The sequence below is a fragment of the Palaemon carinicauda genome, chromosome 22, assembly GCF_036898095.1.
Source record: "Palaemon carinicauda isolate YSFRI2023 chromosome 22, ASM3689809v2, whole genome shotgun sequence".
Classification (NCBI taxonomy): Eukaryota; Metazoa; Arthropoda; class Malacostraca; order Decapoda; family Palaemonidae; genus Palaemon; species Palaemon carinicauda.
Window position 1 is genome coordinate 86,082,689 of NC_090746.1, and position 62,770 is coordinate 86,145,458.

Below are 62,770 nucleotides of genomic sequence, written 5' to 3' on the forward strand. Positions count from 1 at the left end.
GCAATATAGGCAAGTAATTCACTCGAGAATTTAAAATTTGGAATACCCATGCTGGAGCCCTCCACAAAACTAGCTCTAAATTTACATTAACATATAATCAAGAACAGGAATCTCAAGTTACCTAACAGTGCTATGAAACCATCCATAAAGGCAAAAACAAAACAGTTATTTTCTTTTGCCTTTTCTATTATCTTAACTTACATGTATCTAATTCTTATGAAACTTTGCTTGTTGATATATGTGTACTTCTTGTAGGGTTAGCTAACTCCGAAATTCATTATCAGTGACTCTTCAACAATTACTATTTTGGGTTATCTATTTGACAGGTTTGATGAACTTATTGCCAGAGTGGTTCAAGCAGGACTAGTACAGAAGTGGCTGAAAGTAAGTAAAAAGCAATTTTGAGGTAAATATTTTTCACTAAGATGAATAGTGTTAAAACTAGCCATGGTTCCTAAGTACCATACAAGATTTTAAACAGAAAAATTAACGTTTCTATGACTTTGATCGTAACTCGAACATAAACTTACTCAATGACTGTCGTTGCCTAATTACAACAACCTTTTGTCTATTCTCTGTTAAATCCCCAACTGGTTTCTGAATACAAATGAGTGTTTGCAAACTAGTCCATGATATATCTGCATCTATCTAAAACAGTGACCTTTTTCAAATAACGGAAATTTTTGTAAAAGATCATACAAGAGCACTCTATATATGTCTATTGCTGGTTACCAACACAGACTGTGCCAAATGTTTTCTGACAGATAATAAATATAAAATCTCTTATTTATAAAATACGGCAAATAACTTTCTTCTCAGGAGACTGGAACGGATATATGCATGTGCGAAAACACACAAGCACAAAGATAGTGAGAGACTATATGAGGCAGGCCTCAAAGTGATTGATGACAAGTTAACATGGAGTCGACAATAAAGTATCAACTAGTCTAGAATAAACTTAGCCATTACCTACGATTAACAAATAAATAAGTCTAGTTAATTAGATATGTGGTGATCAAGTCTGGGAAATGCAGAATTGAGTCTGTCAGTTGGGAACAGTCGACAAATGTATCGGGTAACAAGTAACCAACCAAGCACCATCTTACTTGTGTACCTTGTGCGGAGATAACAGGTCGGTGATAACCGAGAGGCGAGGTAAATGTAACTAACTTTATTTTAACGGATCAGGAGGTTATATACAAGCCGTCGTAAGCAAGAACGTCAAAAAAATTCAAACCTAATGATTCATGAAAACACAGGCTTAAATAGGTTATCAGTGCGAGGAGAGAGCGATACTGGTACATATAAATCTGTTACAGTGTACGAGCATGTGTGATACATGTGCGGCACATGGCTCCCTAATAAAAAAAGGCATACATATGAAATAGGGCACCCTGCTCTGGAGAGGCGCTCTGTACGTTGGACATCTTCCTGGAAATACTCAGGTTTAAGACGATCAATCGAGACCTAGTTTTTTTTGCCACGAGTGATCAGTAACAGAGCCTTCGTTATTCGACGGATCACAAGGAAAGGGCCCATGTAAGAGGACATTAATGGTGGCATGCATGTTTCATTCAGCAGGAAAACGTGCGATGCCTTGTGCAAATCTGTCGGTATGTTGCTTCGCTGGAAGCTTGTAAGTCTGGCGGCATGGAATAAACTTTCCCATGACATGACATAGGCGCTGGAGATGGTCAGAGGAGATTGTCAACGGTAAAAATAAAGCAGGGACGACCAACGGGTCGCCATACACCATTTCAGCTGCTGAGACATCCAACGTGTTCTAAGGAGTGGTCCTTAGTCCCAGAAGGACACAGGGAAGCTGCATAAACCAGCCGGAGTCCTTGCAGCAGGACATCAAAGCTGCGTAAACCAGCCGGAGTCCTTGCAGTAGGACATCAAAGCTGCTTTGAGGGTGCAATGAAAACGTTCAACCCTTCCCTTGACAGCAAGGCTGTACGCGGTTGTCTCCGATGTAGGGTGATTCCCAGGAGGTTCACTAAATACCAATATGAAGATTTAAGCCTGGTAGTATGTACTGTAGGTATACTAACATCCTATCAAGCACTCTCTGGCGTCACATGTGGTGCTCTATCTTCCTCTTGTCTAAAATCCTTGGGAGGAAACCACACCCCTCAACTTGAACATAAACTTGAATATCTGAGTGCCGTGATTTTACACAATAATAATAATAATTTTTGCTACGACTGGTATTATAGCCATGTTGCCAGAATGGTGCTATTATTATTATTATTATTATTATTATTATTATTATTATTATTATTATTATTATTATTATTATTATTATTATTATTATTACTATTATTATTATTAGCTAAGCTACAACCCTAACTGAGAAAGCAAGATGCTATAAGCCCAAGGGCTCCAACAGGTAAAATAGCTTAGCGTTGAAAGGAAATAAATAAATTACAATAGAAGTAATCAACAATTAAAATATTTTAAGAACAGTAACATAAAAGAAATCTCCCATATATATATATATATATATATATATATATATATATATATATTTATATATACATATATTTATATATACATATATATATATATATATATATATATATATATATATATCATATATATATATATCATATATATATATATATATATATATATATATATATATAAATATATATACATATATATATATGTATATAAAATATATATATATATGTATATATACATGTATATATATATATATGTGTGTGTGTGTATATTATATATATATGTATTTATATGTATGTATGTGTGTATGTACGTATATATATATATATATATATATATATATATATATATATATATATATATATATATATATGTATATATATAATAAAAACCTCAAAAATAAACAGGAAGAGAAATAAGATAGAGCATACTCTCAGGCAAGATACCTCTACGCCAAGAGAGTGGAAGACCATGGTATACAGATGCCATGGCACTACCCATGACTAGAGAACAATGGTTTGATTTTTGAGTGTCCTTCTCCTAAAGAGTCTCTTTAGCTATGCTAAAGAGACTTTTCTGTCCTTGCCAAGTAGAACATAGCCACTGAACAATTACAGTGCAGTAGTTAACCCCTAAAGCCGAAAAAAAATTGTTTGGTAATCTCAGTGCTGTCAGGTGTATGGGTTAAGAGGAGAATGTGGAAAGAATAAGCCAGACTATTCTGTGAATGTGTAGGCAAAGTAAAATTGAGCCATAACCAGACAGGGATCCACCTGTACTTCAAGTGAAGACTATAATTTATAAATAAGAATGTAACCACAAACCCTTTTGTTAGTTAAAATAACCCTTTTAAAGATATCTTTAAAGTATCTTTTTGAATCAACCTTCAACTCAAGCGATAATAACAGCATTATATATTTTCACAATGGATAAATTTTTCGTAATTTTGAGGTGTTTTTAATTAAATTTTGAAGACTGGTCTCTGGTACACCAACATATTCTAGACCTTCGAAAAAATTTCTTAGTGTTTTCTTGGGTATAATCAAAATCATGATAAATCTTTGAATACCAACTATATCTTACTTTACTAATAAAACAAACTTGTCCTACAAATGGTTTGTTTAGTGAGGATGCTTGCAGATTTAAATGTAGGATGAAATCATTTTCTATTTTTGATATGTGGATAAGATCTACAGAAATCATTTCTTCTGAGATTCCACATTTGGAGTAAAAACACTCATACTGATTCCTTTCTCTCCACAGCAACTCATCTTTGAGGAACAGGCTTTAGCAAGAAAGAAGAATATTGAGTCCCAGGAATTAGAAGAGAATACTGAGCAAGCTGAATCAGGCCAAGTGGTGCTCAGTCTTGAGCATTTTCAAGGACCGTTCTTTGTGCTGTTTCTTGGGTACATAGCAGGTGCCCTTGCCCTCGTCTTGGAAGTCTCTGTGGCAACTTTACTACAGAGTCCAGCCAAGTCTAAATTCAAACTTATCGGTTAAGATTCAGCATCAAGTATTGGCTAGGATGAAAATGGAACTGGATATTGATTGAGAATTGTATACTGTGCACAGACAAATAAAACTGCTACCCATGAAAGAATTGTCTTCTCTCCTAGCACTATATAAGGGGATAATTATGTTTTCTACAATATTCTGAGTTAAGAGTCAATGAAAATTATAAGTTCCTCCTGCTCCTGCATAATTCTTTTTTTTAACAGATCCTTTCCTGAAACTCTACTGTTGAATGCACCTTTCCTTTTGATATCTCTTGAGGTTACATAAACTAACTTTTTATGATAATTATATGATAATATATGATAATTCAGTATCCCCTTACAATCGGTGGTAAATCTTAGGTTGGTTTTCATACAGGAATTTTAAACAAAGTCCTTCTTCAGAATTTGTCAACAAAACAGCCTCTTAGTTATCTTGTGACTTATGTTACAATACCATCACTGTTAGTGTCAGTAATCCTCTCAGAATTAATTTTCTCCCGACAAAAAAGGAGGACGCATCAAGTTGATGAACTTTTATGCAATCCTAACTAACAGGAAAGAGACAACTTGAAATAGTCGGCAAGGTTTTTCGGTCCGGGTATCGAGTCAAGACGCTGAGAGACAGCCCAGAGCTTTCTCTTGCAAGACAAATTGCCAGCACATCAGCTTCTCGGGCACCTAACCTCTCTCGAGAAGTTAAGAGCCCTATGGCCGTCTCCACATTCAGTCTCTATTGTGGCAATTAAAAACTTAGTGTTACCAGGCAATGGTTGCTAATGATTCAGGAGGTAGACCAATAGGCTATCCCAAACCCGCCATCCTTAACCCACAATGAGGGTGAGGTTGAAGACACTACTAGTGGGCTCCATTAGTGCAAAATTTAGGGGTATGCATAACAAGTCAGACAAAATTATCAAACTTTCAGAGCTAATTAATGGAATATATAAGATTATCATTTTAAATGCCTCCAACTAAAATATCATTTATTATGACTAGTATGGCCGAATTTTAGAATGACCACCTTCAGAATAAAGTATGCTAATTTTCTCAAAAAATTCGCTGGCAAATTGGAATTCAATATTTTATTGACAGTTATTACAAACAAATTTACTCCTTATCTTATAGAAATTTTGTATTATTCATCAAGTAAACTAAAGGCAAGCGATTTTCTGCTAAGGAAGCTCTTGAAAAATTTTTGAAAAATGTTAAAGAATCTTTAATTTTGGGAGATCTACCATGCAAAATTCTATTTGATGAAAACTACACAACAGCCCCATTTTTTAGAAAACAATACTTGTTGCCACAGAACAGTTCAACAATGATTACCTACAATGCTAAGGCAAGAAACAAGTTAGTAGGAGAATGCAGTCAAAGGAAAAAATCAAAGAGGCAGGCACAAAACTTAACCGCAACCATTAATAGCTTCATTTTCTATTCCACAAGGACAAGAACACTTATTAGATGTGCCAAGCAGTGTGCTGAAAAATCACTTAGATTAATGGCAACCACTATGAAAGATTGATATTTTTGTCCGTATTTCATCAGGTGATTTAGATGCTTTGGAAGCCAAATATAATTTTACATGTTTAACGAAAGATAGAAACACATATCAATCTTATTGTAGACAAAGAAATCATGATGATACTTTTAATATCAACACGACAAGGGCTAGAGCCTTGTTGAAACTATAAATAACATTATAAAGTGAATTAGGAGAATGTACAGACACATACATTCCAATTGAATGACCTTTACACGGTTTACGCAAAGAGACTGCAGGAATTGGGCATCATTGAAGAAAAAAAGAAGAAAAAAAAAACTTCTGGACCATTTTAAAGATGCTGGAATTTAAGATATCTTCCAAACAGAGAAGCCAACATTGCTGATCTTCAGATGGCATACAAGAAATGTTAGAGGATAAAAGACAGTATTATTATTATCATTATTATTATTATTATTACTTGCTAAGCTACAACCCGAGTTGGAAAAGCAAGATGCTATAAGCCCAGGGGCTCCAACAGGGAAAATAGCCCAGTGAGGAAAGGAAACAAGGAAAAATAATATTTTTAAGAAGAGTAACATTAAAATAAATATCTCCTATATAAACTATAAAAACTTTATCATAACATGAGGAAGAGAAACAAGACAGAACAGCTTGCCCAAGTGTATCCTCAAACAAGAGAACTCTAACCCAAGATAGTGGAAGACCATGGTACAGAGGCTATGACACTACCTAAGACTAGAGAACAATGGTTTGATTTTGGAGTGTCCTTCTAGAAGAGCTGCTTACCATAGCTAAAGAGTCTCTTCTACCCTTATCAAGAGGAAAGTAGCCACTGAACAATTACAGTGCAGTAGTTAACCCTTTGGGTGAAGAAGCATTGTTTGGTAATCTCAAGTGTTGTCAGGTGTTTGAGGACAGAGGAGAACAAGTACAGAATAGGCCAGAGTATTCGCTGTGTGTGTAGGCAAAGGGAAAATAAACCGTACTTAGAGAGAAGGATCCAATGTAGTACTGTTTGGCCAATCAAAAGACCCCATAACTCTCTGACGGTAGTATCTCAACAGGTGGCTTGTGCTCTGGAAGGAACTTTGAAAATTAACCATTTGAAGAGAGGTTTCTTACCGTTACCAATAATAGCATGCTTCTATATGATAGTTCAGAAAATTCATGTACAACAGAATTACCAATGCCAAGTTTACACCTGGTATCGAAGCTCCCCTACAGAACAAACATCAATAATACCGTTTCTGTAACCATGCTGGCGTCTCTAATATCAAAGGAAATTTATTCTGGCAGTAAGAAAAGTTTCCTCAAAAGAAGTTACATCTTTAAATCTTAAATGATATAAGAAAAATACTTTTCACAACAAAGGGCCGATCTTTTAAGCATAAAGCCTACCATTTCAAATCTTAGAAACTTCAAATCATATAAATTCTTGGAGTAGTGTCCAGAATATTTTTAAAATTGAATAGTTTATTTTCCTAGATTTTTAGACAACTATGGATACTATACACCATGATGAAATATAATATAACAGCATCCTTGCCAGAATGCCTTTGGGCCTGTATCTGTGAGCAGTACACCGGAAGTTTCCAGTTGAGGGACGTCACAAAAAGGTCTATTGTCGGCGAACCTCAAAAAGTCAAGAATTTGTTGGCTATCTGTTGATTCAAGGACCATTCTGAGCCAGCTACCCTTGTCCGGCTCAGATTGTTCGCCAGCAAGTTCCTCTTCCGTCCATTTTCGGATTTCTACAGCTAGCTGGCATAGGAACTGTGAAAAGGTACCTCCTTGTTTGTTTATGAGGGAAATTACTGTTGTGTTGTCACTCATCAGCCCTATATAATGTCCCAAAAGGAGCCAATGAAGTTCTTGAGGGCTAAGAAGGCTACCCTCATTTCCAAGAGGTTCATGGGCATCGCCTTTCCAATTTGGACCATAGCCGGGATGCCATAACAGGTGAGCTTTCCCACCCTTCTTTTGATGCATCTGTGAAGAACAATCATTCTGGGGGAGAAGAGAAAAGACTTACTCCTCTGAGGAGGTTGATGTCTAAACACCCACTAGCTCATATATCTCTTCTGCTGGGGCCTTTCGAATCCATGACAAGATGGTGTTCTTTGTGACCCTCCTCTTGACCTTCCCTGTGCTGACAAAGAGTGCCAACACATGGGGGCAACCTGCTGCTGTTCTATTTAAGAAACTCCTCAGACTTCTCACTGGACAACATACCAACTGGTCTGGTTCTTTTGTTACAGAATGAAGACCCTTGATCCCGAAGGGGCAGAATTTAGGATCCCCTACTCCAGATTTTGAGCCATGGCAATACAGCAAACTTAGGGACGTAAATGAGAATTACCTTTCTCCATCTCCTTAAATGTGAGAGGTCTGATAGACCATGCAGTTCATCGAGTCTCTTGGCTGAGGCCAAAGCGAGTAGGAACACGGTCTTTAGAGTAAGGTGGCGATCTGTTGCCTGGCATAATAGTTCGTAGGGAGGTCCCTTCAGAGACTGAAGGACTCGAACCACGTTCCAAAGAGGAGTTCTAATCTCCGACTGGGAACAAGTAATCTCATAACTTCGTACAAGGAGAGAAAGTTCCGAGAAGGACTCAAGGCCGAGCAGTAGCCTTTGACTGCCAAAACGGAGGGAAGCATTTTTTCCCGAAGGTATACAAGGAACTCCACTGTTGTTGAAATAGAGGCATCGAGGGGAGTGATACCCCTTCCATGGCATAAACCACAAAAAACAGACCACTTAGCCTGGTACACTGATGCTGAAAAGTGTCTGAGGAGTCCAGACATCCTTTCTGTAACTCATTGCAAAAAGCTTCTCTAAATGAAGAGATAACAGACAGTGTCCAGGCATGAAGTCGAAGCAAGGCTACGGTTTTATGAAAGCTGAACAATAGCGCTGCTTGAACAAAATGAGCGAGAGACACCTCTATATAGATGCATGATGGGATAGATGCCAACTAATAGAAGAGCAGGATCGTATGGTGGTAACTAACACTCGAGTAGAAAGATAACCAATGGGAGAGCTGGAGGATGGTAGCAAGTTTAAGGCTGGAGGCGTACACAAATTTTAAAATCAGTCTCGGAGGTGATCAGGTTCTCGTACCATACTTCGTTTCGTAGCAAGAAACATTTTTCGCAATGAGTCGGAAAAATCTTCACATCTCGTTTTGCAGCATGAAAATTTTGTAAGCAAAAGCTTTTGTATGGAGAGGTATTACTGTACATAAAACAAAAAGATAAGTTTATGAATACAATAAACAGAATTACTGTATTGTAATTGTAAAACAATCAAATAGCAAATCAAGTTTAAGGCGGGAGAGAGCAGAAACGTCCACTCTACCGGGCCAAAAGCAAAGTGGGTGCTCAGCCCAGGTGTGTGAGTGAGCAGAATAGCCAGCTACGCCCCCCCCCCCCACCCTTCCCCTTAACTAGCGACTGCGGGGTTATCTCTCACTAAAACCTTATGGCTTGCCATTCAGCTGTACCTAAAGTAATATCCTCTATTAATAGAGAGGGTTTGTAAAGAGTTTTTCGTATGTTGACTGTGAATGAATCTCCTGTATAGCAACTACAATAACAACTAGAATCCCAATCTTGATTCAAAGCACCTACAAAATTTAAATTGATTATTCAAGAGCGTATTACCTATCCATTGTTAAAATTTGGAGAAAACATGAAGTGGTTTTAACCTACAGTACTCTGGTTAACAGACAAACACAGATAATTGCAGGTTTTTTTATAACCTCCTTGCTGGACGTAATAAGAAATCTCTTCCATAGACCTTTTTAGCTAGTGGATCACTGGTCGCTCTAAGTGTGCACAATGATATGTGTACTAAAAATATGTTCAACAGTACTTACTAAAAAAACTGCTCAACAGTACTTACCACAACAGAAAATTTCATGTTGAAACTGGATCCCCTTTTGTCTTGAAAGATCAGTCACACATAACAGTAATCTGAAAGACAAAACCTCACATTACTAAAGTAAGATAACCTTATGGAATAAATGTGATCCTTAAAACTATACACTAAATTAAAGCATTCGAATACCTATTAACAACCAAAGTAATTAACTCTAGTTGAGAATATCTAGCAGCATTGCTTTAGGCATTTTACAGCTTCTTATGTTCAATTTGAACTCTTCATATTCTACTTTCACTTCATCAAATATTTTTGCCACACATCACCAACTTCCTAAGGTTCATTTTATGTATTCCTTGGATAAAAATTATTAAAACAACACATTTCTCCTCTACACATTTCTAGTGCAAAAGGAAAACAATCATAACAATAATAACAACAACAAATGCAGCCATTTCTAGTCCACTGCAGGACAAAGGTTTCTGAGATGTCCTTATTCATGCACGGGGTTTGGCAATTTTCATCACCAAGCTGGCTACTGCAGATTGGTGATGGTGAAAGACACTAATCTAATTGTCAGCAGCACACCAACCTTATACGAGTGACCCTGATCAGTACAACTTTGCTGATCATATTGATACATAAACCCTTTCACCAAGTTAAGGTACCCTCACTCATAACGGGTATAACCGCAAAGAAAACCCATTAAATTAAGGTATGATATTTCTTAAAGTTGTTGGTTGATATTTTCCGAGTCACTCCAAGTAGTTCTTGGTTTGTTTGTAAGTTTATTTCAACCATACTTGACTCCTCCCTATTGACAATCTTGGCCCATATATGCAGTAGCTCCACCCACAGAAAACGGTGCTCCAATCAGAACGTAATAACTCCAGTAAAAGCATTACTATTGGTTGAAGCCCTTTGTGTCAATAAGCGTACAAAGAGATGATGATAATGGTAATAATGAATATTTTTCGCAGTTATCAGAGAACAAGTTTTAAGATCACGACATGTTTACACATGTTGCACTTTACCTATCTCTAACTCTGACGATTTGACTAAGCCTCGCCTCGAATTGGCTAGAACAGAATTTAGAAATGTTTTAATAAAGTTTTTATTGCCTTTTTACTCAAGTCATTAACAGATGCGCTTCAGTGGTTCATAGCAAATACACAAAAATTTTTGGTCATGGCCAACACTTGAGGGTTGTAAACTGACTTAGCTCAATATTATATGGCCTTTTTCAATGCAATAATCAAGAAACTTTTGAAATTTTTACGGAAACAGGGTGTTCTTCCAAGAGAAGCAAAGTGTTCTAACTGTATTAAGGTTTGCAGTTTTCATTGCTAAGCAAAAACTGAAAAAAAAAAAAAACTTTTCAAGTGCCATTTGGGACTTTTGCTACTCGTCAACAGGAGACACCAGACTCCGTCTAACAAGGTGAGACAATACTACATCTTTTGGGTCATCTTGATAATTGTAAATTATAATAGGTAATACCTTAAATAGTGATCAAATTGGGTGGCGTACACAGCACATGAATGTACTGCTCCCAAGAACAATGGAGCAACAAAATAACTATCTGGGAGTTAAGCAAGCCATGGCGGAGCAGAGACCACTTGAAATGTGGCAAATAAAGCAGGAGCCTTCTCTGTGACAAATTTTACGAAACGGTCGCATAGAAAATGGGGCTCTGACTTTTCTAAGTCATTGTATGGAAATGGGTGCTCTTACTAAATCATCATATAGACAACGGTGCTCCAATTTTTTTAAATCGTTGCATAGAAAACGATACTCCAACTATTATAAATTGTCGTATAAAAACGGTGCTCTAACCTTTCTAAATTGTTACATAGAAAATGGGGCTCCAACTTCTATAAATTGTCATATAAAAATTAGTGCTCAAACTTTTCTATATCGTCGCATAGAAAATGGTGCTCCAATTTTTCTAAATGGTCGCATAAAAAACGGTGCTCCAACTTTTTTAAATGGTCGCATAAAAAACGGTGCTCCAACTTTTCTAAATGGTAGCATAGAAAATGATGCTCTAATTTTTCTCAACTGTCGTATAAAAAACGGTGTTCTAACATTCCTAAAAGATTGTATAAAACGATGCTCTAACTTTCCTAAAAAGTCGTATAAAAAATGGTGCTCTAACTTTTCAAAATCGTTGCATAGAAAACGGTGCTCTAATTTTCTTAAATTGTTGCATAGAAAACAGTGCTCTGGCTTTCCTAAATCACTGCCTAGAAAACAGTGCTCCAACTTTTATAAGTCGTCTTATAGAAAACGGTACTCCAACTTTTTCAAATTGTCTTATAGGAACCGGTGCTTTAACTTTCCTAAATTGTCGGATAATAAAACGGTGCTCTAACATTCCTAAATCGTTGCACAGAAAAGTGTGCTCTAACTTTTATAAGTCCTATTATAGAAAACGGTGCTCCAACTTTTTAGAAAACGGTGCTCTAACTTTCTTAAATCGTCTTATAGAAAACGGTGCTCTAACTTTCCTAAATCATCGAATAGAAAATTTACTCTAATTTACCTAAGTCGTTGCATAGAAAACAGTCCTCTAACTTTTCTAAATTGTTTCATAGGAAACATTGCTCCAACTTTTCTAAATCGTTGCATAGAAAACGATGCTGTAACTTTTCTATATTGTTGCATAGAAAGCGGTGCTCTAACTTTTATAAATCATCGTACAGAAAACTGTGCTCAGACTTTTCTAAATCGTTGCATAGAAAACAATGCTGTAACTTTTCTATATTGTTGCATAGAAAATGGTGCTCTAACTTTTATAAATCACCATACAGACAACTGTGCTCAGACTTTTCAAAATGGTCACATAGAAAACTGTGCTCCAACTTTTCTAAATCATCATATGGAAAACGTTGTCTAACTTTACTGAATCATCGTATAGAAAACGGTGTTCAAACTTTCTACATAGTTTTTATAGAAAACAGTGTTCCAACTTTTCAAAATAGTCGCATAGAAAACAGTGTTCCAACTTTTCTACACTGTCGCATAGCAAACGGTGCCCCAACTTTTCTAAATCACTGTATAGACAATGGCGCTCCAACTTTTCTAAATTGTTGAATGGAAAACAATGCTCTAACTTTCAAAAATACAGAAGTCGCATAGAAAACGGTGCTCCAACTTTTCTATATCGTTGCAAAGAAAACGGTACTCTAACTTTTCAAAATGGTCGCATAGAAAATGGAGCTCCAACTTTTCTAAATCATCATATGGAAAACAGTTCTCTAACTTTTCTAAATCATCGCATATAAAACAGTACTCTAACTTTTCAAAATGGTTGCCTAGAAAATGGTGCTCCACCTTCCATAAATCGTCATACAGAAAACGGTGCACCAACTTTTCTAAACAGTTGTATAGAAAAAAAACGGTACTCTAACTTTCTTAGATTGTCATATAGAAAATGGTGTTCTAACTTTTCTAAATCATCGCATAGAAAACGGTGCTCTAAGTTTTCTAATTTGTCGCATAAAAAATGGTACTTTTTAAAATCATTGTATAGAAAACGGCACTTGGAAGAGCTACCTTGGACGCTGTTACTCTAAGTTGTTTCACTGCTATATTTTTTTTTCTTCTAGTTTTCTTATTCTATTGTTAATATCTTTCCACACATTACTAGTTTTCAATTTCACTCACCTGCAACCATGATTCCCACCTGGGGAATCCCAATTAGGGTGGTATATAAAAATAAAAAATAAAAAAAAATCTGTTTACATGCAAAAATGTCTGCCGGTGAATGTAGTTAATTGGGACAGGTGTAAAATTTCCTATTACTTCAGAAACCATTTTTACTAATGGGACATTTTTTTTGGTAATTCTATACAATAGCTCCGCCACTAATGATTTTGATATTTTTTTTTCTAATGAATTACTTAGTGCTTTCTCTAAAGCTCACCTTTTTTTCGAGGAGGAATAGTATTTTTATCCTATTTGTTAACTTTTCCAATCTTGGGGGACCCCCAGTGGGAAACCAGGGTTTCTGGGGAGGGGGGGGGAATGAATTAAAGAATCCATTTTAACATACAAATAATGGCACATATAGAATTAGCAATAAACAAGGCCACCAGCTAACCTAAACAAACCACATAACCTAATGTAACCTAACCTAACCTAGTAACCGTATCCTTATCTAAACCCCCCCTTACACAGCCATATTAAATATAAGCCAGCCTAAAACCTTATGTGTACTTAGGTTAGAGGGTAACGGTGAGATGCCATCTTTGAGAATGCAAGGAGCTAATGATCCAATAGGAGACTTTTCATCAAACCAAATTCCCTTAAAAATTGATACATAAAAACTACACCTTTTTTCCCTTTCTTCTTGTTTTTCAATACAATACATCATGCCTTCTATCACACCGATATGTTTTTGATAATATCATGTGGGTACTTAGAACCACAGATAGGGCAAATACAGTGGTACCTCTACATACGAATTTAATTCGTTCCACAACCGACTTCGGATGTAGATAATGTTCGGATGTAGAAACGAATTTTCCCATAAGAATACATTGAAATAGGATTAATCCGTGGTTGAGCCCAAAAACCTATGATAACTCCTTAATAAATTACTACACATAATTACACATGACAATATGCACTCTAAATTAGATAATAGACATGTAAAAAAGAATAATTATCAAGAAATAATAAATAAGAAACGGGTTTTTAGCGTCACTTTACCTTAGAAAGTCCAGCGCAGGTGTTGGTCTTGCTACGCAGAGAGGAGACGGACGGGCAGCGAGGAAGTAGAGAGGTTGACTACGATAAACGTACACTACCGTAACTTATTCTAACTTACACTAAGTGAACTTTAACCTAACGTAGCTTATTTACTTTTTTTATTTTTATATTTTATATTTTTTTTTACATTTTCTTTTTTCTTTTTGATGATTAATTTTAATCACTTTCACTCTACACTTAAAATTGATTGAATTTTTTTCTCTTCAATCTTTGCCGTTTTCTTTGAACCACTTCCTTCCTCTTCATCACGAGTTCGCTTCGTAGTTTTTTAGAGAAGCTATCGATAGAAAGTTGCTTGGTACAGCTTTTCAGAATGTTTCGAAAATAAGTTAGGGAAACATCATCAAACTGCGCAACTACACAACAAACCTGCAATTTCTTTGGATGGTATTTGTCGATGAAGTCGACCACGTCTTGATATTTTCCTAACACCTCTTTTATTTGCACCGAACCTAACACATGTTCTACCTCCTCGATCCCTTCCTTGTCATCACTCATGTGCTCAGACATAGCATGGAGTTCCTTGAGCTCATCTGTAGTAAGTTCGTCGTGATGTTCTTTTGCAAGTTCACTCATGCTTTTCAATAATTCCTTCCTTTACTTCTAAAGAAAGCATTTCCTTATTCCTTTTCTCACCACTACCCCTACCACTTGCGAAACTAAGCCTTTTAGGACCCATGATTTACGTAAAATACCGTAAAAGAATGAACGTAAAAAATCACGATTAAAACACAGTTAATAGCAGAACGCACAGGGCACAACCACACGAAGCCGACGAGAACAGAGGAATGTCCCAAGCCACACTAATTGAGGGTCCCTCCGAGGTAGAAATGCTGCCTTCTGTCGGCGGAAATAAAAAATACATCTGGCACTATGAGTACCATCTACGTGCATGGGTATTGTTTACTTCGGGTGTCGAAAAAAAATTCGGGTGTAGAGTAGGAACATGTTCTAATTGTACTTCGCGTGTCGAAAAATTCGGATACAACCGGTACGACGAAAATTGCTTACTTCGTGTATTGAAATAAAATTCGGGTGTAGAGTCGAAAAATTGCTCGAATTTTACTTCGGATGTTGGAAAATTCGGATGTAGATACGTTCGTGTGTAGAGGTTCCACTGTAGTGTCACTTTCACTTTTAATAGAACTGTGATCTTGGTAGTACTTTATTATTCTTTCGATGTTACCAAAATAATGCAAAACAATATCTTTATAAATTAAAAAACAATTGAGACAAAAACTTAGGAGAAAATCCACAGAAACTGATGTAAAAGTAGATGCTAAATGAGGAACCGCACTAGAAGTTGAAGGTTCACAGGCCTCCATGGCTCTCAAAAGACTGAAAAAAATTACCGGTGGATATTGTGTGAAGAGTATCGGAAAGTGGGTGCCGGTTTGGTATGTGGCCTACCATTTTTATTCTGGTTTAGTATGTGGCCTACCTGGCTTGTTAGGTTAGGTTAAGTTAGTTTAGGTTAGGTAAGACCACATACTAAAACAGATAGAATTTCGCAGGCCATATTCGAAAGGTAGGCCACATACTAAACCGGCACCGGAAAGTGTTTATTCCTAGTAAAACTGTCACCTGATTGGGTATTAAAGTCATGCGATTCTAGTTTTGAAATGCTAGTCCTAAGTAAAATGTGGATAATCATCACTGGTTAAAAGCTATGACATCTTGCTACGTAGAATACAGTCGATGAAGTAATATTGACATAATCTTTATGTTTTCAACGTACAAACGATTGATTGATTGTTTATAAGTTATCTGGCATCCTGACATCTATGGTGATTGATGCCAAATAAACGAGAGCTCTCTGAAGAGGAATTTGAGAGAGTTATGAAGTCGAGAGACTTTTTTATTTTCATGTAGGTCAGATTTAATTTTGATTTTTTAACCACTTGTAGACCTAGCGCCGCTTAGATTTATATATCAAACAAAACCTTGGACTTCCCTCTTAATAGTGAAAGTACTTAAATTTGATAACTTGCTAGCGGAGCTATTGTATAGAATTACCATTTTTTGTATCTTGATCTGAAATACTGTACAAAAATATAAAGATAGTTTTACGATTTACAAAATACTATGATTTAGTGTTACCTTGCCCGTAGTAAGGTCAGTTTGGAAGCAAACACAGGGTCGAGACTCAAGTCTGTAAGTTAAGGATACGACAGTCCAAGGGGAGTAGGAATGGAACGTAGCCATCCCAAGTATCTAAGGATACGACTCCTAGGGTAGGTTAGTTGGGGATGGTTAAATTTAAGGCGTTCTTGTGGATTTTCCCTTTTAAAGTGTGTTTTCCCAGCCATAACTTTCGAAATTTCCATATGGTATGTCCCAACCAACTACAGAAACTCTGCTTAGGGACTAAGCAAGAGCGGGGGCCCTATGCAACGTTTAATTTTTCTTTATAAGTTTGATATAAAAGTAATGGATTAATTACTTTAGTTTTAATATTACTATAATAAATTGCATAAAAAAGTGTGAAGTATATACGTTTAGAGACATGAAAGTTCATAGATGCTCGTAGTCTTAGGGTAGTCAGTTTCATTCACACAACACTGACTGCAGGGATATATAGGTGGTAGATATAAACCACAACTACATTTCCCGATTAAATGTACAATCTAATTAACATAGAATGAATGCTGTGCATAAAGAACTTAATAGTGAATGTGAAATAACTTACATTAGGTTAATGTTGGGAAAACGAATCACCACAAAATAACAAGAGAAAAGTACACCATCAAAGAGTATATACTGAAGTATATATATAGTCTTTGTACACCACTACCGTTGTTTTTATGGCGTCTAGCGTCTGTAATACAGGAAGGAAATGATATATTATTATTTAGAAATTATTTCATATATGTAATATGCTCCCATAAATTATGAAATTTAGAGTAAATGGGTATAATTTTCAAATAATATGAATAATGCAATACATATGGAATTATAATATATAGCTTCTATAGCAAGAAAGTTTATTGAAAAGTATTCCTTATACCCAAAGACTGCCTTCACTTATAGCTTATATGACATTTGTATATGATTTAAAACACAATGTATGCTATTCGAATTAAATACAATGAATTGACAGTGAATATTTAATAATACACATAGTTTTCTGTTGGCAGACGAATTTCTAGTAGGGGAAACTATACTAGAGTAATAGAATACTATAAGAGAGATCACCCCGTTGTTTTATGTAATCTTATCTTTAAATTTTAGAGAAAAGATATTCATTTATTCTATTTTATGATTACTTCAAGTTTATTTATTTATTTAGGCTTGTAATCTCAAGAAATTCACGGACTTTGCCATGGTATAAACACCTACTGGCAGTAAGAAGAACTATGAAAGCAATTGATATATAATAAGAAATAATAACTTTGTGAATTAAGCAAAGATATGTTGTGAAAAGGTGTGTCCAATATAATGAACCCGATTAAAGACGTGTATAATATGGAATATATCTACTTTTATTCACAGCCGTGGTATATTGAATTCTTGATATATAAAGTGGTAATACATACATATAGACCTATATATTTATATATATATATATATATATATATATATATATATATATATATATATATATATATATATATATATATATATATATATATATGTGTGTGTGTGTGTGTGTGTGTGTGTGTGTGTGTTTGTGAATCAACTTTTGTCTTTTAAGATAAATATCACTTTGTAAACTATAAAAACTTAAACAAAATAAGTGGAAGAGAAATAAGATATAAGATAGAACAGTGTGCCCGAGTGTACCCTGAAGCAAGAGAACTCTAACCCAAGACAGTGGAAGACTATGCTACAGAGGCTATGGCACTACCCAAGATTAGAGAACAATGGTTTGATTTTGGAGTGTCCTCCTAGAAGAGCTGCTTACAATAGCTAAAGAGTCTCTTCTACCGTTACCAAGAGGAAAGTGGCCAATGAACAATTATAGTGCAGTAAGAAGAATGGTTTGGTAATCTCAGTGTTGTCAGGTGTATGAGGACAGAGGAGAATTTGTAAAGAATAGGCCAGACTATTTGGTGTGTGAGTGTATAGGCAAAGGGAAAATGAACTGTAACCAGAGAGAAGGATCCAATGTAGTACTATCTGGCCAGTCAAAAGACCCCATACCTCTCTAGTGGTAGTATCACAACGGGTGGCAGGACAAAGTCTTTAGGCATGTCTTCATTCCATTCTGGTCTGTTTATGGTCCTTTGCTAATCTATACCTGCAAGTTTTCATAGTTCGTCAATCCTTCGTCTTCTCCTCCTTCTCCTGCTTCTTCTGCAATTTATAGGGACCCATTGTTATTCTTAATGTCAATTAATTATTTTTCATTCTCATTATATATGCTACCCATGTTCATTTCTTTTACTTACATGTGTTATAATACCCTCTACTTTAGTTTACTCTTGTGTGTATCTATCTATCTATCTATCTATATCTATATCTGAGAGAGAGAGAGAGAGAGAGAGAGAGAGAGAGAGAGAGAGAGAGAGAGAGAGAGAGAGAGAGAGAGAGAGAGAGAGAGAGAGAGAGAAATTGATTTGAGTTCGACATCGCCCAGAAAAGATTAATAGACATTGATTCATTCTAATCCACAGCCTTAACCCTGGGCCCTTCAATGCCCACTGCTCCCTCTGTTTTACCCACAGATACACATCCTCCGCCATGAATTCCCGGACGTATTCAAGCCCGAGTTATGACTGACCACAGGAAAACCCACTAGGCACGGCATCTACCACCACATAACAACGAGGGGCCCGCCAACGCATGCAAAGTTCCGCCGCCTACCACCTAACAAACTCCATGACGCAAAACAGGCCTTCCAGGAGACGGAAAGAATGGGCGTATGCAGGAAGGCCTCCAGCCCATGGGCCTCCCCTCTCCATATGGTCAGGAAATCAGACGGGACATGGCGTCCGTGCGGAATTACAGACGCCTTAACCTCGTCACAACACCTGACCATTATCCTTTGTCCAACATCCAGGACCTCACCTGGACCCTGAATGGGGCAAAAATCTTCTCTAAAATTGATCTTTTAAAATCCTATTTTCAGGTCCCTGTCAGCCCAGACGACATTTCCAAGATGGCCATCATCACCCCCTTCGGCACCTACGTCTTCACATACTCCACTTTGGGACTCAGGAACGCAGTGGCGACGTTCCAGCGTCTGATGGATAGCATCCTGAGGGACTTGCCATTTTGCTGCTGCTACGTAGATGACATCCTGATATTTTCAAAAGCACAAGATGAACATCTTCAGCACATTCGAACTGTTCTCTGTCGACTCAAGGTCACTGGGCTAATCGTACGATTTGACAAGTGCACTTTCGGCGCCGATTCCATCGACTTCCTGTGCCACAAAATCTCCAACAAAGGCGTACGTCCCCTAACATAAAAAACCAAGGCAAGAGAAGAATTCCCACCACCAAAAACCATCAAAGAACTACAAGAATTCCTCGGAATGGTTAATTATTACAGGCGTTTTATCCCTAACATTGCAGGTATCTCAGTGCCCCCGTCCGATTTCCTAAAGGGTAAAACAAAATCGTTGTCCTAGAACGCAGAGCAGCAGTCAAAGCTACAACGTTGGTGTGGTCAACGGCGCCCTGCAGCCCATTGCCTTCTTCAGCAAAAAACTCAATGGTGCCGAGCAAAAGTACAGTACTTTCGACTGAGAGCTCCTTGCAGTCTATACAGCGGTAAAACACTTCAAGTACCTTTTAGAAGGTACCCCTTTCACAATTCGAACTGACCACCAACCACTTGTCCATGCCTTCACAAAGACAGGTGAGGCCTGGTCAGCCCGTCAACAGAGACACCTCGCTGCTATCGCGAAATTTGGATGCACACTCCAATACGTACCAGGGAAGAAAAATCCGGTGGCCGACGCCGTCTCCAGGATAGAAATAAACGCCGTCCACCTCGGCATTGACTACGAGGACCTGGCACATGAGCAACAACTCGACCCAGAAACTCCAGCCTACCGGACAGCCATCACGGCTTTAAAATAGGGTCATCTAACACGACCCTCCTCTGCGACGTCAATACTGGCCGTCCCAGGTCCCTGGTACCCTCCTCTTGAAGAAAAGCCTTCTTCGATATAGTACACTCCCTCTCGCATCCCTCGGGCAGAACGACGGCAAGAGTCATATCCAGCAAGTTCATCTGGCATGGGATTAGGAAGGACATCACCCGGTGGGCTTGCAGCTACATCAACTGCCAAACAAGCAAAATTTCCCGACACACATCAGAAATCGGGAACTTCAAGGACCCATGAGACTTTTTGGCCATGTGCGCATCGATATCGTTGGCCCCCTTCCCCATTCCGGAGGGGACCGCTTCCTGTTGACAGTCATCGACAGGTCCACCCGGTGGATCAAAGCAACCCCCATGCAAGATTCATCAACACCCTCCTGTGTCAACGCCCTCCTTTCAAGTTGGATAAACAGGGTTAGCGTTCCAGATGACATTACAACTGACAGGGGACCGGCCATCCTGTCAGATGTTTGGGGCGCCCTCACAAAAACAGTTGGGATCACTGCCCATAGCACAACCTCCTACAACCCCGCTGCCAACGGAATGGTCGAACGGGCCCATCGGTCCCTCAAAGCTTCCTTGAGGGCCCGTTGCTCTGACGACAACTGGAGGGCCCAGTTACCCTGGGTCCTCCTAGGACTACGCACCGCCCCCAGATCCAACGGAGAACCATCATCAGCAGAAAAAGTTTACGGAGAAACCATAACCGTGCCAGGAGAATTCTTCCCGGCGCCATCCATTGAAAGCAACCAGACCCCGGAAAGAATCAGAAACGTCGTAAGCAAATTCCCCCTGTGCTACCAAACTTTCAACAACACAACAAAAACGTTCATGCCATAAGATTTACGGACGTGCGACTTCGTTTTCATCCGTGACGATGCCCACCAACCCCCACTAAGACGCCCATACAAAGGAGCCTACTGAGTCATCAACAGAAACCCCAAGGCATACCTTCTACTCATCCACGGAAGAGAAGACTGGATCTCGATTAACAGGTTAAAGCCAACATTCATCATTAATGACGAACAATTCACGGACAAAACAGGCCGTCGACCAAGGATACCTCCTCAACACAAGAAATTGACGCATAATACCGCCACACCTCAAACAGTCGAGAACCCCAACCCAAGACCACGGGGAGGAATCCTGTCAAAGAAAACACAATATAAAAATAAACAAAATTCCCCACTTCGACAGTCCCGGTCCGGAAGAACCCTATACCCTACAAGAAGATTCAGAAACGAAGATAGTTAACATATTTCCTCCCACCCAGTGAAAAATATATCTTTTTTTTTATATAGCTCCTGGGGGGAGTACTTGCACGGACAACTTCCGATAAGTGTGTTTCTATGTCTATAGACCCTTTGTATATATTTCACCCATTTGTATTTAAATTCGAGGTATTTTGTTCTGTCTCAGTAAACGCGGAATTCTCCGCTCTTTCTTCTGACGTGGTAATCAAATATGTACATTTTATATTGAGATTATTATTCAGTTATTTTTGTACCAAAAGAAACACAAATTTATGCCTAAGCCTGGCTAATCCGCCTCAGGCATTTTCTGGGCTACTTGTAGGTCCGCACGTCTCGATGTAGTACGGCTCTCTCGTCAACCTATTTACAGTCTCGGCCCAGCTCCCGCACTAAAAGGACCTCCCTGGATAGCAGAGTTAAGCAGCACTGACCCTGGCAACACCTGGATGGATGGACCGCCAGAGACACTTAAGACTTAACGACACTTAAGTCTTTTGGCCCTGCCCAACACTTGGTTGGGTGGACGCCAACTGTATAAGAGAAGAATCAAGCTATTTTTTTAGCATTTTGTTGGAAAAATAGCCAAGATGACCACAGTTCCTGACTACTTCCATACCTTTGGAAGAACTCTATACCCCGATCACGCCTGCCCCTGCAGAGATGTCACGCAACAATGCAACTGCAGGGCCTGTACAGGATACCAAGAATGCAGGCATCTACTTATAGACCATGTAGGGCTCAAATCCAAGGACCCAACGTTGGCCTACCACAGTAAGGAATGCAGCTGTAATGAATGCTACAACTTGACATTAGCATGCATCCCCGACTTCATACGAAGGAACCACACACCGGCATATATGGATATGCACCAAAATTTACCTACACTCTTCCGCAGAAAGTACCGGGTACTATATGCAAGCAAGGAACTTGCCTTTAAGGCAAGCTGCAGCACTCCAGTTCCTTTCGGCCAGGATTGCGACTGCCTAACGTGCCTGCAGAATGTTCTAAACAAATGCCAGCCGAAGACCAGCACACCACCGGAACCAGCTACCAGCCCACAGGAACCAATTACGGAACCATTGAACAATGACGACAACACCAGACCATGGACGACAGAAGGGCACCCTGATATGTGTATATGCAAGACATGTATCACTGGACGACTCGAAAAGACCAACCTGTCTCCCCAAGCAAGGGCTTTTGGCCAGACCCTTGTAAAATTATTCAGCGCCTTTGGCCCAGCTGAAGAAACATCCACCCCGGAGACTCCCACCTCATCCTTGGTAACACCTACCCAGGACACCTGCAAGACTGGAAAATGAGGAAGCCCCAGTCACACCTTCAGAACCAGCCGCCACTGCGGAAACACCAGAGGACATCGCTGTACCATCCACCATCCCAAGGACCTCGACTCCAGTGCCATTGAACAACACTCCAGCTATGGACCCCGAAGTCTCCACAGACAACCTGACACCTGAACAAGCAGCCCAACATGTGGAAGACTGCAACTGCACAGGATGCCTGTCGCAACTCCTACAAGAAGCCATTGACAACCCACCGGCCGCAATCACAACAGCACAAACCCAGCTGCCCAAATTCAAGCTCTCTGCCACCGGAGAAACTCCAACATATGCCGCAGTAGCCGCCATGGTGGCTGCCAAACCTGGCCTCAACTTCTCAGCCAGACCCAACTTAAAGGGTGATATCATTATCACCCCAAAGGATCAAGACACCGTCAAGCAACTCCACAAAGAAACCACCCTCACCTTCCTGGATCCCACCAAGAAACAGAGGAAAGCGGCGGTCTACAACTATCTGACAAGACTGCCAGTCTCCCTTATTGAAGAGTGCCACAACGTTGCCCAGGCCAAGAGGAAGCTGGGCAGAGGCAGGGCACCCACTAAAGAAGTCGCAGTCACCTTCATCGGTCCCATTCCACCTAACCTGGACTTAAGCTTGTGGGGAACCTTTCCCATCAGAGACCTGGAAAAGGAACCACTCCGTTGCTTTAATTGCCAACGGTTTGGCCACCACAAGGCCGACTGCAAAAGCCGTGCTGTCTGAGGGGTCTGCAGTGGGTCCCATCCAACACAGACCTGCATTGATGCCCACAACGATGGACGAGAAACCCAGGCAAAATGCCCCAATTGCTCCAAACCACATAAAAAAACTGAAACCACAGCAAATCTCCAACCCCATTGCTGAGGCTACTCCTACAGAGGAACAGAAGCCGCAGAGGAAACCAAGACAGAGACCTCCTCAGAAGCCGGCTCCAGCTCCAACACCAGCTGTCATACCAGAACCTGTCGTCAATTCCAGTCAGAATTCTCCCTCCCCTACGTCAATCCCCTCCATCATCGCCCAAGTTACATCCTTACCTTTGCAGGAGCTGATCCCCTTGATACTAGAGCTCGTAATCAAAGTCCTTGACTCCCAAGCCCTTCGTTCCCTCATTCCATCCCCCCCCCCTGGGGCAGGGATAGGCATCTATGCTTTGAGCTGCCACTATACTCTACTACTAAAGAGTCTTCTCTCCTCTCCCAGTCTCTCCTACTTACTGGGACTTACTGCTATCAACACTTTTACCTACCACTAAAACCTTTCATTTCGGCTCCAAGTGGTCCTGATCCTTGGTCCACACGGTCATGCTTTTGGTGCTGAGCGACCACACTGGCAACCTCGCTCAATGTGCTGAGCAGTTGCAAAACCAAAGTTGCCAACCTTTGCGACTATGCTCAAGGGGCTGAGCGGTCGCACCTGCTGCTAAGCTCAACGAGCTGGGCGGCTGCAGGACCAGACATGAGAGACTGTTGCTGCTGTCCTAACAAAGATCCATATTCAGTGCTATAAAAAGATCCATAATCTGTGCTATAAAATAAATAAAGGTTTCGACCCAGCACATGCTAAATAATCCCTAACCATTGACGGGCTGCCTACGGCAAGAGCCCGTGTCCAGCCAAAAGGGCTGGACAATCTAAACAACAACAACAACAACATCAACCTATTTTAACCATCAAATGGTGTCAGACGAATAGACTCCTGTAGCAAGGGCTAGACATAGAACCAAGAAACCTTTCCTCTCCCTGCCTGTCTTTTCTTTTCTCAAACTGCTTCTAATACTATCTAACATCGCATGAAGGTCTGCCCCTCTCTTTTATTCTTCTCCTGTACTTCTCTTTCTCCCTTTTTCCTTATTCTTTCCCATCCCGAGTACCTGCCTTCAGGCTACAAACTGGATTGTATCCAGGGGTACTCTTCCTTTCCCCATATTCCCCACATCCCTATCCTTATCCGTATAAATCATGTGTCGGAAACTGTCTCTCTGTAGTCTCACAACAGTTATATTGTGCTATGCAGAACTGAATAATGGCTCCATACATGACAACCAAAGATTTTTCAATTGTAAAATGGAAAGAAATTTACAATTTATACTTATAAAGATCTCTCAATAGCATAAGATATTAACTTTATTAGAAATCTATGTTAAGTGGTTGTGATAATCGATAAATTTATATCGTATTACACCTATCAACGTATTTCAGTGTCTGTATTTGTGTAAGAAGAAATAGGAAGGAAGTCTGTTAGCATACATTGCTTTTCTTTGCTTTAAGGGTTGAGTTCCTGGTCCTAATTAACACACAGGCGAACCAAATGCATCGCAGGACCTACAAGATCAGCTTGTATACATTCTTAGGAATTTATAGTACCACACAGCGTATTACACGTTAATTTTCAAAGCCACATTATTGAAGTATTTGACGAGAAAGTCTTCAGTTTCATCTTGAAAGCATTAATATCTCCAGTCTTTCGAATGCCTGTAGTGGGCGCTTATTGTATAGTCTTGCTATATAGTCTTTTATCATTTTAGAACAAGGCCTATTTAGACTAAACATATGTCATTACACTATAAAATGTGTTCTAAAATTAGTGTAATATTTATTGCGAAGATATTCTTTATAAGACTAATAAAGATCCCATGTTCTATCTGGTCTAATTATGAAATACGATGGAATAAGACGTTTCCTTGTCTATAATAATTCACGGATTTAACTGCCACAAATTTAAAAGAGATTAACAGGAACTTCCCGAGTCTAACATCTGACTAACATCTAACTAAGCCCCTTGTACCTGTTAGTCCTAGGAAAAAAAAATCAGATCTTGATATCCACGGGGAAAGAGCCCGTGTTTTACTCCCATGAATGTCTCAGGATGAATAGGTAGCTGGGATCTGCTGAAACCCGATTTTCAATGTTATGGTTCAAATGAATTATTCCGCTACTTAATTTTTCTTTATTCATCCGTAAGTTATGTTAGCTTTGCAAGCCATCTGTTTTTTCAATTAATAAGATCAAAATCTTGACTCACAAATATTACAGAAAAAAATAAAACATATTTGAGATATATTTGTTATGTTGGCGTCATTTAAAATTGTGAATATTTTTTTGTAGGGAGGCCATCTATTTATTTAATCATATATTACATTCCATCAAAAGATTCCAATTGAATAGATATGTGTATAATATGAAGGTAGATAAACTACGTTAATCATGGCATGACAAAGTTCCTGTCGTTCTTGATGGAAAATAGCATAGGAACTAAAATAGTAAACTAGACCTATACAAAAATTTCGTTCATCTGTGTTATTTAAGGATGATAATATTAGCTAAAATAATTTTAAATAAATTACATATAAATTTTTTGTCTAATAGAAAGAACCATAGAAATGAATAATATGGTGGAGGTCGCTGATTGGCTGAAGCAAATCTTGGACTTTGTCGACCAATTTTAGGGAAATTGCCCCCAAATAGGGAAATTTTAGCTGTTATAGGCACACAACTGGGATATTTGCATTTTGTTAAGTATTTCTTATATATAACTCTCAATACAATTATGTTTGTATGAATATAACTTTCGTAGCACATATCGACATAGAAACACAAATAGACTCTTGTATAAAAAGTCTATATTTCCGGGTTTGTGATTTCAGAAACACAATGATTAAAAGTAAATATGTAGTATAATATAATTATAGGAAATGAAGCAGTAAATATTTGTATTATTAGTATAAAGGATGCAAAGTATTAAAGAATACTGGGAGAAAATACCTCTAATCTAGGGATATTTTTGACAGCTGCTGCAGAAGATTCAGTCCGCCATAGACACGGGTGGGAGAGGACACATCTTGTAATAAGTGCAGTGAAAAAATTAAGGGAAAAAGGTAAGGAGTCACTTATTGGGTCTATTTTCCTCATTTTGTCGCTGATGTTTAATCACTTTAAACGCTTGAGATGTGAAATAACCAGATATTTCCCAAAGACTAGAATAGGTGAAGAAAGTTTATATTGGCTTTTGCAAAAACGGTTTTTAGCTCCTGATAAGTTCCCAATTTGTGAATCGTTATTATATGATATTTTTCCAAGTGGCTGGTGTATTGCTAGTTGATTTTCTAGTAGGAACACTATGGTCGATTTTAATCGCAGTTGTTAATAAAGGAAGAAATTGGGTAATTGCCAGTACCAGTGCTTAGCCACAGGACTAAATTCTCAATTGGGGTAAGGAGAGGAATTTAGAAACCCTCTTCATAGTAAAGTCTATTCAATGTTCTATTTAAAGAATAAGACCATCAATGGTTTTCAATTACAAATTTCATTTTGAAATTGGAGCTAAATGGATTGAATTTTTCTGTATATATTTTTAGAAATGTTAAAAATTGTAAAAAAAAAAAAAAAAAAATAATTTGCGTATACTTTTGCAAAATTGTAAGAAGGATCCAGGAATTTTAGGTGATAAGTGTAGATAGTTGTTGAGACTATGAATACACATAAAACAATCAAATAATTAACATACAATACAGTAAGTGAACAGCTTACCATACAAACTGTATATAATAGACAAATTCATTGATCATTTACGTTAGTTGAAAATTTATCCTTAGTACTGACTCATCTTGCCCAACCCCTTATAAGATATCCTTCATATGCAATGAAGTAGACATAATCCCTGATAAATATAAACAATTATTCGTTTTGGATATCTTCCTTTGGTCTCAATCAACGGCATACTTAGGAAATATAGCATTCGTACAGCTCTGATTTTTTTTTCTTTTTTGTGTAATAAATTAATTGCTTCAACATTCCTTCCCCCTCTGTATCTGCTCCCTAGTTTGACAGCTCACATTAACAGCCACGTTCACCTCTCTCTCTCTCTCTCTCTCTCTCTCTCTCTCTCTCTCTCTCTCTCTCTCTCTCTCTCTCTCTCTCTCTCTCAGGTGTTTTGAATACAGTAGAAGCATTCCGTAATCCACTTTATTTCATTGTATCTAAATTGTATAACAAATATCTTGTCAGCAAACTTGAGTTGTAAGGGTGTCTCCCCCGCAGAAGTACTGCCTAGGTCAGGGTTGTTTGATTTCGATGATTTTGCAACATCGACAACTTTGCAATATTCGGAGTTCATTAAAACTTAGCAATGATATCCAATGTAAGCAGCAAGATGTTCCAAAGCCTTTAAAATTAAAAGAACATTTTGATTTAATATGGAAGGCAAATGGATTAGTTTTTTAACATATTCCTATTTGTGAATGTGATAATGCTGATTGATATAGTGGAAAGTGTGTAATTTGTGCAAATTATTTGCATTGCATAAGTGTAATTATGGACCGAGAATTTAAGGTGATGGGTGTTGGAAAATTACTCGTTAGTTGACTAAAAACACATTTCAGAGAACAACTCAACATTCACACAATCATCATTCTTTTTATTTATACAAAAGATAAATCCTTTGTTATAACTCGTTATACACATACTGTATGCATACACATCATTCATTTGAATGCAAATGCAAACAATTCTTGAGACAAATATATATATTTTTTTCTTTAAGAAACAACCATTGTCTCACACTACATTAGTTTGAAAGCTCTTGGTAGTATCAACCACTCCCACCAATTAGGCTCTCTCTCTCTCTCTCTCTCTCTCTCTCTCTCTCTCTCTCTCTCTCTCTCTCTCTCTCTCTCTCTCTCTCTCTCTCTCTCTCCCCTCAAAGGCAACAAATAAATCCTGAGACAAATGTATAGTATATATAGATTTATGTTGTCATCCTTGAAGCAGCAGAGTACGGGCTCTTGTAGCAGTGTTGGGGGAGGGGGACAAGGGCCCTAATCTAGACCTTTAAACACTGCATGCCAGCCAATCAAACCATGACCATATGAAAGAAAGTTAAAAGCTAAGTAGGAAATGGTCGTAAAACCAACTGAAAGCATGGCGTTTTTTATTTAGGTGTTTTAGTGAGATAATTATGAAAAAACTATTGATTGATACGAATTACTTTTCGTATTATATTTTAACATAGTTCAATTATTCCTATCAGAGAATTGGACAGGCGTTAATCATCTCATCAGTTAGGACGTCACTCTAGTCATTAGTTATGACGCCACTCTTGTTATTAGTGGTAATAGTTCCTTGCCTGTGTTTGTGGCAGTCAGACAAATAAAGGTAAAGCGAAGCGAAGTGGATTTCGTTATTGCTTGAAAAAGATCCTGTTTTTTAATATGAAGTTTGACTTATGCCCTCCTGAGATGAAGGTAATTGATTTATTTATCCACGAGTTTATTTTTAGTAATTAAATGATTAGATAATTGCAATATAGGTTTAATTACAAAGGTGTGTAAGTTATTGCAGTTTGCTAAACCTTTGATCCTTCCTTTTTGTTATATCTTTGGTGAGTGTTACAATGACAAAAGTGGATTTACATTATCGAGGAGTCAGGTAATGTAAAAGCGGTAAAGTTCTGAAGTTCTTATTTATATATATTAGATATATACTAATAATTAGTATCGTAAACATAGTTGATCAAAGAGAAGGTCGTGACGTCAGCGTACATTTGGTATATATTCAAAATATTTACTAAATTAGAAATCGAGTAATTACTCAAGTGTCACTATTTGTGAATGGTATATTTTACATGGTAAATGCTTGACAATAAATGTTATATTTTTTTTAAAGAAACTTTTTTTATGAGTGACTACTTTTACAGCGTGTTTTCATTGGCGGGAAATTGAAACAGAGTGTCAGATCGTACAATGGCGCTGTCAGCGATCGAGCCCTTGAAATACGAATGTGGCTGTGTGAATAGTATTTTTGTGTTAAGGGATAATTTGGAGATAAATTTTGTAATAAAACAATTACATGAACACGGAGTTATTAATAAAGAACACAAATGTGGCCGTTGTGATAATAAGTGCCATCTTGATAGTAAAAGGTGGGTTTGGCGGTGCCAGAAAAAAGTTGCCATTGGAAAACAGTGCCAAAAAGTGCAATTATTCTGTAGCAGTGTTTAAAGGGGGCTGGCTGTCCTAGGCCAATGTGAAGGCTGGAGATAATTTATCATTTAGTGGAATGTATCTAGACAAAATATTCACTTACGAATTTATCCGCCGGGAAATAAGGTGGACTAATAAAACCATTGGTGACTGGTCTAATTTTATCAGGGAGGTCCTTGAAAATGACTGTGAAATGGTGAGGAAGCCTATTGGTGGCCCGGGTTTAACAGTCGAAATTGACAAAAGCAATTTGGGAAAAGGAAGTACAATAAAGGCCGAACAGTGGACGGCCAGTGGGTCTTTGGTGGTATTTGCAGGGAGACCCGTGAATTTTTTGCGGATCCAGTGGTAACTCGGGACAGGGAAACATTGTTGGCAATAATGAAGAATTACGTGTTGCCAGGTACCACCATTATATCAGATTGCTGGAAAGCCTACGATTGCTTTGGAACTGAAGGATTCGATCACCAAACAGTGAATCATACTTATAACTTTGTGGACCCAGAAACTGGTACCCACACCAATACCGTTGAGAGGCAGTGGTGCAGTTATAAGGAGTAGAAGAGCCTAGTAGACCGTTACCACCATTTCATGCTTGCAATGGCAGCTTTGTACCCTCCCACAAACTAGGTATGATATTTTAATATAATTTGATATAGTAGTATAGTAAATGAAAGATTAAAAAGTAGTTTAGCAGCAGTAGGTCTAAGGCAGGCATCCTTACGCAAGGGTCAAAATAGTTTCTTTAAAAAATACTTTAATAAGATTTATCATCAAATATTTACCAAATGTAAAATATATTTGGTAAATATATACACTTTTGAGTAATTGATCCAATTTTAATTTAGTATATATTTTGAATATATATCAAATGTACTTTGTCGGGACCGTGGTGCCACTGTCGCCCACCGTGGCAGTAGTTCAGCGTCTCTCGTTATAGCTGGAAGCAAGGTAATTCTATAGACCTTGGCTGGAAGGGTAGATTATACGACTTATGGTGCACCATTCTGGATTTAGTAAGACCCAGGAATCAGTGGCCTCGTGATATTCCAGGCTATTTTTGGAAAACTGGCTCATTGAAAAACAAAACTTTTCAAAATCTCAGTGTTTTCATTTGTAAACCGGCTAGCGCGGCACCTGCTGCTTGAATGGTGCGCTATTAGACAACTATTGAGAGACCAGGCCGCCTGGAATCATATAAATTATTTATGGGACAAATTCGATAAAACTAGTTATTATGACCGGGTTTACTGGAATTGGAATGTAGCCATTGGCGTTGATCAATATATTGGTGGTGATATCCATTATTATTAACTAGGTAAGTTCGTTGCGATATTCTGTCAAACGGGCTACTCGGACGCCCAAGGAAACCCCCCCTCCCCCCGCTCAACCTATCTTGCTAATTATTGCTTTCCCAGCATTTAAATAACCACCTAATCACTGTGCAAGAAGATGAGATCTGCAGAATTGCATTATTTTGGAGTAAACGGAGAGCGTGGTGTTGTAAACTATTACCATTACATTATATATATATATATATATATATATATATATATATATATATATATATATATATAATATATATATATATATATATATATACATACATATATGTATATATATATATATATATATATACACATACATATATATACATACATATATATATATATATATATATATATGTATATGTATATATATATATATATATATATATATATATATATATATACATATATATACATATATATATATATATATATATATATATATATATATATATATATATATATAATATATATATATATATATATATATATATATATATACACACACACACTCACACATATATATATATATATATATATATATATATATATATATATATATATATATATATATATAGTTATTTCGTTTTAGTGGAATTGTTTGCAAAGAATATACATTTTAGAGGATAATACAAATTAAACCTCGATCAAATTTTTAACAAGTTGTTTGTAGTGTTCGCAAAGGGGATAAATGGTAAAAAGTCTGTATCCATTAAAGTTGAGGCATTTCAATTGTTTTTTTAAGTAATTCTGTTTATGAAGTGACGAAATATTATTGCTTAGGTTTGTAATGCTAAGGTCGTATGTCGTTTGAGAGGGGAGGGTTGATAGTGTGGGGTGGGGGGGGGGGCGGTTACCAGGCCAGTTCAGGAATACCTTAAGTCAATTTTGTTTAAATTCACACACAACTACTGTACAATGTTAAGCGAGCAGCACCTGCACTGACGTCATTCTCTCTCTCTCTCTCTCTCTCTCTCTCTCTCTCTCTCTCTCTCTCTCTCTCTCTCATATTGACTTTAAAGGTTATTTTATGGTCCTATCTCACAGGTAAACCCTGTCTGTGCTTTACGGGACCTACAATATATAGGTGTATTCGCGTTTATAGTCAAATCCACATTATCGAAGCACTCGACAGGAAAGTTCATTTTTTTTTTTCCCTGATGTAATAGACCTCATAGGATTCACTTAACCTGTTTGATCAAACTATCATAAATCGGTTTTGCTTCATGCTTTTTTTTATCTATTTTTTTATTTTTTGTTTTTATTCATTTTTTATTTATTTTCTTTACTAATTCCCGGTAGTTGGCAAGCTTTGATTAATTATTGCATTTTGGTAAAAATTAAAAGTAAAATGTAAGTATACTTTTAATTCTAGATCTTCATTTAGACATTAAGCAATAGTTAACTACTTTTTTGGATAATAAAACTTAAGTTTACTTTTCAGCAAAATAATTTTAGGAAAAATTACTTAGAATATGCTAAAGTGAAAAATCTGATGAAATGTCCTTTTCCATTCTTTCCAGATTTGTGTTCCAGTTTGCTTGGTTTTCATATAGCACTGAAGCATGAAGGGAGGTACAGACGCTGTTGTTCTAAAGGTGGAAAAAAAATGCGACAAGGTCTATAATCTCTTGTCTTCTGCAGGAGCCAAGTTAAGTATGACGTCATCTATGATCTAATTATGTAAACTTTTTGGTAGTAAGATTAGAAAGTTGTGTGCATTTTAGAATCTAGGTTTGATTTTATAGTGAAGTTACTGGAGAACAGAGCAGGAACATTAGACTAGACTGAGTAAATAATTAATATTGAAGATTAGTACTTTTACATTTTTTTTTTCCTTAAGGAAGTGCAGTCCTCAAATGGAAATTTAAATGATAGGACTCAAACTGTATTTGATCAAAGAATCATTTTTTTTTTTTAATGATTCTTCTTTTTGGTAAACCCTGATAGATTAAATTCATGCTTTTTTTCTTTTTTTTTTTTTTAACTCATACGTTTAGAGTTTAGTTCTATACCTCCTTTTAGGTGTGGAATAAGTCACGTACCTATAAATATTTCAGATAACATAACTTGTATCCACCTGTTTTTAGCAAACGTTTTCAAGTGTGTGTGTGTGTGTGTGTGCTGTGAAGCTGTAAATCATCAAAAATGTTAGTTTTCGTAGGTGGGTAGTGATGTCAGTGCGCAGTGTACTGTAGATGTTAATTCACCATGTTTAATTTTTTATCAAAGGTCTTTCTACTCGTATTTGTGTGAATGCACAGTTCAAAACTTAACATAGGAACCCAAGCATATCTTTTTATTAGTTCCTAAGCAATACTAATTTTGTTGTCCTTAAAATTTATAATTTCTTCTCTTGAAATATCATATTTTTTTGTCTTTAAATATCTTAGTTTTGGTGGCTTAAATTATCCTACTTTTGGGGCTTAAGATATCCTACTTTTGGGGCCTTAAAATACCTTACTTTTGGGGCCTTAAAATATTTACTTTTGGAGCCTTAAAATATCTTACTTTTTGAGGCCTTAAAATATCTTACTTTTCGGAGCTTAAAATATCTTACTTTTCGGAGCTTAGAATATTTTACTTTGCGGGGCTTAAAATATTTTACTTTCCGGGGCTTAAAATATTTTAATTTCCGGGGCTTAAAATATTTTAATTTCCGGGGCTTAAGATATCTTACTTTTGGGAGCTTAAATTATTCTACTTTTGAGGACTTGAGATATCCTAATTTGTTTTTGGTTGAAGTGATTTATTAAACATACATTATTGCTTCAAAAATGACAGACAACAGTTCCTATTAACACTTTTTGAGTTTCAGGTTGACGCGGCCTTCTGCTTGGGTGCTTATACCCTCCTCCTAGCTTATACCCCTTAAACCAAAAGAATGATACACTAAGGACTATTCTGGATTATTCCTGTGGACCTGGACTCTCCTGGTAAAGTCATTCAGTTGGAGCAGAACAGGTGGAACTTCTAGAACACTGAGGATTTAATCATATAGTACTGGTTTAATCTTGGAGAGAGTGCTTAGTCATATTGCTAGCTAATTAATTTATGTAAAATCGTTCATTTTTCGTTTTAAGAGGTTACTTTTTGTACATTAAATTCTCATTAGAAATTGCTTTATTGAATAGTTGATGACTAAAATTTTTATAAAGTAATTTCAGCCTATTTAAATCAGTGTCAATAACTAAGACTTCAATCTTACGTAAGCTAACCTGAAGTTTTATAGAGCTAAATGGTATCTCATTCTCATCAACCTACATCTATGAAAATTCTTATTGTGGAAATTCTAGTTATGAAATTTCTGGTAGTCCAGGTAGAGGCTGGGCTATTTCAGGTAGAGGCTGGGCTATTTCAGGTGGTATTTCAGGTAGTGTCTGGGCTATTTTAGGTAGTGGCTGTGCTATTTCAGGTAGAGGCTGGGCTATTTCAGGTAGAGGCTGGGCTATTTCAGGTAGAGGCTGGGCTATTTCAGGTAGAGGCTGGGGTGCTTCAGGTAGAGGCTGGGGTGCTTCAGTTAGAGGCTGGGGTGTTTCAGGTAGAGGCTGGGTTATTTCAAGTAGTTATTTCAGGTAGTTTTTTTTTCAGGTAGAGGCTGGGCCATTTCAAGTAGGAATTATTTTAGGTAGGAGTTTATTCAGGTAGAGGCTGGGATGTTTCAAGTAGGAATTATTTCAGGTAGGAGTTTATTCAGGTAGAGGCTGGGATGTTTCAAGTAGGAATTATTTCAAGCAGGAGTTTATTCAGGTAGAGGCTGGAGTGTTTCAGGTAGAGGCTGGGCTTTTCAAATATTGCTGTTTCAGGTAAGAGTTTATTCAGCTAAAGGCTAGGGTGTTTCAGGTAGAGGCCGAGTTATTTCTGGTAGGAATTATTTCAGGTAGGAGTTTATCTAGGTAGAGGCTGGGGTGTTTCAGGTAGGAGTTATTTCAGGTAGAGTCTGGGATGTTTCAGGTAGAGTCTGGGATGTTTCAGGTAGAGTCTGGGATGTTTCAGGTAGAGTCTGGGATGTTTCAGGTAGTCTGGGATGTTTCAGATAGAGACTGGGCTGTTCCAGATAGAGACTGGGCTGTTCCAGATAGAGGGTGAGCTATTTCAAGAGTTATTTTAGGTAGGAGTTTTTTCAGGTAGTGGCTGGGGTGTTTCAGGTAGAGGCTGGTCTGCTTCAAATAGTTGTTTCAGGTAGAGGCTGGGGTGTTTCAAGTAGGAGTTTTTTTTCAGGTAGAGGCTGAGCTATTTCCGTTAAATCTTAATCTAGTGATATCTTTAGGATTTATTTATTCAATCCAGTGGGATTTCGCATTCAAATCATGAAATCTTAGAGGTAAAGTTTTCCTAATTTTTTGTTTGACAATTTTGACTTAGAATTGAGTATTTCTAGTAGGTTTTGGAAAACCTTTATGAATATTAAAGCAGTGTTTAGTTTGTAATCTATATATTTTTTAAAGTTCAGAAAATAAGAACATGTTTGTAAATTGGCTGGGAAGATTTCAAATTACAAGGGAATTAATAGTTTATACGAGATTACTGAATTATCCGGCGCCAAAACTTTGCTTATGCAAACAAGGTTTTAGTTTTCAAGTATACATAGTTTATTTCGTTTTGTAGCTTTTGAATTGAGCTGCTTTAAATGCATATTTCAAGGTGTGTTTTTGTTTAGCATTTAATTTTCTTTCTTTTTAGTTTGACTAAGGATCTTAACACACAACCCGTTCAAGTTTCGATAGTATACCTTGGATAGTTGATCCCCCTATTGTATATTAAATTTTATAATGGGTAATAAATAGCAAATGTATTTCGAGCAATCTCAAGTTTAAATACACCATTGGTCCTATGTTTAAAAATCTAAGTTATATATTTTAATGCATGTAATTTGCATAAAAACTTGGGCCACTTTTTATTCTTCAATGTGTGAAATTTAGTATTTGATAAAATGTCCATCCTCCTTCCCCTTGTTAAAGATCTGAAGTCTCTCTCTCTCTCTCTCTCTTTCTCTCTCTCTCTCTCTCTCTCTCTTTCTCTCTCTCTCTCTCTCTCTCTCTCTCTCCCCTTCCTTCAATAATATATTAGTAACTAAAGTAGTTAGAGAAGATTCTAGCAGTCTACTGTGAATTGAAGGTGTAGAATGAGTAAATGAAAAAAGTTACTGTACATGTTTTCTTTTTCAAGTTTTAATTGCATATTGTTAGAGAACCTTAAATCTTAGTTTTGGTAAGATGGTTCTAAAATTTTGTGCTTTGGGGAAGGCTGATTGGTATAGATTTAAATACTTAGAATCAAATTAGGACTAGGACATTGCTGGACAATACATAATGAATAAATTTAGGTGATCATTAGCTGACGAGATGGCTAGGAGAGCTTTGGTGTGATATGGCTAGAAGAGCTTTGGTGTGATATGGCTAGGAGAGCTTTGGTGTGGAAATGGCTAGGAGAGCTTTGGTGTGGTATGGCTAGGAGAGCTTTGGTGTGGAATGGCTAGGAGAGCTTTGGTGTGGAAATGGCTAGGAGAGCTTTGGTGTGAAATGGCTAGGAGAGCTTTGGTATGAAATAGCTAGGAGAGCTTTGGTGTGGAAATGGCTAGGAGAGCTTTGGTGTGGAATGGCTAGGAGAGCTTTGGTGCGGAAATGGCTAGGAGAGCTTTGGTGTGGAATGGCTAGGAGAGCTTTGGTGTGGAATGGCTCGGAGAGCTTTGGTGTGAAATGGCTAGGAGAGCTTTAGTATGAAATAGCTAGGAGAGCTTTGGTGTGGAAATGGCTAGGAGAGCTTTGGTGTGGAAATGGCTAGGAGAGCTTTGGTGTGGAAATGGCTAGGAGAGCTTTGGTGTGAGAATGGCTAGGAGAGCTTTGGTGCGGGAATGGCTAGGAGAGCTTTGGTGCGGAAATGGCTAGGAGAGCTTTGGTGTGGAATGGCTAGGAGAGCTTTGGTGTGATATGGCTAGGAGAGCTTTGGTGTGGAATGGCTAGGAGAGCTTTGGTGTGGAAATGGCTAGGAGAGCTTTGGTGTGGTATGGCTAGGAGAGCTTTGGTGTGGAATGGCTAGGAGAGCTTTGGTGTGGAAATGGCTAGAAGAGCTTTGGTGTGGAAATGGCTAGGAGAGCTTTGGTGTGAAATGGCTAGGAGAGCTTTGGTATGAAATAGCTAGGAGAGCTTTGGTGCGGAAATGGCTAGGAGAGCTTTGGTGCGGAAATGGCTAGGAGAGCTTTGGTGTGATATGGCTAGGAGAGCTTTGGTGTGATATGGCTAGGAGAGCTTTGGTGTGGAATGGCTCGGAGAGCTTTGGTGTGGAATGGCTCGGAGAGCTTTGGTGTGAAATGGCTAGGAGAGCTTTAGTATGAAATAGCTAGGAGAGCTTTGGTATGAAATAGCTAGGAGAGCTTTGGTATGAAATAGCTAGGAGAGCTTTGGTGTGGAAATGGCTAGGAGAGCTTTGGTGTGGAAATGGCTAGGAGAGCTTTGGTGCGGGAATGGCTAGGAGAGCTTTGGTGCGGAAATGGCTAGGAGAGCTTTGGTGTGGAATGGCTAGGAGAGCTTTGGTGTGAAATGGCTAGAAGAGCTTTGGTGTGGAATGGCTAGGAGAGCTTTGGTGTGATATGGCTAGGAGAGCTTTGGTGTGGAATGGCTAGGAGAGCTTTGGTGTGGAATGGCTAGGAGAGCTTTGGTGTGGAATGGCTAGGAGAGCTTTGGTGTGATATGGCTAGGAGAGCTTTGGTGCGGAAATGGCTAGGAGAGCTTTGGTGTGATATGGCTAGGAGAGCTTTGGTGTAGAATGGCTAGGAGAGCTTTGGTGCGGAAATGGCTAGGAGAGCTTTGGTGTGATATGGCTAGGAGAGCTTTGGTGTAGAATGGCTAGGAGAGCTTTGGTGCGGAAATGGCTAGGAGAGCTTTGGTGTGATATGGCTAGGAGAGCTTTGGTGCGGAAATGGCTAGGAGAGCTTTGGTGTGGAATGGCTAGGAGAGCTTTGGTGTGAAATGGCTAGAAGAGCTTTAGTGTGATATGGCTAGGAGAGCTTTGGTGTGAAATGGCTAGGAGAGCTTTGGTGTGAAATGGCTAGGAGAGCTTTGGTGTGATATGGCTAGGAGAGCTTTGGTGTGATATGGCTAGGAGAGCTTTGGTGTAGAATGGCTAGGAGAGCTTTGGTGTGGAATGGCTAGGAGAGCTTTGGTGTGATATAGCTAGGAGAACTTTGGTGTGATATAGCTAGGAGAGCTTTGGTGTGGAATGGCTAGGAGAGATTTGGTGTGATATGGCTAGGAGAGCTTTGTTGTGAAATGGCTAGGAGAGCTTTGGTGTGGAATGGCTAGGAGAGCTTTGGTGTGGAATGGCTAGGAGAGCTTTGGTGTGATATGGCTAGGAGAGCTTTGGTGTGAAATGGCTGGGAGGACTTGTGTTAAATGGCAAGGTGGTTTTTGTGTGAAATGACTAGGAGAGCTTTGGTGTGAAATGGCTAGGAGAGCTTTGATGTGAAATGGCTGGGTGAACTTTGGTGTGAAATGGCTGGGAGAACTTTTGTGTGAAATGGCAAGGAAGATTTTGTGTGAAATGATTAAGAGGGCTTTGTGTGAAATGACAAGTAGTAGTTTTGTGTGAAATGAAAAGGAGGGTTTTTGTGTGAAATGGCTAGGGGGGACTTTTGTGTGAAATGGCTAGGGGGGACTTTTGTGTGAAATGGCTAGGGGGGACTTTTGTGTGAAATGGCTAGGGGGGACTTTTGTGTGAAATGGCTAGGGGGGACTTTTGTGTGAAATGGCTAGAGGACTTTAATGTGAAATGGCTAGAGGACTTTGGTGTGAAATAGCTGGAGGACTTTGGTGTGAAATAGCTAGGAGGACTTTGGTGTGAAATGGCTAGGATGGCTTTTGTGTGAAATGGTTAGGAAGGCTTTTGTGTGGAGTGGCTAGGAGAGCCTTGGTGTGGAGTGGCTAGGAGAGCCTTGGTGTGAAATGGCTAGTAGGGCCAGGAAGTGTGAGGGCGAAGGTGCGGGAGTGCGAAGGGCCTTCGCTAGTATTAGTATTAATCCTTATCTTCTCTTAAGCTACATGAACATACCTTGAAATTAGCTTTGAATTTTGAAAATGACGCCGGGGAATATTTTGGGAAATACTGCATATGGGTTCAAATCAGATTATTGTTTAATACATAACTGAAGTTTCAGAAGTCCCATTCCCATTCCTTGATCCTACCCACTCCTAATTTGGAAAGATTTTATAAAGAATTAAAGGGAACGTTCATATGACTGAGCCTTCCTCCTCTTAACCCCCTCCCTCTTCTGGTATCAGCATTTGCCATATCCCTCACCATTGAAAGGCCAAAGGGCCCATGAAGTATATCTTGCTTTTGACTAGAACCACTGTTCATTTAGGTTGTTTATAAGCTTCCCATGTACGGAACTCGTTCATTCTTTTCCTGGTTTGAGAGAAGACTGTTAATTTGGTTATGCTGTATTGTCAAAATACTAGACACTGTGCCATGGTGATCATGTTCAGTCCAGTTTGATTTCCATGAAATCTTGTCAGAGTAGATTTTATCTTGTCGATTCTAGTGATGATTAATAATTCAGTCTTTAACTGTTAAAGGATCTTTAAAGCCTCAAAGGATTCATAATTTTTGATGTTTCAAGCTCTTAAATTTTTTTTAGAATTTAGTTTGAGATTTATTTTTAAAAGTCTTTAATCTTGTATTGTAGGAGATTGTAATGTCAAATTGAACAGGTTTCTGATATGTATACACTGCAATTTCAATATCAAGCTATATCAAATTTGTCATGTATTGTGTAAATTGAGTTGTGAAAATATTTTTGTCAAGATAGTGATTTAAAATTTGTCCAAGAATGTATGAATTTTCAATGTTAATGTGAAATTAGTAACTGTATTGCTAAATTTTTTAATATCTGTCAATGAAAATCAAAAGGTTGGAAATATTAATTGATTTACTTTTAAAAATTTTAATTATTTCATTAAAAAGTGGTGACATTGTTAGTCTAGCATTCCAGTGCTTTCTATTACACTGAGATACCCCAGCTCTCTGAAAAGGGGTCCAGCTGGGATTATAAATGTCCCAAGTTATCTGATTTCTACCGTTTTTGTTCATGACATGAAGAAGGGATAAAGAACTGCTGTAGTCATTTTTAGAAGAAATGTGTAATAAATTCTTGAATATATTGTTGTTGGTATAGTTTTAGTTGTTGGTAGTTACTGCCAATGTTGATGACGGAAATTAGGGCATTATAGCAATCCTTGTTTGTGTAATTAACGGTCAAGTAACCTAGTTTAGATGTTTATACAGGTCGTAAATAAGGGTTAAATCATAATGGTTCAATTTTCTTTAGTTTAATCTGATCTAGGTTTGTTTATTTCAAAAATTTCTCCATGATGAGGCAAAGGGGTCCAAACTGAAGTTTGACTTTTTAAGATTAGATTTTATATACGTAATGGTATACTGATGTACGGGAATGTATCTTGTGGAGCAATTTACAAAAATTACCTACTCTGAAGTTATATTTATTTATTTATTATTATTATTATTTTTTTTTTTTTTTTTTTTTTTTTTTTGTGCGAGGAAACTTTGTATTTCAGAAATGTTATGAATAGTCTGATAAGCTTCTGAAGCTTGTACAGAATATCAAGTCAGAGCAATTAGTCTTGTATTGTAATAAACTATAACTCGCCAATTTCTTTTAATTTTACTGAAACTCGAGATTTGAATTTATAATTTACGTTGTTCACGTGTAGCAAGATCATAAGTTCTACGCTAATCTTCCTAGACAACTAAGGCCAAAAAAACTGTTAAATTGAGTGAATGCTTAAAAAACCTCTGATTATGCTAAAGTCCCCAACGTTTAAATGTTAATATATTTAAAATTAACGTCTCAAACTGTTAATTAAAACTGATTAACACTTTGATTAATTTACGTCTATATTGAGTAAATGTATAGCAACTTAGGGTAATCTAAAACAGAGATCTTAGTCCATTAATCTTCAAAGCACTTTATCCTAATTTGTTTTAGTACTATAAGTAGAATCATGAAAAAAATTAATTTAGAGATTTTAATGTCTTAATATTTCATGTACCCATCGTGTAAATTCCATACAAATTTGCCACCAATTCTTTATTCAAAACTTGCAACTTTAATAGTTATGTAGGGCGTTTCAATATATTTTCATATCGATGCGAAGTACAGAAAACCTTTACTGATTTGGTTGGATAGTTATGAATTTCAATTGGTTGTTCTAGATTTATTTAATAATCGGCAGAATTTTCTTAAACAGAAAGATAGTAAAGATTATTCAAGTGGAATCGTAGTTTCCACAATATAAGGTACAGTAACTTTTCAAATATCTGCACTTGCATTCATTTAAATGCACATATTACCGTAATCTCTGTATAACCCAAGGGGACAATTAAAAAGGCCAGTTTGCCTCTATGTAACTGTTTTTAAATGCAATTTTGATCATTGGTTCACGACAGTAAGCTCTGTAAATGCACCATTTATGTTGCTACTACCATTTGAAAGTAAATCTTAGGGTTAAATTTAGGAATTGATTAATGCAGAAACATTCCTTGTACATCAGTAAATTTGTAACAAGCAATGAACGAGTGGTTGGATGATGTCTGGTGTAAGTGTTAACGAGGAGGATCTAGTCTACAGAAAGGAGTTATAGTTTCCTACTAGCGTTGTCATTAGTGAAAATTAGTTTGATTGGGTGCTGATTTTAATAGAACTATGTAAAGGTTACCCTAGCGAGTCACTTAGATTAGTTTTTCTCTTAAATCAATGTTAAGCAAGTAGTCTATACCTGAGGTTAACACCAGTAACTTAATCTAGATTTAAACTAAATCATATGAGATCGAGTCTAAAAATTGAGATTAGGGTGAACTTTTAGTAGGTAGCTCTAAAAATTTATTTAATTCTATGAACAATGTTAGTTGGCTTCCTTGCATAATAGGCCAAAGGGTAGTTTCAAATCAAAGGGTTTAGAGAATAATCTGAATAATTCGGGTGTCAAAATTTATTTTATACTTAAAACGTATATTTCAAAGATTTTCATATTGAGTAATTGAATGCATATATGAAAAAGCAAACCCACAAGTTAATCTATTTAAAGTAATTTTACTTGTCTGCATTGATTCGTTTAAGATTAAGTACTTTTTCAATAGCAGCAAATAGATTCATGCCAATGTTAAAGGAATCTAGTTTCGCATTGCTTAATTGATAGCCCAGTTTACTAGATCTGTATATCCTAATTGATTTTGTCTATTTGCGACTTATGGGCTATTTTACCCTTGTAAAAGATGGTCTTGGTCATCATAGATTGTCACAATTATATCATTTTATTTTATTAATTTTTTATATTAATGTTTACGTGGCCAGATTGAGGAAGCGACAGGCAAGGTGATGATTGTTAAATATGCAGTTATAAATATATTTTATATGAAGGACAAGTTTTAAGGTTTCTCACACAATTAGTTCTAAAGGACAAGTGTCGGACTCGTGCTTTTCATTCCTACCATAAGTAATTAGATTTAAAAATGATACCTATTGTATAAGATACTTTATAATTCTGATTTTTTTTTCAAGAGTTTCTTTTAATGGAATTAATTTTTGATGAAAGAATAAAACCATAGTTCATCCCATTGAAATATAGACACTTTGCAAGACTTGGGATTTATTCTTTTTAAATAAAATTTCAGTTATCTTTAGTCTTCACGATAGTCCAAACGCAAATATTTTGGTTAGAATCCAATCAGTTGGGTCATATCTATTTTAACTGTAGATTATTTTAAAGATAGTCCGAGTGCCTTACAAGAATCATCCACTATCCTTAACAGTATGAATAATTTAACAGTTAAGGAGGACTATTACTATACCCATAGATTTTTACATTGATAGTAACCTTTTCAAACCATTTAATCGCCTAATATAATACCGTTTCCCAAGTTTTAACTTTGGCATCAAATTTAATGAATTTCTGATAATTAAACTCAAATTGATTTTATATTTGTTTCACATATGTTTTAAGGTATCAAATTTTCCGAAGATACCGAAGATATTGTTAAAGGTAGACTGACTTAAAAGTATCTGTATGAGTAAGAGAGCAGGATAGCATATAATTCAAACTCTTCTTAAGCTTGTCCATAGTTTATGGTTTAATAAGAGATGTTTTAGAGCAGATATATCCAAAGAATTTATTCAGGGCTGGGCAGCAGGTGATGGTGTGTGTTTGCTATACTATAAACTAATTTTCATCAAGTAGGCCTACTGTTCAATTAGTTGGTGTGGTTGTATGATAGTAATAAGTAATTGGTAATTTGACACTTGGGAAATCTTTGTTTAGTCATTAGCAATAGCTTTAAAGGTAGGTCTACTATTTGTTTGAGGGTTGTTTAACTTTTAAGAAAATCTTGTATTAGGTTCTAATCACCTAGGTTCCAAAAGGGGTCTTATTTGAGAATTTATTACACATGGAACTAAATTGATTTTTGTGGTCCACGTGCAAGGTTAATGTGTACTTCGGTCCGATCTGCCTATCTGTTGGGAGAAGTAGCAAGGATAGTCAGGGCAGTGGTTTGCACGTGTCTTCTCCTTTACCTGACTCAATCATGCACATAAAATGGGACGGATGAGAGATGCCTTTGGCCAGTTGTGGTTCCTGTCTGCTTTTGAGAGAGCAGCGGGTTTCTGGAGTAATCGATCGCGGTGAAATTGCACTTTAAGACTGATGGGGTCTCCACTCCCACCCATGTTTTATTTTTCACTTAATGATCGTTTCTAAACGACAATTTAGATTTAAAAAGAAATACCCTTGTTCTGCCATTGCTTAAAGTTTTATCATTTAAAATGTAAAAAAAAAAAATTATTGCCATTTTCATTAGAATCTAATGAAATATTAGCTAATTAGATTACTATAACATTACCATGAAAAAAATATCATACTATTCTTGGCATATTTAATTCACAATCATTGCATTTATGGATGTAAAATTTTCAATAAAATATTTAGAAAAAAGAAGGAAATGGAAAGCATTCAAGGGCCTGGTGACTTTGTTCATTCAAAAACAAAATGCCTAATTAGTCTTTTGTTACCAGGTGGGAAGGGGTGGGCCTTGGTGGGCTTTCCATTTCCTTCTTTTTTTTTAAACATTTACTAATTTACACAATCATGACACTTGTAATTTCAAATGTTGAACTTCAAACTCATTTCGATGTTCAGAAAAATAAAGAAAACGAATTCATTTAGTATCCCATATTTTGAGATCTGAATGTCCGTTTTCTATGATTCTGTCGTTGGATGAGCTTGTTAGAAAACTGTGTTAAAGAATTTGATATCTTTTGACATTGGCTTTGTAGTGTATTCATATTTCTACTTAATATTGCTTATTGGGTGTATTGAAACCTGTCCTGTGCATGAAAACCAGTCTCCTACAATAAAAGACGATCAAAATTTGTTTGTTTTTCTCAAGTCAATTCGTATACGAATTTTTACCACAAAATAATAATCGACTTTTAGTCGACTTTATGCTAAACCCAGAGCTAGTTATAAATTTAACTTTTAACTGAATTTGAGGCTATGGATAATGATCATCACTAGAGTTGTCAGTTATTTATTTACTTTGAAAATTGGACAACATGAATTACCATAGTGCATAGTCGTCCTTATTTTCATAACGCTTGCATATCAAGAGACAGTATATCTCTCATCACCAGTGAAAGAGTGAACGAGCTCTGTACGTGGGAAGGGAATAAACGAATCTTGAAATGAGCACAAGTGGTTTATGAGAGTTAAAAGCAAGGTGTAATTCATGAGCTCTCAGGTCTTTGAGGAGAGAGAATGCAGGCATTTACTGGTACCAGAAGGGGAAGGGGGTTAACTAGGGAGAACACTCGGGCGTATGAACGTTAGAGTAAGGAGAATAATCCATGCTACTGAAATTTGTTTTTATTTTTTGTTTAATGTTTTTGATATTTTGGTTGTAATTAAATTAAATAAATTTTGTACGTAATTTTTCTTTTATTCATAATTTTAGTTTCAAATTTATACACATTGTAATCAATTAATTTTTTTACAAATTTTTTTCAAGTTTTACTGGTCTCCTACACTGCTGCTGTCTTTTTTTATGCATACATTGCTACTGTATCTTACGTTTATAAATTGCTACTGTATTTTGTAATTATGATCTGAAATTACATCTGTTTTAACCATAAAAACGCTGACAAGACAGTAGTCATGTGAAGTGCAAGATACTTGTAATCGTAAGGTAAAATACGTTATGGAAGACCTAAAAAAAAACCTCCATGGCTTAGCCTTGTATGCCTCAAGATGTCTTCTATAATGTATTTCACTTAAGATTATACGACATCTTGAGGAATACAAGGCTAAGCCATGGATGTATTTTTTTTTAGGTCTTCTATAACGTATTTTACCTTACGATTACAAGTATCTTACACTTCACATGACTGCTGTCTTAGCGTTTTTATGGTTAAAACGGATGTAATTTCAGATCATAATTACAAAATACAGTAGCAATTTATAAACATAAGATACAGTAGCAATGTATGCATAAAAAGACAGTAATAATCTATAAATAGAAGATACAGTAATAATGCATAAATAGAAGATACAGTAATAATGCATAGATAGAAGATACAATAATATTGTATGCACAGAAGATAGCAACATAGAGTAGTCAGAAGCAATGCATAAGCACACAATATAATTGGAATATAAAAACATCACCAATAGCAATTTGCACAAGCTGAAATATTATTCAGAATTGATATGCAGCTTTATATAGAGGAGTAAAATTGCCATATAACGTCCAATTGCCTGACTATTTTTCTTAAATCTAGACCTTCTTAGAACGACAACAAAGTGCAAATGTAAACAATTTTAATCATATTGATTTTAAGCAATGCCTGCATGACATAATTGACATCACAAGGGAAATTGAGTTTTAAACAAGAGCATTGCCATAATGTAATTCTAGGTTAATCACTAGTGCTTCACGCAGCGATGTTTTTAAAGTTGCCCAATAGTGACGCATCAAACCAGTAAAAAAAAATTCGTAGGCTACCCCTCTCTTCCTATCCTTGAAGATCTTCAACTTTTCCTTCGAATTTGAAAATTTTGTGGAGTCATTAAAGTTTGTGATTATTGTCCCCCTAAGGAAATATTATGAAAGCTACCCTCCCCAATGAGATGAAATATAAATTTCCAAGAAATTCATCGATTTAAATGTTAACTATTCGATCACCGAAATAATTTCAAGACTTTCTCAAAAGACTACTGCTTTTTTATAATTAATCTATAAACTACCGCCTTTAAGTCTTATTAAAAGCTATTCCTACATCAAACAATTAGGCTAAAAATAAATTAATCATAGTCAGTTGTAAATACATTCTTTAAAACTTGTCCTGATAATATTTGCATTTGCTTTCCGATAATTCATATAGAGTCCCATTTAAAAATTAAACTTTATCACGATCAAATGTTTCACTTAAATTTATCATACTAACATCCATTAAACCTGTCTAAACTATTCTATTTTCAACAAGTTAATTTAGGTACTTCACATAATTCATTAACGCCATGAAACTTCTTTATCTATTCCTTCAACAAATAACAGGTTTAGTTTTATAGCTACGCTTTCCTTAAATCTTTCAATTAATACATTCTTTTAGGTTTTAGAACTATTTAAAATCAGTATTTATTACATATGTTCTTTCCTATACCTTTAATCCATCTTCTTTCCTTAAACATTTATAATCAATCTAATCAGTTCTCAATTTGTTATCAACCCATCCTCTTAAAACTTCCATTAATTTATAAATCAGTCCCAACCTCTTAAAAACAGTTTCCCAATTTATTCCAAGATTCTCAGGCTGAATCTAATCATTCTTATGTCATTCCATCAAGTTCTTTGATCAACATTATGCAACTAATGATGTGAAGCAGATCATATAGTAAGAGCATTGCATGTCGTATCAAGAAAACATTGCTTAAAAATCAGTAATTTTTGCTAGAAATTGTTTCCTCTAAGGCAGTGAAGTCATTTTAAGGCTTATCCAAAACTAACTCCTCCAAGAACAAAATTTAGGACAATGTCTTAGCTACTTTGAACAAGGATATTACGTGTGACTGCAGTAATGTTCCACAAAAGGATTTTTCTTTCAAAAGTTGAAGTAAGTTTGCATTAAAAATAAACTTCCGAGACAACACGTGGAAAATGATTAACAAAAAACCATGTCTTGAATTTATTGATATCAAAATACATTTACGTAAATTATATTTTTCAACAGAACGGAAACTAACGGAAAAAATTATATTGTACATATGAGAGAGAGAGAGAGAGAGAGAGAGAGAGAGAGAGAGAGAGAGAGAGAGAGAGAGAGAGAGAGAGAGAGAGAGAGAGAGAGAGAGAGAGAGAGATGCAATTTCTATCTAGTAAGGAAATTCAACAGATCTCCAACAGGTACCATTATGTATCCAGGATTCTAAAATGGCTTTGATACTTCAGAATAACTTTACACTCATTATCATTGGCTTATGGCATTGCATATCAAAACTTCTCAAAATAAGAAAATCGCCCAATCTTATTGTTATAAGAAGGATTGAAATATTTTCCTAAAAAATTATAAATAAAAATAATAGACAAATTCACGCAGTCAATTTTCAATTTCTTAGTGAATCATTTAAATAAAGATTGATATGTGAGCAATGCTTGTACCACAGTACAGGCATAGACTAAGTTAAAATCGAAGTTAGATTTTATCGTATTTTGAAATGGTTTAATTAAACATGGAAATAAATTTCTATATCACGAACTCTAAAGACATTAGTTAGGCTAACAAAGTTATCGAATAGATATGATAAAGAAATATTACACAGAAGCTAATTTCAAAATTGAAGTAGATACACTTAAACTTTAAAATACACTATAAACCAAGTCAAGATGGGATGAGTTACGAAAGTATAAGAATAACTAAGGAATGGTTTGAAGTTAGTTCCAAGAATTTTAAACAATGCATATAATAGGTTTTAGAAGTTAGAGCATGAAACACCCAACAGTCACACGTACTGATAACTTGTTTAAAATAGTTACATAAATATCACAGATAATATTATTCACTGACCATCTAAAGCAGTAATGTCAAACTCAAAATTTTTTCTGAGTGTCAATTATGCACTTGACTATAGTCGCAAGGGCCATCAAAGATTTAGTAATTATTTAATGGAAAGACTTTTTTTTTTTTTTTTTTTTTTGCTGGTCATCCTGATTTACAAAACACATGGATTCATCTTTATCAGTTTAGTTAGATTTTCCTCAGCTAAAACCATTATAGTGAGTTGATAAATTTAGTAATCTCGAGGGCCACATTTGGCTCGCAGGCCATAAATTTGACATTTCTGGTCAGAAAAACACTTTAAATTGATAAAAAAAAAAAGCTACGAGAGAATAATTTCAATAATCTTTACAGTATATTTTCACTCATATGAAAGTCCCTAGGCGTAACAATGTTTCCCTACTTGACAGGGCACTTAAAGAATACCTTGAGTGATCAAATTCACTTTCATGACTTCTAAACTGAAGTTTTAAGTGATTTCATACCTTTCTGCTTGGTTAATTACTAACCTTATCGTAAAACAATTACTGAAGCTTATATCTAGTTCCTTATAGGTTTTAACCAAAACTTTAAAACTATTTCATTGCTTTAAGGGTAGTTTAACTAAGACTTCGTAGGAATATTCTGGCGGTCTTAAATTAATGAAAACTTAGATATCAAAACTTTAAAATCTTTCAGAGCTTAAAACGAAAAATACTTTAAATTCCTGTTACTAGAAATATACTGAAAAGTTTATGGTGAAGATATGTTCAAGCCCTAAAAACCTAATTCTGAAAATGTTGTCCATATGAAACACTATGATAGGACTTAATAACGCTTAAATAATTTATTTAAATTTGAAGACTTTCTTCCTGAAGATCACTTGAGGGTTCCAATTTTATAAATTTTGTCGAAGAGCGAGTTGAGACCAGGACTTCAAGAACTGCTTTCTTCCTGTGAAAAGAAAATTGAAATCAGATTGACATATGGATGGATATTAAAATAAAATATCTGAACACTAATGCAGCTAAAGATTTATAGCATAAACTGCCAACTTATTACAATAAAACACTTTCATGAAGCACTCAACAATTACCCCCCCCCCCCCCCCAAGTGTCTTAACTCCACAGTCGAAAATTTTCATCTAACCACATAATTACTCCAATTACCTTTAAAACAAAAACTTTTTAAACATATATATGATCTACATATTTACTGTTCAAATCCACTGAATTACATCCAACGATGTAAAGTTGTTCAGCTTCCTAACGTGAATACCTTTGCGATTCTATCCTACATCAAGCCATAAACCTGTTCCAATATATATATATATATATATATATATATATATATATATATATATATATATATATATATATACATATAATATATATTATATATATATTATATATATATATATATATATATATATATATATATATATATATATATATATATATATATATATATGTATATATGTATGTGTATATATATATATATATATATACAATATATATATATAATATATATATATATATATATATATATATATATATATATATATATATATATATGTATATATGTATATGTATATATGTATATATATATGTATATATATATATATATATATATATATATATACACAATATATATATATACACAATATATATATATATATACAATATATATATATATATATATATATATACACAATATATATATATATACACAATATATATATACACAATATATATATATATATATATATATATATATATATATATATATATACACAATATATATATATACACTATATATATATATACACAATATATATATACACAATATATATATATACACAATATATATATATATATATATATATATATATATATATATATATATATATATATATATAGAAACTAATCTAAATCCATTGGACATGCAGCTACTCATGTTAACATTTATATTTATCCAATGAATAATCTACCATACTTGAATATGTAATGTTTATGACCATTACATACCCTAAGTGTTACAAATGCCAGGAATTTGGGCATAGTGCAGCAAATTTCAAGAATAAACAGTCGTGCCCCAAGTGCGTAGAACATAAAGCGGGTCATTGCAGTATTGTTGAAGTTAAATGCATAAATTGTGTGAGAAAGAACTATGATGACAAAACAAATCCTATGATAGAGTAATCTGTGAAGTTTATAAACAAGAAATAACAAGAGCCAGAAACAATACTGACCATGGCTTCGATTAAGAATATGTAATCTAATAAATATACAATCCATTGGCAATAAAACTCATATCATTAAGGAAGTCGTAAGGGATCAAGATGTGGATACTTGCTTATTAACTAAAACTTGGTTGAGTGGTAATGTGAGTGACAGATCGAAAATAATTGAAATGACACCTAAATCTTATAACTTTTATCATGAACCAAGAGAAGACATAAGAGGTGGTGGCATTGGAATCTTAATTAAGAAATATAAAGTTACAGTAAGAAATCATCTCATAGTTAATTGATTTGAATATATGAATATTGAAATTTTACCTCGAAATGTAAACCTACAAATAGTTATACTCTATAGACCACCGAGCAAAAGCAAAAGAATGTTTCTAGATGAATTTAACTTCCTAGATACATTGAACGACAATAGAAAAATAGTTATATGTGGTGATTTCAACCTACATCTTGATAACAGTAGACCCATATGTCAATGAATTTAGAGAATTGATTGACAACCACGACCTTGAAAACAGTGTCTGAACCAACAGCTCAGTCTTATCATATACTAGATCTAGTTATAGCAAATAAAAACAACATACTAAATATGGAGGTTGAACCTGACTGCTCTATATCCCCAATGAATAAGTTAATGTCTTTTGAAATAGATGTTAGAAAGAATAGTGCAATACAGAAGGAAATCACATACAGAATTAAGACCAACTTTGATCCAAAAGAGTTCATTGAACAAAGCCTAGAGGATATAAAAGGGATAACACCAGTCTGTAACTGTGAAGAGAAGCACACCCTCGTAGAGAGAATCCTGTATAAACTGCATTACTGACAGAAGTAAAACAGTACTTGCAACTAATTATAATAGGTGCCCGGAAAAAAAAACCAAAAAACATCACAATTAAAGAAAAATCGAATTGGTTTGATAATGAATTACAAGAAAAAAAAATAGAGGATAAATGGAAAAGAAATAAAAATGAAACACTGGCAACATTACACAGCAGCTAGAAATCGCTACAATTACCTTATCTTAGTTAAAAAAAAAAGGCCTATTATGAAAAAGTGTGCAATAAAAATGACCCACGGAAAATACATAAGAACCTAAAGAAACTATTAGGTCTAAAGAGCAATAGTATTGCCTGACATAACTAATGATCCTAAATGCCTAGCAAATGATTTTATTGATTATTTTGAAGAAAAAAATAAATCAAATCTGCTCCAGTTTTCGCAACATCTGCACAACAGAACGAAGGAGTACATCAGCAACAGGTGTAAGTAAGCTAAAGGTATTCAAAGAGTCAAGTCAGAGTGATTATATGAGAATAAGAAAGTAAAAAAACCTACTGCGGAAATTACCCATTTCCAATTGACGATGTAAAAGATGCAGAAAATTTCACCAGACTACAAGAGACCTACCGAAACATGGTAAATATGAGTAACAAGCAGTTTTCCCTGATTGTGAGAAAGTTGCATGTATCAAGCCTGTCTATGAAGGAAAAGGTGATACAGACAATTTAAGTTCATATAGGCCAATATCAAATCTGTCATATTTTTCGAGAATTATTGAAACTGCTGTACACGAACAAACCTGGAAACACCTGAAACAATCTAATGCCATACCCAATGATCAATCTGCATACAGAGAAAATGACTCCACAGAAAAAAAACAGTGTTAGCGATTAAAAATGACAACAGAAATTATAACAAATGGCAAGTGTTGCATTCTTGTGATGCTTGATCTAAGTGCAGCATTTGATACTGTAGAACATACATATCTGATGGAAGACCTTAAAGCTGTGGGCATCGTAGAACGAGCATATGACTGGTTTGTGAGTTATCTTGAAAACCGCAATGTTAAAGTAGTAATATCTAAGTGTTGAATCTGAGACAAGAAAACTAACCAAACAACCAAAGGGTTGCCTCTAGGCAGTGTACTATGTCCTCTCCTGTTTGAAATTTACACGATTGAACTGGCAAATATACTTGAAACTCAAGAGTTTAAAATATACGCTGATGACAATTCTATTTCCCAATAGAATCAGTTGATGAAGCTAAAAGAAAGATACATGAAATAATGAATGACATTAAGGCTTGGAAGTTAACAAAAAAGCTCGAGCTCAATGAAGATAAAAGTGAATGTATTATTTTTGGAAATGAAAAAGATATAAAAAGAATCAAATGCTTCCAAAGAATTGAAATAGGTCAATCGATCATTGACCTAAAGAAATCTGTCAGAAATCTTGGAGTAATCATGGATGATAGACTGGCAATGAATGATTATATAAATAATATGGTAAGAAATTGTAACTATCATATTAGAAACATAGCATTTATTAGTGAATACTTAAATAAAGAATCTATGGCCATACTCATTAATCACCACATATTTTCAAGAATTGATTACTGCAACTCGCTGTTCTATGGCTTACCAAATTATCAGCTGAAGAAAAGAGAGATTGACAAAGTATCTCTTTAAACGCGTGGTTTTAACATAGCGCACTGATTAGAAGCGCCGATTTATTTGATAACCCATGCATCCTTGAAATATTCAGCCTACCATGCCATAACGCGTAGAAGTTACTCTTATTAACTACAAACCTCCCTATATATCAACGACAAAAGTCAACAATCCTGTCACATAACTTAAGACGTTTCTACAGTAAAGAAACTGCTGGGTAACTAACATTCAAATGCTTAGTTATAATCAATGAATGTTCATGAAAATTCAAATCTGAAGTATAACTAATGGTAGACAACTATCTTCAGTGTTAAAAATCAAAAGAGATGTGATCAGTACACAGCTAGAATAAATGGTACAAAATATCTTTAGATAAAAAGTAACCAAGACAAATTTTATACAATATTAAAGAAAACCGAGTCTGGCGAAAGTCATCGTGTACACAGTAATTATAATAAAGAAGTTTAATTCAGGTCAAATGTCAAAAGACATTATATAAATGCACCAATCTCCTTCAAAATGTACAGTAAAACAGAACTTTCAATCCACTGGCAAGCTAAATCCTACCTCGCACCGATGACCACACACTTTGGAATCATGAATTTGATTTCATTTGTTCTCAATGGTCGAATTAAATATTTTATTTGTTCCCTATTGTCAAAGGCTATAACAAATTAAGACTGTTGTTGTTTTCTCATGTTACATATTACTCATTATTAAACTTTATATTAGTCAATTACCTTCTGCAGTAAAAGTATCCTATTACTCTTACCTTAAATAAAATCCTTGCAACTTAATTTGATCACTGATGCAGTTAGGTCGCCCGAAACTTACAAATTAAAACAGCACCTGTAAAAAAAATTCAATCAGCTAGATACAAAATCAAAGTCCCTAAAATTTTATTAATTTTTTGGCGCATTCATACATAAATCTTTCATGCAATGAAAAGGAGAATCCAGCATTAATGTTTGAGCCATTTTGGAAAATCCCTTATAGAATTCCCCCTATCCTTTGTGCATCTTAGGCAAAGTTCAACTTTATAGGAGTATTGTGTATAAGAAAAAACTAGATTTTACCCGTTAACAGCAAACCTACAGATTTCCCCAGTAAATTACCAAAAGATGCCTGCATATTTCTATAGAAAATACGTGCCAACATATTTTGCCATTTAGATAACTAATAAGTTACGAACGCATATTATAATGTACACATTCCAAGGCTAATCACTGCATATTACTGACTACACAAAGCTATTCAAATAAATCTATAAAAATCACAGTCGTAAGTACAAATGAAGAAAAATATTCTTGGTCTTCATCATATGCCTTAATATTACACATTATGGCCACCATAAGGTACAATACTATCATGCCTGGCCATCATATGTAGGGTGACCACTTATGAGACGTGAAAGGGCGACATCCGTATAAACTAAAATCTTTTAATTTGTTAAAAACTTCTCAACATAGTTGAATTCATAAAAAAGCTCACTCGTCCAATGTAAAGTCATGTTTTATATCTTCAATAAAATTCTATACATCTTGAACTTAAGACTTATTTTGGAGTAACTCCCATTCAAAATTGTTGAGGTCTTCAAACGGTTGGGTCCACTGATGCAAGTATTCAATGCAAATTCCGTAAAATGATTAAACTAGGTTTTTTTTTTTTTTTTTTGTTTTTTTACCCATCTTTGCCTTTCCATTCTAAATCTTGAGACTATCTCATTGTGATTGGGATGCCAAGATGTCCTCTTTTATGGCTACTTTACCACTAATCTACCATTGATACTTAGTAGCTAGACTTAGCCACATATGGAAGATTGCAGGTTACTTTATCGACTTTATCGTGTGCAGAAATGGTATTTTAATTATCGTTTACTTGGTTAAGGAAATTTGAGCGCAATTCTACGGATAGCTGTATTGCTGCAAGAGCCTTAGATGTTCATTTACTGCTATACTTGAACAATTGGCCATTCATTACGATTTTCATATGCAATGGGGGACATGGCGTGCAAATTTCATAAAGGGGGGCATTAATAAGTCCCCCCTTAAGATAGCGATTTTTGTGGGAACAGATTGGAGATGAAGGACTGTTCCCATAAAGAGGCAATGCTATACTTATTCTATAGATTATTCCAGCTGTGACCAAGTTGTGGAAGGATTTTCCTAATCGGGCAGTTTAATCTGTGGAACTTAAGACTTTGTAAATAGTTTTCCGTTGAACAGGTCGTCATAAGTTTTTCCGTTGAACAGGTCGTCATAAGTTTTTCCGTTGAACAGGTCGTCATAAGTTTTTCCGTTGAACAGGTCGTCATAAGTTTTTCCGTTGAACAGGTCGTCATAAGTTTTTCCGTTGAACAGGTCGTCATAAGTTTTTCCGTTGAACAGGTCGTCATAAGTTTTTCCGTTGAACAGGTCGTCATAAGTTTTTCCGTTGAACAGGTCGTCATAAGTTTTTCCGTTGAACAGGTCGTCATAAGTTTTTCCGTTGAACAGGTAAGTTTTTCCGTTGAACAGGTCATAAGTCGTTTCACATTTCATAACTAATTGATATAGAATGTTTTTAATAATTAGTGTGTGTAGAATTTCTTTTCTTTTCCCCAAATCCCATTCCTCACTAGGCTACATTTCCTGTTGGAACCCTTGGGCTTTAAGTATTCTATTTTTTCCAACCAAAGTAGCTAGACTAGTAATACTTTTTCATGAGAATTATCAATCAAAATGGCCGATAATTTTTTGCATTAAATATCCCAATATTACAGGAGGTTTCAATTTAAAAATTTACCTATTCATATTCTAACAAAACAACGATCGAATAAACTATGACCTCATTGATAATGTGTACTTGCTGACTTTCTCCAAGGCTAACTGAAGACAATATATTTAGGATTAAATTGGATGTACTCTTACACAAGGAATAAAAATTCTTGGTTTCTTTATAAAACAGTGCAATATTTATCAGGACATTGGAGCGTAATTAATGACTATACTTAGTGCAAAGCCATAGCTTTTCAGTTATGGTAGTCGACCCACCATAATTCAAAAACTACGATTTCCTCTTAAGAATGTTTCTAAAACATAAGTGCTACAAGAAAAAAAAAATCTGCTACTTTCTACACAAAATTTATTGCACCGTTCTATAATTTTACGAAATTTTCTATATCTTTTTATTCCCTTAAATGAAATGACTGACTACACTACAAACTAATGATTTTCCAATTAGTTCCAATTGGTTTCTCCAAAAGACAAATTACGTATGGAATGTCAGGAGGTATTAAGTGCACTATTACTGCCTGCATATTTGGTCAAGTAACATATCGATCATTACACCAAGTTATTGACTGCTCCAGTATTGCATGCTTTCTTACCAATTGAAATTACTTATTCTTACACATATATTGAGTTAACAACCTAACTTCATTATTGGCGGTATACTTTATCATTCTAATACCAATACGCCACCAACAATGAAATGCATGCATATGAAAGGAGGAGGGAATTCCATGTACTTCGTCTGCATGTTTGGTCATTCTGATTAAAGTTCCTTGCGAATATTACAAAAATGTCAGTTTTCTAAGTACTCCAAAATAAAACAGTTTAACAAGGTGTTACATACCGGTATAGAAGATACCTTACATCGATTAATGTGGGCTGAATTAAAGCTAGAAAAATTACGTGAGCAATGATCTATCAAAGTATAAATTAAGAGTTTTACTGTAAATCACATGGCCAACAAATCCTGTCAAAACTAAACTAGTGACGGGTGATTTTGTTATGCCAGTTATGGAGTAAAAGATGCCAGAGTTCTACAGTTTTTTAGAATGCCGTCTTAAAGATTGTATAATCTCCATATTAACAAAGACTAAGATTTAGCTTGATGATAAAAACAGTACTACGATAGTGTGTAGCTTAGTGCAGTACTGTATCAAAATTGAATGAACCTCTTGCTTGAGGGTAGTCTACACTCGAGCACACTTTTTTTTTAGTTTTTATAGTGTATATATGAAATATCTATCAATGGTAATGTTCTTAAAATATTAAATTCAAATTACTTATTACTTTTTTTTTTTATTTCCTTTCCCCAGTGGGCTATTTTTCCTAGTTGGAGCCCTTGGGCTTATATCTTGCTTCTCCAACTGGGGTTGTAACTGCGCTAGAAATATGGTTACTTTTACGGGTTTATTTCTCGCCCTCCATCAGACACTAAAGGTCTGTTCAAGCGGGCCTTGGTGTGTGAAAAAATAATTTCTAGAGAGATTTACGGCCAAATCTATTGTAGTATTGAAGCATAAGCATAAGTCGGCGCTATGATCATCTGCGTCATTTAGAAACCAATCTTAGGTCACACGAACCGCCCAAAATGAATCAACAGCTAAAGACTGGAATTCAATACAATATTCCCCATTTGGGTAGTGGTGATACCTTCCTAGGAATGCAGGACAAAGGAAATTAAGCCGCAGCAGAGATTTGGGTGATCATAGTCTTATGATTATAAATCTTCAATTAATAACATTTTAGTTAAATATAGTTACTTTAGTTTTAATTATTATTGACATGGCATTTACAATCTTAAAATCATTATTTTCTGTAGGAGCGATTTGTGTAGTGTGAATTACGAAACCGGATCGTTTAAGCTAATTACTAAACGCATCTATGGCCATTCAAATAGGCTTAACAGCCCCCTACACCTATACTAAACATACCAAATTAGTTAAACACCATAGCAGTCTTTTACTCTACGTATATGATTGATATAAAGAAAATCGTAGAGGCTACATTTGCCAATTTATGATATATTTCTCACTTTACATAGATCGAATGCCATTGGAATTGACTATGCTATTAGTGCTGTATATTTGTCTATTCTAATAGGATTAAAAGTTCCCATTAGTAAAATCTCAATATTCGCTTTCTATAGTTCATCTACCTCTGTGCCCATCCAAACAATATAGATGAAATCTCCCTACCTTTATTATGCTAATATTAAAGTGAATTATCTGCACTCCATTAGTGCTGGTTTGGCATTTCAAACTTGTTGAAATTAAGAGAAATCTGGTTATATTTCTTGTACTGTTAATGCCAAGCATGATTTGTCTGTCAAACAATTGTTACCAAAGCTTGTGTTTTGCATGAAAATTATTTATCCTCCTTCCCCCTTATTGCTTGGATATATAAGTAAATTAAAGGGCATTATGGTATAGAAATGTACAGATCTAAAGATTTTTAATATGGCCACGGACACTAGTATTGTGTGTAGACGTTTAAAGAATGATTATAAAGTCTCTAAAATGTAAATTCTCTAAAAAGGCAAACTTCCCGAAATCTACGTACGAAGGTACGCAAGACTTATGGATCAGAAAGGATCTAAAAAAAAAAAAATCACTGAATTTCTTCGGTTTTCAAATATTTTTTTCTCAAGTGCTCACCCAAGGCTTATAGTTTCGTACATACGTTCAAGAGAAAAACAAGCTCTAAATAAGAAAAATAAATCTTTTTACGGATTTCACACGATTTTTTTTTTATTTTTTTTTTATTATTTTTTTTTAGAATAGTTCGGTCATAATTTGCTTAAGCTGGGGTATAACGATGTAAATTTAAAAGTACAAAATTACAGCATATAAGAATGCACAATGACCAAATAATTTTGAGAGTTAAATTTCCTGTGGCCTGGCGAGACTGGTATCACCACTTTGCACATCCGTTAGTTTATGTTTCCTAAAAGTCGTTTAAAATAGAATTTAAATCTTATACGAATGATTATCTACTTTCCCGGGTGCACCAACACTAGATAAAGATGGAAAATCTCATAGCCAAGACTTGATGTTCACAATAGGCCCCAAAACTACTGCAAATTCTATTACATGAAGGAACACAAAGATGTTCTCGTGCTGGCATAAAGTGGGTTTAACTCAAACTATCAAACCTAACTTTTATCTACATACGGGATCTGCTCATCCATGATCCTGGGTGCCCTAAAACCCACACCAGACGTCTGACCCTCATGAACGGACCGAATATAAAACAAAATTAAAGCCAATAGTACCCTCAGCTATTTTAATCCATCCTTAACGCCCGCTCTCATCAAACTTTGTAGAAAATTTTAATTTGAATGGTCAAGATATAATTTTGAACAACGTTCTATCGTACGCCTTTTGTAAAACTAATAAAAAGTTACTATACGAAAGATATTTAACAATGTAGATTTTCAAAAATAAAATCTATCATACGTCTTTAGTAAGAATTTACTTCCCATACGCAAGATATGCATCAAACTTGATAAAGTTTTTAAAACTAAAAACCTTGGTCAGGAGCAAGGTCTATATTGGCCTTGGTCAGGAGATTAATCAAGGACTGAACTAAAGGCGTTTAAAAATAAAATTCCGAATTGGAAATGGATATCTCTAAGTTGATTAACATCCCACAAAACTTTGCCTCAGACTTATGCTACCATGTCTTTACTAAATTATTACACTCCTATAAGAATTGCACAGAACATTTTATTTTCTTCTAATGACAACGGTCTTTTGTCTTCTGATGCCCGGAAACCCAAATCCCTTTACAAACTCCATTTTTCTTATACAGATACCACAACTGAAACTTTTCTCTATATGTTCGAAAACTCATTCCTTTCCCTAAAATAATACCTAACAAAGAATTACAAAACCAAACCTTAATTACCTCCATTTCACACAAAGATCCGATGAGCACCAAGTATCACCAAAGACTAAACTGAAAGCAAAGGTGGATAATCTCGATTTTAGTTTTGCTCTTTTCAAATGACGTCACTCCATTAGTTTTCAGCCAATCACAAATGTCTGAGTAATTCTGTACTGACACAGGTGGGGATCGAGTCTCCTGATTGGCTAAGGAAACCAAACTATCTTGAGGAAGTTGAGTAGTTATATTTCCACCATTCATTACTGTTATGGATCATTACACAGTTATGTCTGATTTCAATTAGTCTTTTATCATAGCAGAGATAAACAGATAAAGTATAGTTTCGTGAAAATGCAAGATAATACCAATGATTGCTTGATTGATTTAAAATTCTCCGCCGTTCTAACATCGAAGATCATTGACGCTGTTACGTCAATGAACTCTGTCAAAATTGAACTTCAAAAGTTTAAGATGCAGTTATTAAGTAGTTCTCAATACACAATGCAGTGATGATCATTGATAAAACTTAGATTTGTGTATCAAATGATGCACAGTCAGAGGTCCCAGTAGATTTCAAGCTTTGTACTCTGAACAAGGTAAAGAAAAATCCAATGAATGCAACATGTGCAAAACTATGAATTCATATACAATAAAAACATGCAGACACAAAGTTAAAAAACAAAGTATTAACAAGACTAATAACTAGGATATTAATATCAATATAATATTAATAGTATTGATAACTAGGATGATGATAATAACAATTATAAAGTTTGTTTAAAAAATTCGGTATCAAATCGAAAGCATCAGTGTATCAACCCAGAGTCAATACAGATATGTGTATTGACTCTGTATCAACCTACGGTCAATGAACACGAATGTTATAGAATCCACCTTCTCAACTGAGCATTACAGCTGGTATTGGTGAAGCTTGAGTCTGTTGACTAAGATTAGCAAAAGCAGACCTCTGTTGGAACTATGATTAACTGTTTCATTAAAAATATATATCATAATTAGTATTACTACAGCTAGCTTAGCTACAACCCTAGATGGAAAAGCAGGATGCTGTGGCCCCAACGTTTCCAATAGGGAAAATAGTCCAGCGAGGAAAGAAAATAAGGAAATAGCAAATAAACTGTACACACACACATATATATACAGTATATATATATATATATATATATACTGTATATATATATATACATATATATATATATATATATATAAGTGTTGAAATGGACACGTTTAAAGATCAGTAACAATGTTGAAATATATCGGTCATATATAAACTATAAAAGAAGAATTATGAATCATGTCAACCTGCTGAATTTGTTCAATCACGTTAGAGAATGTCTTTTTTCAATCTTTTAAATATAAAGAATCATAATGCTAGTCGTTCATTTCCCAAGGAAATATTAAATGTTCTCTTATTTTAAACAAAATATTGTTAATATCCATATATATATATATATATATATATATATCAGAGAAAAAAATCCCAATAATATAAGATGTCTGTAGGCTATTATTGACATTAACCAAAATCGCTTCATAAGTTGATTACTTTGAAATCTCCAGGATATAGAAGGAGTAAATGCTACTGGTAATGAACTCATAGCTATCAGGAACAAAATTATCTCGTCAGTAACTAGTCCATTCTTCCAATTTCAGTATAATATCTTATCCTTAGAAGAGAGAGAGAGAGAGAGAGAGAGAGAGAGAGAGAGAGAGAGAGTAAAGCGGGCCATACATTATCCAACTTAGTTGGACAACAATGTTGGCCAACATTTTCTGCTCTAGAGCATACACTGTAAGACCAAGTCGTCCAACATTAGTTATAGATGGCGATCTGTTAGGATTAAAACAACCTTGGTTGAACAGCAATAAAGCATCAAAACCTGATAAAGTTCATTACCATTAAGTAATATACATTATAACAAAACATCAACTATATATTACATGGTTCAAAAACGTTTCCTTTAAATAATGCAAACTAAAAATAAACTATAGTACCAAATGAATGTATTTTTATCCTTGAAGTTTAATCTAGGTATTCTACAACTAGCTTAAGGAATAATTCGGGTCTTGAAGAAGTTCAGTTATATTACATTGACTCCCTTGGCTTATGTCAGTTGAAACATTTTCATTGGATAAATGATAAGTGCATACAGGTTGGGTTGAAAATGTCAATGAGGTTTATGCCCGAGTACTTGACCTACTGGACGATAGTGGCACAGAATCCAATGTTAACTGGTTTAATTGGCCCATTATAAAAATCTCATCAATAGCTTATTTTGCATACAACTTTTGTGTCTCGTTCAGCTTTCTGTAGGATACAGCCCAGCTATCCGCATAAGTTGCGGCTTCGTCCTTCATGAGTCTGCTCTTTTATGAAATCTAAATGTTCGACAGCTTTTTGCAAATAGTGATTGTTAGTTGTATCATGAGTAGCCCGCTTTTTTCTCTTGGTACGTACTGTATTTCCAATTCCCTGGTCATCGCTCTCATCCAAATTACTATCTCCAGGTATCTGGATTTCTTGGTCTCCTAAAAATCATGCAACAAATCGAAATACCATAAACATGGTTCGTACATGTCATCACCGGCCGCACCAGACTTTTCAGACTTTTTAAATTATCTCCTATAACAAGTTCTCATATTGTTTTTCTTTTTTCAAATCATCTGGAGTGGCATTGCTAACTATCCCTTTCAAGTTATTCAACAGTACTTCCCATGTTTTATTTCGTTTTTTTTTTTTCTATCTTTATATTCTTCGCTTTTCACTTTCCAAATCGCAGGTAAACTTCTGTATGTATCAATGAAACTTCTTCACTGTTCAGTGTCATTTATATTTGCCATCACGTCTATTTAACACTTTAACAGCTATTTCCAAAATAACGTGTCTTTAAAGCAAGTACTACACGCAATCAAACTAGGCTTCCAACTGATGTTGGTTGTGATGTTGTACAACATGTCCAGACACTGTCAAAAAGGTTGTACAACGTAAGGTCACGCACCCTTAAAATCAAAGCTGCTTTGATTCTCTCCAACCAAACCAACCAACCAAAATCTTGTTGTACAACCTGCCCATACACTCTACAACATTTCATACAACCCAACCAATACAACAAGTTGGATAATGTATGGCCCGCTTTGCAAAGAGTTAGATTTTGGATGTCTCAAAGACTTTTTAGTCCATCCGCGGTGACTCCATATGCTTTTTGATAGAGAAA

At 35.7% G+C, this 62,770-nt stretch overlaps 1 protein-coding gene and 2 long non-coding RNA genes across 3 annotated transcripts in view; 1 reads left to right on the forward strand and 2 right to left on the reverse strand.

The window, feature by feature from the left end:
• The window catches only part of LOC137616744 (glutamate receptor ionotropic, delta-1-like), a 28,153-nt gene extending 24,139 nt beyond the window's left edge, over positions 1-4,014 (forward strand). Inside the window, exons 12-13 of the mRNA XM_068346744.1 lie at positions 327-384; positions 3,730-4,014. Coding sequence (XP_068202845.1) covers positions 327-384; positions 3,730-3,969 — 298 coding nt within the window. The 3' untranslated portion in view covers positions 3,970-4,014. The remainder of the gene's footprint in view (positions 1-326; positions 385-3,729) is intronic.
• The window catches only part of LOC137616157 (uncharacterized), an 81,851-nt gene extending 64,979 nt beyond the window's left edge, over positions 1-16,872 (reverse strand). Inside the window, exons 1-2 of the long non-coding RNA XR_011039301.1 lie at positions 16,815-16,872; positions 9,374-9,444 (exon numbers count right to left, since the gene is read on the reverse strand). This is a non-coding gene — a long non-coding RNA (uncharacterized lncRNA). The remainder of the gene's footprint in view (positions 1-9,373; positions 9,445-16,814) is intronic.
• A 32,221-nt stretch (positions 16,873-49,093) lies between these two features.
• Positions 49,094-59,616, reverse strand: LOC137616159 (uncharacterized). Its single transcript, XR_011039302.1, has 3 exons — positions 59,559-59,616; positions 53,654-53,730; positions 49,094-49,132 (listed from the first exon to the last, which is right to left on the reverse strand). It is a non-coding gene; the product is annotated as an uncharacterized lncRNA (long non-coding RNA).
• Positions 59,617-62,770: the final 3,154 nt, after the last annotated feature.